The following is a 72,089-nucleotide window of genomic DNA, read 5'->3' on the forward strand; positions in this document are numbered from 1 at the left end:
AAAATAAATACCTGTTTTTTTCTTTAAGGGGGGAAGTATTTAAGTGTTCGCATATTACACGATTCCTTTAACACAGCACATTATCCCTATCCCCATTATAGCACTTATTACTTTGTGGTGTGCTGTTAGCATGTCTGTTTCTATCAGTCAGGAAGATCTCAAGAGCATCTGCTTCAGTTTATCGCCATAACCCCAATATCTAGCCAGCTTGGCCCATAGGAGGTCCATTGTGATAATCTACTTACTGGAAGAATGAACACTCTGCTCATTTTACAAACTGTATATGGGATTAGGGTTTACCTTTGCACTCCACTGAGTTGGGCCAGGAAAGCTCTCTCCGTGCCATACCAGGCTCCAACTGGCCAACAGCTCCACGAGGTCTGGGCTATAAATTTACTTTCAAATCCAGGACTAGGCCATCTTTCTCATGGGTTTCAGATGGCTAAAATTCATCACATCTGGCTTGAGTTCACTCCCAGCTTCTGTGCTCTTGGTCAAGTCTTTTCCCAGGCCTGGCTTGCTAAATTCTGATTACTATTTTGTCTTTGCTCCAGCTACACTCTCTTTTGAATCCGTGCAGCAGATTGACAACTCCATATTTGTCGCTGTTTTTGCATCACGATTTCTATTTTTTTCTTCTTGAAATTTATTTCTTTAATTCCGTTTTTTAAGATGTTTTTAAGAAACTTGAGATAGGAAAAGGATATATAAATATTTGGCTTCTAATTCCTGCCCATCCATTTCCACAATTATAATATTTCAACCGTCATTTTATGAAGGAGTGAGCTGACGTCACAAAAATGATCTGACTTGCCCAAGGTCTCATGGTGGGGAAGCAGCAGTTTTAGAATTTGAACCAAGATATGTCTGTGACAAAGCCAAAATCTCCAAAGTCCTTTAACTGTCATTTTGAGGCAATTGAAAGTACAGGAAGTTCTTCCCTTGGCAAACCCTGTTTCCATTAGAATTTAATTTAGATTAATAAAATGCTTAATGAATCTTAGTTAAACTCAAATTGAAATTAAAAATGGTTTAACAAGGTTTAATAGTGATGTAAGAGATCACACAATTCCACTCCAATAAATATTTTCCTAGTAACAAATAACCATTTCATTAGTGAGGAAAAATGTTACCATTAAGTCTAAATTAAATTAAATTATCCATAATTTACTGGCACAGTTAACAGTATACGTTAATGAAAAATATGTAAAGTTTTTTTCTTCTTCTGCTTGTTAAGAATGACACCAGTTTAGAGGATTTAAAATGACGCTTAGTGGAACGTAATGGGCAGATGGTCTGAAGCCAATGGAACCATGTCTGAGATTCTGCCTTATCCAATAACAAAGGAGACAGGTAGAGGAGGGGGAGAAGACGTGGGACTTTTCCAATAATTCCGTGTGGATTTCTGCCCAGGCCACAGCCGCCAAATGAGATATTGATAGAGATGGATGAAGAGATTGTACACCCGGGGAATCTCTGGCTCAAGAAGCAAGTGAGGAAGAAAATCAGACTTTTGTATAAAATGGCTGATGTCAGAGATGATAGGGAGAGATGGAGGATACAGGATATCAGACTGGAAAGAGCCAAGCATACTTTTCCACTATTTGATCCCTCGAGTGCTCAAGGGGTTCTCTTTCCTATTTTACTTATTTATTTATTTGTACTTAATCCTGGCTGAGCTTACAGAGCGTATTAAGAAAGAGATAAGTTGGAGCAGTTTCCAGGGCGATACATAGGTTTCCTCAATAAGGGGTGATGTTTCAGAGTTGGAGGTAGGTTTTCAGAAAAGGGAACCAGGTTACAGGGCGATGGCGATGGGTTTCAGAATGGCGTCCTCGCTTTCCTTCCACTCCACAGCACTGCTGTGAGAAGACACAGAGTTTAAGCTCAATGGGGTAGCTTTGGTTGCAATTTGGGGATTCATCTTCCCATCCAAATTTCCCCCAATCTAGATGTAGCCCCGATTTCCTGAGACTTTCTTGATCTCTTAACTTTCCGCTCCTCAAAGGACCACATCTAGATCAGCATTGACTAAGTAGCCACAAGCTACAGGCGGCTACTGAAGGCTTGAAATGTAGCTAGTCTAAACTGAAATGTGCGGTGAGAGTAAAATTCACACTGAATTCCAAAGACATTCGAAAAGATTGCAAATAATAATAGTTTTCTATTCATTATATCGGTAAGTTTTAAATTGAGTATTTCAAATGATAATATTTGGATATATTGTTAACAAAACATATTATTTAAAATCAATTTCACGTGTTTCTTTTTTACTTTATTAACCAGGGCTACTAGAAAATTTTAAGTCACACATGTGGTTCCCATTGTATTTCCATCAGATAGTTCTGATCTAGATACATCTGCCTTGAACAAAGAACATAGAGATATTTCTTTCTCTTTTGTATCGGCATTAACAAACATCCTTTCACATATACGTTCAATCATTCGACAAACACGTTTGTTGGAGAGACAGTGAAAATAGGAAGCCTGGTCCCATGTAGCTTTAAGCATGTCGCACATGCATGCACACACATACGCAAAGACACGTGCTTGTGCCTTTGCAAATGTGCATATGGTAGACAGAGATGGACCCACAGCACTTGAATACACACCCACATGCAAACACATTCATGCAGACGACCAGGAATTAAAAGCCACAATGAGCCTCTGCAAGCCAAACACTCCTCTATTTAGTAGGCTTGCGCTGTTCAGACAGACTTAGTTTTCCCAGCAGCCGGCCAGGGACAATCATAACTCTATTCCCAGGATGACAATCAGAGAATGGGAGTGTGGTCAGGGGTTCTCTCCTTGATTTTGTCAAACCTAATAGATCCAAGGTCTCTAGTGAGAGGACCAAATGTGACCAATTTAAATCTATTTGTTCCTGGCTAGACATACCAGGAAAGGTCAACAAAGGAGCCTGGTGGGGGGGTTGTTTCCACCGAAGCACTTCTGCTTGGGTCTTGCCTTCTGAGACAGCGCACCAGAAGGCAAAATAGAGAGAGATCTGCTGCACCCAGGGGCCCCGGCTGGACGGATGGAAATATTTGGTGTGGTGTAGTTCAAATAGCCTTCTGGCTCACTCCCTCGGATCTTGCCCCGGGGAGCAGAAGAGAGGAAAGAGGCATACTGGGTAGGTCCTGTCAGGAGCCAGGCACAGGGTCTTTTAACAGAACATCTAATACAAAGAATTATAAACTACCTGCTGAAGAACTGAAAAGATCAAGAGAACACCTGCAGTATCCGAAAGAAGCGACCGCAGAAAACAAGTCCCACCCCAAAGCTATGGAAATGAAAGGAAAGGGATTTGAATGATCAAATCTTAGAAGCAGAAAAGAGACACCCTAGAGCTGAAACTCAGACAACTCCCGAGGGATCTCGGCTGGATCTTACTACGTAAGGGAGGGAGATGGTGATATTGATGTCGGTGCTGTAAGTGTCATTAAAAAAAATAATACTGCCAACTGGATGTGTCTTGTGATGGGAAGGAATTGCGTCTGCGAGAATATAGCTGCAAACGACGAGGGAGCGTGGCTCTGCTCCGGCTTCCAGTCTCTCTCCAGCGCCCTCTATTGGCAGAGCCGCACATGCAGCCGCGCGTTGAAGCCGAAATGGGGCTTGTAGAGCTCCAGCCCAGGCATGGGCGGCTGTGAACTCGAGAGACAGTAGCTTAATAACCAGCATAGGGGACAGTTATCAAAATGAAGAATGATGAAGAAATGAACTGAGCACTATCTCTAAAACTTTAGGTTCCCCACCCACCCACAAAAAAAATCTACCCAAAACAGGATCATAGTCAAATATGTTTAGGAAATCTTCATGGTATCCCAGTGTTGGGAACTCAGTGGTGCAGCAGGAGAGTTTTAATAAGCCCTGCAATCAAGAAACACGTTGTGTTTCTCTTAACCCAGATTTTCCCGATAATCTTTGACCACAGAGAGGTCTTTCCTGTGATTTTTTTTTTCGGAACACCTGTTCATTTCCAGGGAAACACATTTCCCACAAAACTTTGAGAAGCATTGTTTTAGAGATTCCTTAGACACCGTGCGCATAAGACACTGTGGATGTCTGTGGACTATGAAAGTGGGACGTATTGTAACAAGTTATCCTTTTCTTCAGACGCCTCAGCCCATGGACTGCAGAGGGCACTTGTGCAGGCGGGTGTGATGCCCTCACGTTACGGGGTTCTCTATGAAAGAGAAGCCCCGCGAGGGCAGAAGATGTGTTTGCTTCCTTCACTGTTATATTCTCAGCATCCACCGCCATTCACAGGACCTGACAAACCTTCAGTAACGTGCTGAGTGTCGTGGGAAGTGAATTACCAGCCAGAAGGGTTCGCAGTGACACCCCCTATGTCAATGAGCATGGGACACAGTAAGCAAGAAGGGCCATGCCGTCCCACTGATATGAAATGAGAGTCTCTGCACAATTTGAAATTTTCTGTTAGCCGGATTTTAAAAAGTCAGAGAGAGTCAGGTGAAATTAGTTTAAGCAACAGATATCACGTAATAAAGCATATGAAAAGATTATCGATTCAACATGTAATCCATATAAAAAATATAATGCAGTATTTTACATTAACTTTGTTACGGTAAATCCTTGAAATCTGGGGTGTATTTTACACTTACAGTACCTCTCACTTTGGATGAGCCAAATTCAAATGCTCAGTGGGTACAAATGGTCCGTGTTTTTCTTACTGGGCAGCACCAGTCTAGCCACTCCCCAAGGCACAGTGGCAGAATCTGGAGGCGTGGGGCAAATGTTGAAATTTGTAAGTGGGTACTGAGCCAGAAATTATTGTCTAATTACAGTTATGGGATAGTCTAAGAAGACCTGATTTAACTGATATGGTTCATACCTAAGTCCGTTGTGGACCCAAACAACCAAGCACACAACACACACACACACACACACACACACACACACACACACACACACAAGGAGTTAATATGGAATTAGTACGCCACCATGGCTTCTGCAAGAGAGATTTGGGATAAATTAGCACAGAAAAAATGATGGAATAAAAGTTTTTGGAGAACATAAAAATGGAGAGTAACATCCAAATTAGAAGTCCCTCTCTCTTCTCTCAAAGTCAGTAATTGCCCTTGGCATTAGAACTCAAATATGGCTCTTTGGCTTCCCAGAGGTTCCAGGCAGTAGGAGGACAGTGGCCAGATCTCAATTACCCATGGCTGAATCCCAAAAGCCTAGGAAACTGCCTGGCTCCTATTGGGTGCTCGAACTACTGAATGAAAGGAGAAAGGACAGATTAGATGGAGAAAGTTCATCCAGTTTTCAGTCTTCCTGGGAGCTGGATACAGAGATGTAAAGCCAAAAAAAGAAGAAACCACATGAGGGAATCTAGTGGCGCGCCCTCCAACTGTGCCTTGTCTCTTCTCTCCTTCCAAGGTGCTGAGACAACTAAAACACTTACAGCTTTCCTGCCCAAAGACATTTCATCCTTTCATATGGGGCTCGAGTCAAGGGTTATGAAAAACCTGGATTATTTCCCCAAACTTCCATCAACCTTCCAGTGGCTGGTTTCACACTCTCCAGTCCAGTCTCTAAATTAACCTCCAAGTAGGTCTCCTGACCGTGCGGCCCCTGCTCTAGGGCAGCACCGAGTTTTGTGAGTCCTTATGGACCCACATGCAGGGATTAGGACAGTGCCTCTTACCTATGGGTCCTTCAGAAACAGGGGCTGGATGTGTTGACTGTGTGAGGGAGAAAGAAAAAGTCACATCACCACTTTAAATATGTCTTTGTAGCTTAACTGGGTATGCTTTTGGTAGAATAAAAAATGGTGTCGTTGACATCATTCAACAATAAATTTGAAATCTGAAGTATTTATCTGTCTGAACATGCAGAGCCGACATAACGGGAAAGGGATGACAGTCATCCTGGCAATGTTCTTAGGTCCAAGACATTTTTGAATATGATAATTGTTCTGTTTACTCTTTTTACTAGGAGTTAGAGATAACTTGACATTTGCATCACAAAGAGCCTTCTTCTTAAGGCTGAAGGATCTTCAAACGTTCTCTGTACTTGGACACTGATGGCCATTTACATGGCTCTGGAATTGGGCTACAAACCTTTCTAAGCCCTCTTGCCCCAAATAAACAATACTGTGCCTGAGCCATTCTGAAAGGGAAAACAAAGTAATCTAAAAAGGCATCATTGTGAAATATCAGTTTATAGAAGTCCTAGGTGTTTTCTCTAAAAACAAAACCCTCCCTGTCTGTGCTTTATTATCTATTAATAGTTTTTCAGTCAGAGAGAAATGAGGCTACGGAACACAAAAGTAAAAAAAGAAGAAAAAAAAAGCCTTAATAAATATTTCAGATGTCTGGGTATTGTGAATTAAAGACATCTGTAGTTTTAATTAGTCCTTTCATAAATGGGATTATGGGCTGTCATGTGATCGCCCTTGAAGCTGACACCTGGACTTAGAAGCAAAGCTGGGACACGTTCAGGTTCCCAGAGCTTGGACAGCTCACGCAGGGAAGTCCTGGCAATCGCATCAGCAGTGTTATCAAGACAACTCCAGATCCAAATGATTTTCCTGTCTGTAAATTAAATAATAATATGAAAACAAAATCCTCCGGGTCCAGCAGGAAAGCACAAATAGAGCAGTGAGAATTTCCTGTCATGGGGACAGTGCAAATCCCTGTGATCAAAGAGCCTGCCGAATGGAGCCTGAGAAAATCCTCAGCCCCAAGTATGAGGCAAAGGACACCTCAGAACTTTTTTCCAGGGAAGAAGGCAAGGTCTTAAGGAAGACTCGTGGAGGGCAAGCAGGCATCATCTTGCCTCTGTAGATGTTCCTTTTGGAATTTCTGGCTTCCAAATTCTCATGGAGAAAGCATTATACTCAGCGGTTGATTTGCAGTTCATGAGTTCTTGGTTGTTACCATGGGGACTCTGCATGAGAAATTACACATTATAGTTTTGAGTGTATGAAGGGCAGCGACTTTGAAAATACAAGTTCCCACACTGGTTGGGCATTTTATTCCCTCCTAGCCCCTTCCTTGGTCATAAATGGGACAACAGACACCATCATCTCTACCCAGGCTGGAGGTGGCACATTCAGACTCTTGTGAGTCACTCCAACTTGATAGAGAGAGAGAAGAGAATGAGGTAGGGATAGCTGCCACTGACCTCAGAGACCTCAAGTTTAGTGTGGCTTCGGTGGCAAATACTTGGAATGCTGATTGCCTTCAGTTTATTCTTTTCTTAAATAAGGGCTTCTCTTTTTTTTCTGTTCTATCCTTGTCCCTTGCCTCTTCTCGGTGACCGTGATTCAAGAGCTAAGTCCATGCAAATCAGCATTAGGTGAAGAATCCTCCTCACACAGCCCTCCCATTTCAGGGTCTGTATCTCGTCATCAGTGCCATTCAATTGTCCCTAACAAAATTGGGAAATGTTTTTTAAAGGTGATCAACTCTAACCCAGGGTTATATGGATAACTTATTTTCACTTTCCCATTGGACTTCTGAGATGTGTTTAAAATCCAAGCCTTAAAAGCATGATGAGATACATTTTGAGAGCTGAGATGTCTTTCTTAAATAAAGTTATTTTAGGTAAAATGAAAATGCATCTTAATATATGATGGCATAGGTACATATTTATAAAACCCTGTCCAAAGAATTTTACACTGTGTGGTTCCTCAAAAAGCTGAATAGAGAATTGCCATACGACCCAGCAATACCATTGCTAGGTATCTACTCAGAGGACTTAAGGGCAAAGACACAAACAGACATTTGCACACCAATGTTTATAGCAGCATTATTTACAATTGCAAAGAGATGGAAACAGCCAAAATGTCCATCAACAGACGAGTGGCTAAACAAACTGTGGTATATACATACGATGGAATATTATGCAGCTTTAAGACAGAATAAACTTATGAAGCATGTAATAACATGGATGGACCTAGAGAACATTATGCTGAGTGAGACTAGCCAAAAACTAAAGGACAAATACTGTATGGTCCCACTGATGTGAACCGACATTAGAGAATAAACTTGGAATATGTCATTGGTAACAGAGACCATCAGGAGATAGAAATAGGGTAAGATAATGGGTAATTGGAGCTGAAGGGATACAGACTGTGCAACAAGACTGGATACAAAAACTCAGAAATGGACAGCACCATACTACCTAATTGTAATGTAATTATGTTAAAACACTGAATGAAGCTGCATCTGAGGTATAGTTTTTTTTATTATTTTTTTATTACTATTTTTTTAATTTTTTCTCTCTATTATCGTTTTATTTCTTTTTCTGCTGTCTTTCTATTTCTTTTTCTAAATCGATGCAAATGTACTAAGAAATGGTGAATATGCATCTATGTGATGATATTAAGAATTACTGATTGCATATGTAGAATGGAATGCTTTCTAAATGTTGTGTTAGTTAATTTTTTTAATTAATAAAAAAAAAAAAGAATTTTACACTGCAAACTCCAAAAAAGTATCTGCCAAATAAAGTATATTTTGGCAAAATTGAAAGAGTTCAGTGGCTTTCAAACAATCCTTGACTCAAAAACCTGGCAATGTATTTCAGGAAAGAAGTGCAAGAAATTCGGAGAATCCCATATATATATCCTCAAATTTAGAGGGATGTTTCTGGAGGCAAGGGAATGAGATCACAAAGCCAGAGGATGCCCCTTAGAAGCCTTTGTCCTAGTCTGTGAGCTCCGTGTCTTCATGGCTTCGCTTGAACACACGGAAAGTGGGTTGTTCTCACCTGAGGTAGGACATCAGAGTAGGACCTGAGGAGTAGGCACCCTTTGGGGCTGGACCCTTTCAAAGGTGAGAGGTGGGGCAAGGTCCTGCTTTATGAATCCCCAGCCCAGTGCACAATGACCACCCTTCTCTCAGGGACACCCAAAAATGCAGGGTTCCCCGGTAAAATCTGAGTTGCAAAACAAAGCTTTTACTGGAGGTCAAAATAAGGCTTTCTTCATCCTCACGCCAAATCTAAAAGTCTCCTTAGCCAGTGAGCCACCCCAACCCCACAGGGTCACCCCAGCATTATCCTTACGTGGTAGCACCAAGCAAGACCTGGAAGCTAGGGCAAGGTGGAAGGTCAGACTACCTCCATGGTCCTTCTAAGGGTCCTGACCCATCACCAAACGACAACATCCCCACTCATGAAACATTGTCTCAGGTGGCTTATTGCTGGCTCAATCCTACCGAAGAGCTTGGAAGAATGCAGAAAAAGGAAAAGAAACATTCCTTCTCTTTTATCCTAAGAGATGCTGTCAGGAGAAGAGGCTGAGAATCCCCCTCCCTATCTTCAAACATTGCTATAATATTTACTAAATAAAAAAGTTCTCATCCTTTCCATTGAGGGAATAGACCTGTTTCCTAATGAAACATAAGGGTTCTTTCTGTAATAAAGTTGTTATATGACACAACTATTTGCATATTTTAATTCTATTAAGGATTGTTTTAACACAAAAATATGTTTGAGTTTTGTAGTGCATGTGATCAAATTTAATAATGCCTTCTTTCATGCCCTCTGCCTTTCTGGTCTTGCCTAGGATGGTCGCTCCTAAGTAGGCTCTAGTCATCCATGTGGTTTATTAGAACATTTTTAGACATAAGAAGTCTGAGTTTCTGAGAAGTTATTCAGGGTTACATAGCTAGTAAGTGACAGAGTTGAATTTATGACTCAGGCTTGTGTGAACGCTAATTTTGGACTCCTTGTGCTCTACCACATTGCCTGTTATTAACAATCAAGTTCATTCATTCATTCATTCATTCTTCCATTTGGAAGGTACATTTCTGCTTCAGAAACTCCATCCTTCCTATGATGCGATGGGTCTTTTATATGATATGTTTAAGCAAGATTAGCCTGATATAAGATCAAACACTTGTCTGTGCCATGTGTGTGTGTCTGTGTGTGTGTGTGTGTGTCTGTGTGTGTGTGTGTATGGGGTGCATGCTTTTTTTATTTGGATTTTTTTGGTGCATATGTTTTATAAAAGGAAAACTATGTTTTCAGTTAAAGTGTCTACCCAATGCTTACTCAAAACTCAGTCTTTGATTAGAATACTGGCATTTCTCTTTTTATAAGTAACTGAAGAAGTATAATGTGAAATCCAGATACTTCTTAAAATTTAGTGCTGAGCTGACACAACTTGCAGCCTGGAGTACATGTGATCACATTAGAAATAACAGGCTGATTTCATTTCAAATATATGTTCTTTCAAACTGGCAACATAAAAGAATTATTCTTAACAATTAGCAAATATTTTTCACAATAACAAAGAAGTAAATGCATGTTTAAACATTCATTGGACATGACACACTCAGTAATTCAGTCTTTACTTCCAGCAGATTTACAGCAGTAGTATTAATGTCCAACATCACTTACTGAGCTATTTCTTTTTTTTACTTTGTATTTATGTGTCTACACCTGGGTAAGATTTTCCCTTATAAAGCAATAAGTGATGGAGATGTAAGCGTTCATCCAGTGCATACAGAAAATAAGTCCAAAAGTTATAAGAACATGGCAGATTCCACAATTACTAATTTTTATGAAGAATCAATTGAGAAAATTATGGGAGAAAGAGAATGCAAGAGCAGTTCAGGGCAGGGAGGAAAAGCGAGACCTGCTTTAGGCACAGAAAGTATGAGTAATAGTAAGCATGCTATACATTTGACATCTCTGATTGAGTCCAAAGGTCTCACTGTACAAATCGGGAAACCGAGGCTCAAAGATTGTTAAATAACTCACTCAAGCTTTCAGTTGCAAAATCATGACAGGCATCCAACCTCCTACTTATAGAATGACAGATTGACAACTGGATTCCAAGCATCTGGGTTCCCAGGCCCCCGCCCTTTCCAGTACCTCCCCACTCATCTTTCCTCATCAGAAAATTATCAACCAATTCTGCTATTAGTTTTTCCTAATGAAAACACTTTTTATAATGAAAGTAATTAAAAAGTTACCTTACAGCCAAATTTGCTGCAAGGAGAGACCATCTGCTGACTCTCTTATTAAAATGGAGAAAGTGAAAATTATATACCACAGTAAACATCCCCCACTTTGAAATGGGAAGTGGGGGCAGATAAAGGACAAAAGTCATCTCTATAGTCTGTAATAGAAGGTATTGATTTAGCAGGGCCAAGAGCATGTCAATGTTATATATGGCAGTGAATGGGATTGGTGCACGGCAGATAGTCTTGTTCAATAGTAATAAATAATAATTATGTACAGGGATTGTCTCACGGATGCCCCATTCTCCTGCTTTCACTAATAATCAGAATCTGATTCTTCCAGAGACCTCCCTTCACTCTTATTCTAACAAGGCAGTAATTCATTCTAGGCCAGTGAAAGTTACTACAATTCTCCTGAATGTGCCTTCCACACAGGCCGGGAAGGTGATTGTACATTTAATTAAAGGTCAAGACAGCATCCTGGCCTCCCACACCTCTTCACTCCACATTGTTCCCCTTGACCTGCTCTGCCACAGCGGCCGGGCACGCCCGGGGCCATGCACCCCCGGCCGCCACGTCTGTGCACTCGTCCCATGTCTCCGTGGCAGAAAAGATTCTCAATAAACTTAATTCTGTGGGCTTTTGATACAGGCTTAACTCACATTCCGTGTTGTCTGCACCAAAGGACAACGCTTCCAAATTTCCTCAAAATAGGGAAAATAATGGCAAAAGTCAAAACAAAGCTGAATGAGGGTGTTTCAGGTAAAACACCTTGCAAGCATGTGTCTGACTCAGGTGGGCTGGCATTTGGGTGACTAATATTCAGGTCATCTGCCCTTAAGGATGAAGGCTGCCAGAGGTTCCTAAGTAAAAGCAAATACAACATGCCTGTAATAGAGCACAACTAGTCAGAGATGCGCCTACAATCTCAGGCACCAACATAAAGGAAGTCTTTCGAACTGAGAAAGACAGATTTCTGTTTATGGTGTTTGTTAGATGTATCCCTTTAGCAGCATTTCTTTGTCCTCACCTGTAAATAGGGAAAATAAGTGATCACGCAGGATTCATAAAAATAGCCCCAAAATACATGAATTTCAAGAACTCATAACTATGTCTTAAGCAAAAATGTTAAATAATTTTCAATTATTTTTATTACCTATAAACTATATTAAAACGGTTGGTAATTGTTTCAATGGGGACATAATCACGACATTGCGAAGTATACCGCAATTCGAGAAAACATTGACTTTGAAATCGAATTTTGGATTCATCCATATTTCCTAGATCATCCTAAGACTTGAAGTACAAAAAGAAAAGTCAGGAGACGGTATGGTTGGCAAATGGAGACGTATCCTATGCCGGTCAGAAAATGCCTTCCCTAAGGGAATATCCACTTTTCCACAAGACACATGCAGTTGTCTAATCTGATTTCAAAATCCTCGTCCACCCGTGAAGAAACAGCCTTGCACGTGTGCAGCTAGCTACCCAGCATTTAGAGACTCAACTGTGGGGTGCAGAGGGGGGTGTGGAGAAGAGAGGGGGAGCAGGCAGGAGCCAGGGAGTCAGCGGATCAATAAAACCACTTTAGGGTAATGGCTGCAGCCGAAGAGGAGGAGTGGCCGGCCATGGGCAGCTCCATCACCGCCAGGAAAGGCCCATTTGCAGGAACAAAGGGCCTCATCTGTCCTGACAGGCCCAAGACCTTGGCAGCGGCCATTGCAGACAGTCCTCAGTGCGCCAGTGCACCTGTCCGTTACCTGCCAGCCACCTGCGAGCTCTGCTCTGTGCCAGCCTCACAGCTCTTCCCTGGAGCAGGCAAAGCACGGGGAGCCAGTGCAGTGCTGAGCAGGGACAAGCCTCGGGAGGGCAGGGGCTGCATGTGGGCCTACAGGGCAGAGGATTTAAGGGGAGGCAGGATGAATGGGTGTCTACAGCCTAGAAAGAAAGTCCCCCTGTTTAGCCAATGGTTGCCGCCTCCTCCCCTAGCCAACCTTTTAACAGAGCTACTTTTAAAAGTGGGAAAAGTTCTTAAGCTGATTTGTTGTCAGTCTTTGTATATTTCTCAAGTTCCTCTGTGGGTTGTGTGCCAGAAAGGGAAACCAGCTCTCTCGGGCATGGGAGAAGGTGAGAGGGCCAGGCTAGAGCCTGGGTAATTCACATGCTGGTGGAAATGGTAACTGGGCAGCTAAGTGCCAACTTCCTAGGATAAACTGGACCAGCAATAGCTTAAAGTTAGGAGGGCAGGCACCGTGAGCTAGGCAGAGGAGTCAGGTACGGTCATTATCAGTGTGATCTTACAAGTGGGGAAACTAAGCATAGAGGGGGCATATTCATTTCCTGGGACTGTCATAACCAATGACAGCATGCTGGGGGGGTCTTAAAACAGAAATTTATTCTCTCACAACTCTGGAGTCCAAAAGTCCAGATGAAGGTGTTGGCAGGGCCATGCTTACTCTGAAGGTTCTAGGGAAGCATCCATCCTTGCCTCTTCTGACCTTCTGATGGTTGCCAGCAAACCTTGGCATCCTTGGCTTGTAGTTTCATCCCTCCATGTAAAAAGTTAAAAAGAGGATTGCTTCTGCTTTATAAATGAGGAAAGGCTGGATAATGTAAAATCTCACAATTTTTCTTGAATCCATCAAAGATCTGGGACCACAGAACCGCCAACAAATAGGAAATTTAAGAAAAGACAGGTACTTCCAGGAAAGATAAAACACAAGCACTGGCTTGCCTGGGGCAGAGCAAGAGAGGAAAATAGGGCTGCCATACAAGGAGCGTAAAAATGAAACTTTTCAATGAATTGTTCAAGGCTGACTGAGGGCTAGAATAAAAATAGAAAAACCCTAGGAATGGGACACATGAAAGCAACTCCCTCCCATTCACAGGATCTTTTACACATACTTCACTGGATGCTCACACAAAAAATAAATTGGAGTAGGCAGGAGACTAGAGAAAGCATTCTTTGTAGTACAGGCCTGGGGGAAGCAAGGAGCCACCCAGATCTTTCATGTCTGTGAATCAAAGGACTTAAACCACTAAGAGAAGGGCAGGAAACCCGGCTACTCCCCTTGTGGGTGGAAGAAGAGAGCAAAATATATCCCAGTTCCTCAACAAGGGCAGAAAAAATTTTCAGGCACAGACAGGTAAGGATCGCCTACTGCTTGAAATGGAGAATACCTGAGAACACAACAGCCTAAGGGAACGAGTGAGGTTGAACCACAACAGCAAAGGACACCCCCACCTTCCAGCACAAGGCAAACAAGCACCAAGAAATAAGGAACAAGCAAAGGCAACTTACAGTCAGTGGAGGGACAAAACATGAAGAGGACTCTCTCCAAGGCACTTCTAAATCTAAACATATAAATAATTATATTAAATATAAATGGCCTAAATCAGGAGTTGGCAAACTATATATAGCCTGCGGGCCAAATCCAACTTGCCACCCATTGTTTTTAGTTTAATAGATTTATTTTTGAGAATGCTTTTAGGTTTACAGAAATAAATGAGACAATAGTACATAGTTACCATGTACTTTATACCTATTTTTCCCTTTTATTAACATCTTGTGTTACATACGTTTGTTACAATTGAACCAATATTGGCACACTGTTAACCAATAATTTATTCAGATTTCCTCAGTTGTGAGATAATGTCCCTATTTCTGTTCTAGGATCCTTACCATATTACATTTAGTAGGCTCCATTTGGCTGTGTCAGATTCCCAGATTTTCCTTGATTTGATGACCTTGATAGTTTTAAGGAGTATGTATTGATCAGATATTTTGTAAGGTTACTCCACTATTGGAATTTGTTTGATGTTTTTCTCATGTTAATACCAGGATTATGAGTTATCAGGAGGAGGAGCACAGGGGTAAAATGCCATTTTCCGTGCATCATATCCCAGGTACCCACTATCGGCATGATTTATGACTGTTAATGTTGGGCTTCATTACTTGGTTGCGGTAGTGGTGGTGTTTGTCAGGTTTCTCCCCTGTTAAGTTCATCCCTGTGTCCTGCTCCTTTCGATATTATATACTTTGGAAGGGAGTCACTATGTGCAGTCCAATCCTGAGGGGAGATTTATACCCCCTGTCTTGGGAGTGGAGTAACTACATGAAATTATTTGCAATTCCTTTGGTTGGGAGATTTACCTTTCCTCCCCCATTTATTGATTTATTTACATACAGGTGGGCTCATGGATATTTATTTTATGCTTTGAGCTACAGACAGCTATTTACAACATAAAGTGGGATTATGTTTTTTATCTATTTGATGATCTCTAATTAATTGGTGCCCTTAAACCATACATACTTAAAGTGATTATTGACAGAATTGATTTATTCTGTTTCTTTGTCTTCTTCCCCACTTTTTCTGCCTCCTCTGGTTTTAAAGAAAAAAGTATTTTATATGATTCCATTTTCTCTCCCGTCTTAGCATGTCAATTATACTTTTTTAAAAAAAATTTTTAATTGTTTTCCTAGAGCTTGCAGTATGTATTTACCTAATCTAAGCCCACTGTCAGATTTCATGGGTGGTACAGTTATCTTATAATAGAGAATTCCCAATTTCTTCCTCTTCTTCCTCATTATATAGGTGCCATTCCTTTCACTTCTGCATAGAGTACAATCACTCAATACATTGTTACTAGTATTACTTTGAACAATTATTCATTAAATCAATTAAGAATAACAAAAATAAAAGAATTTTATTTTCCTTCTTTTATTCACTCTGTGACACTCTTCCTTCATTTATGTAGATCTGAGCATCTAACCAATATCATTTTCCTTTTCCCAAAGAATTCCTTTTAACACTTTTTGCAGGGCAGGTCGACTGGCAATGAATTCCCTTGGTTTTTGTTTGTCTGAGAAAGTCTTTATTTCTGCTTCACTTTTGAAGGATAATTTCACTGGATATACAGTTCTAAATTGGTGTTTCTTTTCTCTTGCAACACTTTAAATACTTTTTACTCTACCCCCATACTTGCATTTGTTTCTGTTGAGAAAGCTGATGCAAAACTTCTGTTCCTCCATATGTAAGGTGAATTTTTTACACTTCTGGGGATTTGCAAGTTTTTCTCTTTGTTCTTTGCTTTCCTGAGGTTTGAATATGATATGCAGAGGTGTGGATTTGGGAGAATAAATAAAAATACTGTTCTTGGTGTTCTCTGAACTTCTTGGATCTGCAGTTCGGTATCTATCATTAATTTTGAAAGATTCTTAGCCATCGTAACTTTCAAATACTTCTTCCATTACATTCTTTCTTCTCTTTATTATATTCCAATAACACGTCACCTTTTGAAATTGTCACACAGTTCTCAATATTTGGATATTCTGTTTTGTTTTTCCCCTTTTACATTTCTTCAATGTATCTTCAGGTTCACTGCTTGTTTCCTACCTTAATTGTATCCAGTCTCTCCTGATGATCCCACTGAAGGCGTTATTCATTTCTGTTAAAGTGTTTTTTATTTCTGTTTCCTTTGAATTCTTTCTTAGTCCATCTCTCTGCTCACATTACCCATCTGTTCTTGCATGTTGTCTATTTTTTCCATTACAGCCCTTAACATATTAATCATAGTTATTTTAAAGTCCTTCTTTAGTAATTACAAAATCTCTAAATCTGGTTCTAATGCTTGCATTGCTTCTTCAGAGTGTTTGTTCTTTTCTTTTTATCATGCCCTGACAACTGTTGATGAAAGCCAGACATGATGTAGTGGGTGTTAAGAGCTGAGGTAACCAGGCCTTTAGCATGAAATTTTAGATTAATTAGGCTTGGAGTTAGGCTGTGCTTAATGCTTGTTGTAGTTGTAGGTGTCAGAGCCTTCAATTTCCTGTACTATCCTTGATTTTATCTCCCGTTGTCTTTGTGTTTCCCTAAAAACTTCGTTTTAAATGGAGTCTGAGCTTTGCAGCCCTTTCAACCATAACCCAGTTATTATACTGGAGCCCAGTTGATGTGCTGGTAAACTGCAGAGGTATAGAGAAGCATTCTGTAATCCTAAGATTAAGTCTCAGTCTTTTGGTGGGTCTTTCTCCATGGGCTGTGAACTTCACAAGTATATCTCAGGTTTTATTTTTCCGAGTAGATGAGATAGAAAGATGAAAAGAAACTAGAATTGGGAAATTCCCTTTCCCCATATAGGATAAGGACCTGTTAAATTTTTTGTCACTTGCCAAGCAGACCTTTGTTATGGGAGATACACTGAGGACATTTCAAAATAATTACTTTTCCATTCTCCCTGCCAAAAGCATGTGGGTTTTTCTTGCCTCTTCACAGTGAGAATCTGGTGGGGTTCCTGGAGGTAGAGTTCATAAAGGTATAGGGGTCTCCCAAGACTGCAGCCACTCTCAGCTTCCATCAGTATGTCAAAATATCATTTAAGTATTTCTATCAGTTTATGGATTCAGTGACTTTTGTCCTGGCAAGTTGATCTTAGTGGTGATTCCCCATATTCACCTGTCTTTCCAGATTTGGGGGTAGCAGTTTGCCCTTTGACCTCAATTCCCTAACAGGTTCCAGAAAATTCCTTGCTTTTCACTTTGTTCAGTTTTTTCTTATTGGATGGATGGCAGTTGTAGCTGAAATCACAAGAATTCCTGCTACCTGTTTTTGAAAAGAAGGTTTTATAGACACACAACTACAACCTCTTGTTTAAATATTCTCTGTGGCTACTTTCAGGGTACAGTGGTAGACTTTACTAGGTGCTACAGAGACTCTACAGCCTACAAAGCTTAAAATGTTTACTATTAGGTCTTTCGTTTACAGAAAACTTTTGATAACACCTGCTTGAAACTGCCAATTAAAGGACAGAGACTGATAGGTGGGATTAAAAAGTATGACCCAACTACATGTTCTCTAGGGAAAAAAATCATTCCAGTATAGATAAACTAAAAACAAAAGGATGGAAATTATACATTATGAAATTACTAATCACAAGAAAGCTGACGTGCCTATATGAATATCAGAGAAAGTAGACTTCAGAATAAGGAATACAACCAGAGATAAAGAGGGACATTACATAATGGCAAAGAAGTTAAAACATCAAGGGGACACAATTATTCTAAATGAACATGCAACTAAAAACAGTTTAAAATGCATGAAACAAAAAGTTAGAGAACTAAAAGTAGAAACAGACAGATCCATAATTCACCTGGATACTCCAACATATCATTCAGTAATTGAGAAAACAAGGGGACAGGAATTCAGTAAGTCAATTTGATCTACTTGACATTTATACAGCTTTCTGTCCAACAACAGCAGAATACACATTCTTTTCAAGTGCACATGGGATATTTACAAGGATAGACTATATCTTGGGCTCTAAAGCAAACCTTGAAAGTTATTCCTAGTGAAACCATAGAGAGTGTGTTAGCTGACCATAATAGAGGTAAAAGAGATATCAATATCTTAAATATATCTAGAAAAATACCAAATATTTAGAAATTACACGATGTACTACTAAATAACCATTGGGTCAAATAGGAAGTCACAAGTGAAATTAGAAAATATTATGAATTCAGTAAAACTACCTATGCAACATAAGAAAATTTGTGTGATGCCACTAAAGCAGGGCTTAGTGGGAAGTTTGTTGAGAGACCTTTTATAAACCATCACTTACCCTCAGTAAGGGCAGTTAATAGATACAAAACTTTGAAAGGAATAAGGAGCAAGTAATTAATGTGCACGGAAAGGGAATGGATTCATCACAGGTTTGATTACAAGGACAATTATATATCTGCAATTACATATCAACTTGTACCTCCTTAGCTCAGTCCCTTCATTCCAGGAGCATGGAGAAAGTCCACGGGCTTCTGAGTTACCAGAGTAAGAACTGTAAAACCTTAGTAGGAGATGGGACTCAAAACAGAAGTTGGCATATCTTTGTATGTGCATAGCTAATTGCTCTATAATTATATTGATAGTTCATAATTAGTTTTCGTAGTTACTGTCATCAACGTTGGTTTTCAGGCTTCTTTATAGCTCTTTTCTGCTGCAAATCCTTCAAGTAGTTCTTTAGTATTTTAGCTCTTAGTCAGTTGATATGTGCTATTATTATAAATATGATTATTATATTTGGAGATCTGATCATGCCTTACCATTGTTGTATTATTGATTCTCCACCTCCCAATATCATCTATAAGAGCTCCTATTACACGTCTATTGGCACTCTGTGCTCAGTGTCAAATTTTCTTAACATTCCTTTCATTCCTTTATTTATTATCAGTCTCTGTGTTCTGGATTTATTTCTTGAGTTTAGCTTCTGCTTAGCTAGTTCAATATTGCACTCTGTCGATTCTACTTATTGATGCTTCCAGTGACTATTTTAATTGTTCTGTACAATTCTAATTCTATTCCACTCCATTTTTCCCTCATCTCTTCCTTCTCAATAGAAGTGATATCTCAATTTCTATTTTAGGGAACAACATACTTTTATAATCCAGAGTGGCATATATTGAATTAAAAATTTCTTTCAAAGGATAGTGTTTTCGTTTCCTGGTTGCTAAAGCAAATACTGTGCAATGGGTTGATTTAAACAACAGGATATTTTGCTGCATGGTTTTGAGTCTAAGAGAGGTTCAAAATCAAGGTTTCATCATGGTGACACTTTCTCCCAGAAGGCTGTGGTGCTCGGAGGCTGGCTGCTGACAATCCCTCATCCTTGGCATTTCTGCCAAATGGCAATCTACCTGGTGGCTCACGCATCCTGATTTGGTTGGGCCACGCCTTACCTGAAGTAACCTCATCAAAAGGTCCATACAAGGGTTCACACCCACAAAAATAGGGTACGTAGCTCCAAACCACCACATTTGGTTTCTTCTGAACTCCTAATACCTTGGAACCCAAGGGAGCTAGGTTCAAACATTAGTTTTGCTCCTTACTAGCGTTTAAGATTTAGGGAAGGTTAACTCTGCATTTTAATTCACTTGTAGTAGATGCTATTGATGCCTCTTCCCCATTCTTCTTCAGCCAGCCAGAGTGCCAAGCTTTGCACCTAAAGTGCCTAAATCTTTCATCTTCTCTTTTAGAGCTTTTTCTTCAGGGTACAGGAGTTTGCTCTCCCATGTTCAGGGTCAATTCAGAAGTGTGCCTGTTATGTGTTGCGGGGAGTGGGCAGGAATTAACATCCAGAGTAACCCTCAATCCATGGGAGATAGAAGACAAGTAGTAAATGCCCAAGACTCCCAGTTGTCTTGTGAATAATTCTGAGATGTGTTCTATGCAATTTTTCAGAGAATCTTCAACTTGAGATCATTTATTGACTTTTCTATCTTTTCTGTCTCCTTTACACACTTCTACACAAGTGCATTTTAGAATCACCTTCAAAGTAAACTATTCGCATCCAAATTTTTCTCCCAGGGTCTTAAAGGATCTTAAACTAAGACATGTAACTGCCTCCTATCTGTTCTTTGTAGTTCCTCTGACTGGTGGCAGAGAAAGAATTTTTCTTCCTTGGTCTGTTCACCTTTCCAGTAGAACTTCATATGGCACCATCCACTGTACGGTATTCAAAAAAATTCTAAAATACTTGATAATTACCTTGAGACTGCATGCTAGGACCACCAAATTCCTATAGCTATGAATCCGGCTATGCCCAGCTCATCTGGTAGAGGTCGAAGCAGAGAGTTTGTTGATGATCAGAAGATACAACAACCTTTTTTTCACTTAAATATGCTGTGGATTACTTAAACCTCTGTATTGTTCTCTCTCTCCATTTGTAAAATGAGAACATGAATGCCTAGGATAGAACCCCTTAGTTTTTCTCCTTGGGCCAGGGCCACTGAAATGTATATGAGGATGTAGTATGCCTTGAGCTCTGAATGACAGAGATGAGAATGAAGAACCTGAGGTTGCAGTGCCTTGCTCTTTCTCCATGCTCCTGAAATGAAGGGACTGAGCTAAGGAGGTACAAGTTGAAAGTTTCCAGTGCATATTTGCTAAGAGGCTCATGAAATCTTCTATGCATCACACTTCTTGTGGGGACTCAATAATCCTTCAGGACAAGATCGCACTGGGCCATTAGGTTTCAGTTTCTGTCCTGATATTCTTTTCTTTCAAAAGAATCTTCCTTTCTCCACAAAGGCTCAGGAGTTCCTGGGACTCAAAGTCTGGTGCACTTGAGTCTTGTGGATACAGCAGCTCCCAGCCTGATGCTTCTCACTCTGAGATTCATAGGGCAAGAGAGCATGAGGAGGTGCTAATTTCAAGATGACCTTGCTTTTTGATCATTTAAAGCTGTATATAAATATAGAATATTCCAGACTAAATTTAAGCATATCCCATTTATGACAATGGATCCCAGAATTATTATCACAATATTGCCCAAAGATTTCTATGGGCTACGGGTAAGTGCTTTTAAGCTTATATGGTTTTGCAAATGTACTCTCACTGCAGAGTGCTTTGTATATGTTTCCCCTCTGATGACGGGTCTTTATCTTTCACGTTTACCACAAACCCAATGTTGCTCAGGCATTGTATTGTATACAGTAGAGAAGCTACCTGATCAGTTAGAATTCAAATTTTATTTCTCGTGCTCCAAATTTCATGCTCTGTATACTACACCACACTCTTCCTTTATATAATACTTCAGGTCTGCTTTAAAGAGTTTGTTGCACAGAAGTTTTTACTGGCAAGGCCTTGACTAAACCCCATATTCCTAACTTCTCCTTTGGTCAGCCTCATTCTCTTGAGCCGGTAGCAGGATGGAGATGAGATATGGAAGCTTGATAAGAAGTTAGAGTTGGAAACTTGAGTTTAGATGCTCAGTGATTCTTTGTATGAACCCCAGGCCCTGAGATAATAATGCTTCCACCCACTTACTTGGCACTGGGATAAGAAAACATAAAATGGTACAGAGAAGATGAGATGCTTCCCCACTTGCTCTTGTCCATTGGGCTTCCTTCTTCCATATCAGACATTGTTCTATTGATTGGGTTCCTCAAAAATAATATCCCTGGGCCAGACTTGAAGAGGTTGAGAAGTAACAGCCATATGTGGCTGGGGCCAATTGTTATTCTCCTCCCTTGCCTTCCAAATGATGACTTCCAAAATCTTCAACCAAGTTCTGTTTATAGGTAAGGAGGCTCCCAAATGACGTTACTGTGTTCTCATTGCTTATTGTCTGATCCTTTCTATAAGAAACAGGAGTATCAGCAGTTTTACCTAAGGGATTACGGCCTCAGAGGATGTGTTAAACTCCAAGATGATTACTTTTTTTCATGTGTCTAGGTATTGTATTTTTTTATGACATAGAATCCAAATTTTTATTTATTTCTCAAGAGGACTGTGGCAGAGCTACTGATTTGCAAATTTATTTTGCTTTCTTCCTAGCACATGGGTAGACCATATCCTCAGCCTGTCTTATAGTTAAGTGCAGCTATGAGATTGGGTTTTGACAATGAAATGCGGGCAAAGTGATGCACACTCCTGTCAGCCTAGCCAATCAAAGCTCCCATGTGGCCCTCCATTCTCTTTCTTCACTCATGTGCTGGCTGGATGTCCACATGCAGGGTACTCTCACAATCATGTCATAAAGATTGCAAAACCACTTCACCAGTTGAGCTTGATATGGACAAGAAATATACGTATATTATGATAGACCACTGAGGGATGATTGGTTACCATGGCCAGCCTATGTAGAGTCAGAGACCCCAAAGAGGTAAGAATGAATGACAGGGTTTTGTCCTCTTCAGAGCTCAGGCTGCCATAGAGCCACAATAATATTTTCAAATAATCCCTTACTCTAGGCATTTAACCCACAGCTTCAGGGCTACATTTAGCCACCCAATTGGTGATTCCTGCATACTTTCCATTGTACTTCCTACTTTCCTGTTGTGTTAGTGGGAAACTGGAAGTAAGAGCTTCAGGCCATGGGAATGGATAGATGTATCAGCAAGGGAGCTTCTTAGTTAACAAAGAGAATTGTTTTTATCTTAAGAGATTTGGGGTTTTAGGACAGAATTTCCCAAGGTCAACACCAGTAAGTTAAGAGTTCTGTCTGTTCTGTTTACTGCTGCATCCACAAGGATTTTGCTGAAAGCATCATCAGTCTGGGTGTTCCATAAATATGTATTGGATAAAAATATCTGTGTGCATATGTGGACTTTGGTGTGAGGGGGTGGAGAATTGGCTCCATTTGGTAGGGTCTGAGCCTTCTGTGCCTGGAAGGATCTTGACATTCATTCTTTTTTTTTTTACATGGACAGGCACTGGGAATCAAACCCAGGTCTCTGGCATGGCAGGCAAGAACTCTGCCACTGCACCACCGTGGCCCACCCTTGGCATCCATTCTTAAGGCACAAAGGGACAGCAACTTTCACCCCTTTATTCCTGTGCTGGAGTGCTTACAACATGTCTCCAGGTCCTGCCACAGAATAGGTACTACAAGGAAGGTGGAACATTAATAAATGCCCATCATATCTCCAGAATGCCTATCATGGAGGTCAAAAGCGGTGCCAAGAGCTTTGGGATAGAGGTGGGCAGGCATCAAAGGGCAATCAAAGAATGGGGAACAGAAAAATTCTGCAAAAAGAATTTAGAGAAGTGGAGAGAAGAGAGAAAGAAAACAAAAGTAATAAAAAGACTTCTTCGTCAAGTTGAACTCCTCCACAAGCTCCTTCAATACAGTCTAGAGCAAGACTCAGAGGCTGCCACAGGAATAGCTGAAACAACAGCTGAAGAGGCCTCTTCCCCTGTGAAGCGCACCTCCCTCAGCCCACACCTAATATCTGGAGTTCTCGAGGTCAGCAGCTTGGGTGAGTGAAGATTGTGGTCTGGCTGGAACTGCAGGTATGGAAAGGAACGACAGGAAATAAAGCTGGAGTGGGAGGCTCTGGCAGAGTTCAGAAGGCCTTGAGTGTGCAGGCAAATGAGTTCATTTTAGAGGGTCCTGAAGGGTGCCACTTGCACACCTCACAAGGCCAGCCTCTTCTGGGCATACAGTGTCTCATTTCAGAGTTCACACTCAAGGCCCCTTATGGCTAGAAAGTTCTCTGCTCCTCCAGTGGAGAGTCCACAGACTAAAATGGACAGCCACACCTACATAGCCAGTCTGGTTTGATAATCTACCCCAAACTGGAAGGGAAACAGAGCAATTAGTTTTCGAATCCCAGAACGTTCTTACAGTCCTGACACAAACCCCTTCCTTGCAAATGACCACCATGCGACAACCTCACCAAAAAGCATCATCCTGGGGCTTGACACTCTGGTCTCTCAGAGACTTTTCATCACAACACCTGGCCCCTATATAGTTAGTTGAATGGGGCCACATGGCAGGAGCAGACATTCTAGTGGGGCAATCACAGGAACCCCGGCAGGGGCTGAGAGAAACTTAACAGCATCTCATGCTAGAGACAGCACATCTCAGTGGAAATTGCCAGGGACTGGGAGCATCTGATGAGGGCTTGACAGAGCTCTTTGGTTTACCCATTATGTGTCTACTGGCAAATGATTTTGCCTTTTTGAACCTCAGTTCTCTATTTGAGCAGTGTAAACAATGTTGTAATAATAATAGCTGTAGTCATATCAGCTAAGATTGGATGGTTGCTAATAATGTGCCTAGTCTTGCTCTAATCACATAACATCATGATATCATTTAATCTTCCCAATGATAATAAAAGTTATTCTCCTAAATAGTATTCTCTTAAGAGTATCTTGTCTCACAGATTTGCTATGAGATTTCATTTAAACAGTAGAAGTTAAAGGACAGAATCAATTGCCAAATGAATGATACTTTTAATAAAAATAAATTAGTCTGTAGATGCTGCCTCCTCTATGTGATTGAATATCCATATCTATGCCTATAGCCTATCTATATCTACCTAAATCCCTGCCTTGACCTTCTATTGCCCCATTGTTCTCAGAGAACATTTTAAACAATATTATAATACTTAAGAGCATATCATTAGTGGTTGCACATACGCCTTTCCCAACATTGTGAATTCCACTATTCATAGAACAATCATATCTCATACATTTCTGCACCTCTGGTAACTGGAAGCCTTAAATATTCTATAAATTTTTGCAGATATCTTATCATGGCTTAATTTTTATTAGCTTTTAGTACTTATGTCAGACCTATGCTAGGAGCTTTACGTATGTCCTCTCATATAATCCTTTCTGCAGACAGTAAGTCCTCACACCAGAGCATGCATCAAAGTCTCCTGAAGGGCTGGTTAAGCAGACTTCTAAGTCCCACCCCCAGTGTTTAAGACTCAGTAGGTCTGGGGTAGGGCCTGTGAGTTGGCACTTCTGACAAGTTCCCAGGTGATGCTCCTCTAAGAACCACACTTTGAAAATCACTGCTAAAGTTATCATGATTTCCATTTTAGGGGAGGGAAAATAGAATCTGAGAGAGCTGCATAACAGACCTGACTTCAAGGTGACACAGTCAGTAACCATTACAGTTGAGATTGAAACCCAAGCCTGTCTGCTTCCAGAGCCCACGTTTGTAACCATTTCACTAATTTAGACTCCCTTGGTGAGTGAAATGAAGAAGTGAAAAAATATACAAGTAGGCCAAAGAAATTGCTATAGAAAAGGTAATTTGCACCCTGCTTTAATGTCAGGTGATGACAGAAATCCCTTCTCTGTGTACCCTGCAAAGCAGAGGAGAGACGGTCCTAGCTCTGGCATTCTAATTAGCCTGATGCACGGTCAGGAAGTGCAGGCGTAGACCTGACCATCCCTGGCCAATCAAATGCTACAGGCAAGAAGTTAGACTTTTCTGTCCAGCTGGTAAGGAACACAGAATGCTCAAAGCCTCAAATTAGAAAGTTTCCACAAGAGTTTTGTCAACATCTTTCATGGGCTTTCCCTCATCTAAACTGAGGGAGATGCCTAGTCATTCCAGTTGGGCCTGGGGCAGTGCTAAAGTTAGCTTCTGGTGTCAAATCCTTTGTTTGGGGACAGCTATGCAGAATGCTAAGGTCTGGGCACCGGGCAGGGGAGGGAGAGGGGAACCAAGGTGGGGAAAGAGCTAGCTAGGTCAAACAGCTTGGCTGCAATTTCTTCTGACTCCTTGAAGGCTGAGATTTGTGGATAACATAAAAGGTTACAGCCTTTCTTTGGAAGCCACAAATAACCCTGCTTGGGCTCTGACAGCTCTGCAGCCCTTGGTGTGCCATTACGCGTTTCTGCCCGGGATTCCAGTGGTGCAGTCCAGCAGCTGGCCCCAAAGCGTGGTCTCCACTGAGCATGTCGTAGGGGCTCTGGGTCACGAGGGAGCCGTTCCCTCCTATGAGTTAATGCCCAGAGACAGAGCTCGATCTAATGAAATTACATACTTTCTGGCGTGATTAATAAACATGACCTATTTCTCCATATGGGATGAATATTCTTAAGTGAAAGGAATGTGTGTACGTGGGGGTACACATGTGTAGCTCTACATTTGCCCAGAAAAGGCTTAAGCACTATGGCGATAGCACAGAGGTTGTAAGGAAAGCCAGTCTTAAAAACGGAGTAAACCACACACACACACATACATACACAAGTGCGTTTAAAACCTGGGGAAATCCAAATAAGATCTGTATTCAAGTTAATTTTATCATATTACATCTATTTCCTGGTTTTGACACTGTTCTTCGGTTAGGTAAGATATTATTTTGGGGGGAACTGGGTGAAGAACACAAGGAAGTCTGTACTATTATGCAATGCTGTGTAAATCCAAGTATTGAAAAAAATCATTGCCACAAACTAGGAAATAATAATTAATTTAATTAATAATAATATAATTAATAAATAATAATAATGATAAAATGACTATCATTTCAGCAACAAAAATGCCGATAAAGTTTTTAAAACTCCACTAACTAGGGAATCGCAAACGTTCGTAGAAGTTATGGTGTAAAACGCTCATCAAGCCATTATGATAGTTTCCAAATTATGCATTGATTTTTAGAAATTGCTGGCGTGGTCTTTGTTTCGACGTAGGTCTCTAGCTAAATGATGACCCAGTCTGAACCATGATCTGATATGAGAAACTGAGTTCACCGACTTCCCCAAGTAATGGAGACTCATTAGGCTATTGACACCCAGCGCTTCATTCACACAAGGGCAGCCGAGGGCCAACCCCTTGGCACAACCAGATCTATCCCTGAAAGCCCACACTTTCCATATGGGCGACACCTGGAGTGCCTGCCCCTCGACCCCAACTTGCAATGCCACTGCCAGCTCCGGGCCAGTGGAGAGGTGGGCAGAGAGCAGAGACACCCCGCCCCACCGCCACCACAGTGGTCCGCTCGGCAGCTGGAGGGGATGGCGGGATCCATGCCTGCACTGCTCGCGGGACCTGCTTTCAGGCCATCGCAGTCACGGCGTCCTTCGGGACTTTTTAGAATCATTAAAAAGAGAATTGCATTTTATCAAGATGATGCTCGTCATGGAACAGTAGCCTCTTTCAGCTTCTGTGGCACTAACAGCAATTGCATTCAAAAAAATGTTCTAACCCTTGTACTGTCTTCAGTACTCCTTGATTCAATATCTTTATTATCATCTCACTCTTATTTTTAAGTCACTCAGAGTCAGAAAATTTATTTTTAACCACGATCGTTGCAACACCCTCTGGCAATTATCTTGAACTAATGTGTGTATATTAGAAATTACAGTATAAATTAATCCTGTACCTTATCTCAGTTTCTATTATACTACTTATCAACTGAAATGGAAGCATTTCATTATTTTACCAACAAGTTCATTTATATCAATGCACATTGATTGAATAACAGCTCTGCTTGAATACAACATATGCGTCTTATAGGGTTAGTGAGCTCTCAGTCAGAGGAAGTTTTCATGCAAAAAATGTCCAGTGTATTTGTTAGGGTTCTCCAGAAACAGAAATGACAAGATTAGCTGATAGATGATAGAGACATAGGTAGGTAGATAGATAGATGTAAATATTGTGAGATTTATTATAGGCATTAACTCACAGCTAGGGTATTGGTAAGTTTGAATTCCATAGGGCAGGCCATACATTGGGAATTCAAATAAAGGTTTCAATGAATTCACCAAGAAAACCTGGCTGGCTGAAGAAGGGAAAGAAATTCTTTCTGATTGTTGAAATAATCAGTTCTCCCTTTAAGACCTTCAACTAATTGAATGAGACTTCTCTCATTGCTTAAGGTAATTTCCTTTTTGATTGTTGATGTAATCGGCCGTAGATGTGATCAACTGACTAATGATTTGAAATCACAAAATAACCTCACAGTAACAATCAGACAAGTGCTTGCTTGACAAAACGATTGGACACCAAATTAATCATCACATCCTGACACTTTGGAAATTTGCTATAGAGGAAATATGAAGAACCAGGCCTGTTTGCATAAATATTCAATAAATATCTATTAAATCAATATGTAAATCAATGTTTAGGATCAATATTTAAATTTCTTCTAACCTGCCAATGCAAGAGTTATAGTTCCTCTACTCAAGGTGAGAAAGATTCAGTTATAAGCATAACAGAGAAGACTCCTGCCTGGAAGGAGTTTTTCATTCTAGTAAGCTAATGGACGAGAGAGAAAGAGAATATAATTTCAGATAGTCACCAGAGCAATGAAGGGAAATAGAGCAAACAGAATAAAAGAAGAGAGGAGAAAAAACAATAAGCAAATTTATCTGGAAGGGCAGGGTGCCCCGAATTGCTAAAAGTATCTTGAGGAAAAAAAACGAAGCTGGAGGTCTCATGCTGCCTGACTTTAAGGCATAGTATGAAGCCACAGTGGTCAAAACAGCATGGTACTGGCATAAAGATAGATATATCGACCAATGGAATCGAATAGAGTGCTCAGATATAGACCCTCTTATCTATGGACATTTGATCTTTGATAAGGCAGTCAAGCCAACTCACCTGGGACAGAACAGTCTCTTCAATAAATGGTGCCTAGAGAACTGGATATCCATATGCAAAAGAATGAAAGAGGACCCTTTTCTCACACCCTATACAAAAGTTAACTCAAAATGGATCAAAGATCTAAACATTAGGTCTAAGACCATAAAACAGTTAGAGGAAAATGTAGGGAGATATCTTATGAAACTTAAAATTGGAGGCGGTTTTATGGACCTTAAACCTAAAGCAAGAGCACTGAAGAAGGAAATAAATAAATGGGAGCTCCTCAAAATTAAACACTTTGGTGCACCAAAGAACTTCATCAAGAAAGTAGAAAGACAGCCTACACAATGGGAGACAATATTTGGAAACGACATATCAGATAAAGGCCTAGTATCCAGAATTTATAAAGAGATTGTCCAACTCAACAACAAAAAGACAGCCAACCCAATTACAAAATGGGAAGAAGACTTGAACAGACACCTCTCAGAAGAGGAAATACAAATGGCCAAAAGGCACATGAAGAGATCCTCAATGTCCCTGACCATTAGAGAAATGCAAATCAAAACCACAATGAGATATCATCTCACACCCACCAGAATGGCCATTATCAACAAAACAGAAAATGACAAGTGCTGGAGAGGATGCGGAGAAAGAGGCACACTTATCCACTGTTGGTGGGAATGTCAAATGATGCAACCACTGTGGAAGGCAGTTCGGCGGTTCCTCAAAAAACTGAATATGGAATTGCCATACGACCCAGCAATACCATTGCTAGGTATCTACTCAAAGGACTTAAGGGCAAAGACACAAACGGACATTTGCACACCAATGTTTATAGCAGTGTTATTTACAATTGCAAAGAGATGGAAACAGCCAAAATGTCCATCAACAGACGAGTGGCTAAACAAACTGTGGTATATACATACGATGGAATATTATGCAGCTTTAAGACAGAATAAACTTATGAAGCATGTAATAACATGGATGGACCTAGAGAACATTATGCTGAGTGAGTCTAGCCAAAAACTAAAGGACAAATACTGTATGGTCCCACTGATGTGAACCGACATTTGAGAATAAACTTGGAATATGTCATTGGTGACAGAGACCAACAGGACTTAGAAACAGGGTAAGATAATGGGTAATTGGAGCTGAAGGGATACAGACTGTGCAACAGGACTAGATACAAAAACTCAAAAATGGACAGCACAATAATACCTAATTGTAAAGTAATCATGTTAAAACACTGAATGAAGCTGCATCTGAGCTATAGGTTTTTTTGTTTGTTTGTTTGCCTGTTTGTTTGTTTGTTTGTGTCTTTTTTTACTATTATTATTATTTTTATTTTTTCTCTATATTAACATTCTATATCTTTTTCTGTTGTTTTGCTAGTTCTTTTCCTAAATCGATGCAAATCTACTAAGAAATGATGATCATGCATCTATGTGATGATGTTAAGAATTACTGATTGCATATGTAGAATGGAATGATTTCTAAATGTTGTATTAATTTCTTTTTTTCTTTAATTAATAAAAAAAAAAAAGAAGAGAGGATTGTTTTAGATGACATTTCAGGTTATTCGTATGGCTTTTGTTGGTTTTCAAAAAATGTATGAGACCGAGCAGGTAACAGCAAATTTGGCATATTCTTTTTACTCTCTTAAATGCCAAGAGACTTTCGTTCCTTGAGTTTGACTAAGCCTTATGAATAAGACAACTGAGTAGCCTACTGTCCTAGACCACGGACCTCTATGCGCTAAGGCTTTCTTGGGAGATAACCCCAGGATAGTGAGAGTGAAGAGAAAAGGGAACAGAAAGTAAATACAAAGTGGTACTCTAATGCGGTCCACAGCATCGTGAAAAACAAACACGTCCACTTTCTCGTTCATACAAAGTGTTTCTGGACAGGCTGTCAAGAGCCACCCAACCTTAGAACAACTCATCTGGGAAAGATAGGAAGTGGAATTTATCTGTCGCTCCCTCCTGTCTCTTATTTTCCCCAGGGACATTTACACCCCGCACTTCAAGTCCTGTCCATGGAGAACGTGGACTTCTGTGCTCAATGATGAAAGCTCGCATCTCTGCTCAGAAGGGGAAGGAGGAGCCACAGCCTCTATGGGTGGCTCTCTGGTCCCTGCACTGCCCCGGTGGAAGGCTTGCTGCAGGCATGTCAGAGCCCAGCCCTCACTCTGGGGAAGCTGAGGCTGATGACTGCCCAGGGGAGAAGCCATGATGGCATTAGCACCTGAAACTTTCCATTAAGCAAGTAGCTCTGGACACAGGAGGCAGGTACGGCCAAGCGAATCTAGAAAAGCACATGTATTAGATCTCATAGGCCTGCTGATCACAGTTTGTAGAAATATAAGTGTTTTTGTAGGCAGTTCCTAGAAAAGAGCCTCAGGCACTTGTTGAGCAGTAGCAATGTTACCTAATTAGTCTCTCAAGGTGACTATTTTAAGGGTGATGTTCTTATAGATGGGCAATTTCTGATCTGTTCATTATAAAACACTCTGTCACTATTTTATACTCTCTTAACTTATCACCAAAGCTTCTTCACACAAACCAACTTTACTCAAATGTGTTAAAAATTATAGAAGATAGAATCAACTGGACCTATACATGCGCCATTAACTTTAAAAAGGTTGAGAAGGTATGGGGACAGTGTAGTACTAGCATTAAGATAGACATATAATCAGTGGAATAGATTTGAGAATCTAGAAATAAACCCATTCAACAACTGATTTTCAACAAGGTTGTCATGCATAGCAAAGGAGAAAAGAATGGTCTCTTCAGCAAATGGTGCTGGAAAAACTGGGTATCCACTTGCAAACGAATGAGGTTGGAACCTTACCTTATCCTGTATACAAAAAATGAACTCAAAATGGATCAGGATCTTAAATCTAAGAGCTTAAATCATAAAACCCTTAGAATGAAATATAGGGTGAAGCCTTCATGGCCTTGGATTTGACAGTGATTTCTTAGGCATGACACAAAAAAACATAAGCAAAAAAAGAAAAAGTAGATAAAATGGACTTCATAAAACTAACTTTTGCACATCAAAGGACATTATCAAGAAAATGAAAAGACAACATACAGAATAGGAGAAAATGGTTGCAACAGATGAATGGATAAACAAAATATCGTATATATAAAGTGGAGTATTATTCAGCCATACAAAGGAATGAAGTTCTGACACATGCTACAAGATGGATGAACTTTGAAAACATCATGTTGAGTAAAATAAGTCAGGCACAAAAGGGCAGATATTGTATGAGCTCACTTACATGAAGTACCTAGAATAAGCAAAATCAGAGAGATTCAGAGTAGATTGCAGGTTACCAAGGGACAGGAGTTATAGGTGAGTGGGAAGGAATGGGAAGTTATTTCTAAATAGGTGCAGAGTTTTTCTTTAGGGGTGATGAAGAAGGCAATGCATGATGGTAATTGTAGCAAAACACTGTGTATAAAATTAGTACCATTGAATTGTAATCATTTGAAAGTGATTATAGGGAGAAATTTGGAGCCGTATATATTTTACTACAATGACAAGTTTTTTAAAAAGAGTACAATGAAATGCAGTTTAATCTGTTTCAATGTTCAGAGACCAATATGGTATCTAAGGGTGTGTTCCATTGAGTTCAGTTGGCACAGATAACTTTGATTTCCACCCAAATATTCACGAAAACCAAAGTGAAACAAAACACTGAGACTAAGAACACAAAGACAAAAATGTAGACACCATCAGGCTAAGTGGGCACGTCTTAAAAGTAGCTACACTGAATTCTATCAGCCCAGTAATTGGGTGGGTTTGATTTTGAACTCTGAATTTTTCTTTTCAAGCCTTGGGTCGAAATGAGGTAAATGGGGAATGGAAGCACTGCCTATTTTTAAATCTCTGTCAGCTACCATCTCATTTCAGCATGAATGGCTGTCCGTGGTTATCAACAACCCACCTAACAACGTAGCAGCTCCATAATCCTTCCCTATCCTTCTCGCCTGCATTGCAGCTGCTTGTCCACTCCACCCCTGTCACCCAGCTGCTTCCCTAGCTTCTTCCCAGCCTTAGCGCCACTGGCCTGCAGTGTCATCTGCCCCATTCTTTTCATACCCTCTAGTAAGCCTGTTGCCCTGTATGACAGACATTGGATTTAGACCAATTGTTCACAAACATTGTTGTTCAAAATCCTCAATGGATACTTTTTTAAAAATCTAATTTCAAGGCACTACCCAAGCACAATTGAATGAAACTCACCAGAAGTGGGACCAAGACATTTTATGTTAATGAGATTAGTCTCTCCTAATGTAGCCTCCATTATTGCTTCATTGCCCTACCTTCTCTCACCCTGTCTTTAACCTCTGTTTTGGGCACCAACCTTCATCCTTGGTAATAGCTCCAGAGCCTTCATCTCTATCCAGTAGTAGCCAAGACATTCCCTAATTTACTTACCATCTCCTCCACCAAGGGTTCACACCTCCTCTGCATCAGGTCTTCTTAGCCTGGGTCTTGTAAATTTGAGTGGGAAAAATGCCTCTTCATTTTCACTAAGTCCTATCTGAAATGTAGGATTTCCTCTGATTAAAAATATAGGCAAAAACCTATAGCTGTATTAGCAGTACCATTAATTTGGTCACCAACAGAAATCACAAATAGTGTCATGATTTAATTATCATAGCTGACTTTAAATTTTATGTATGCTCATTATGACTTCAGAATTACATCATTATTAGATCTCATGCTAGATCTTGCTATTTAATGCTAATAGAGAAGTACATGCATTGATATAATTTCAAATATTTTAAATATTTTTACATTTTTTCAATCTCCATGGTTTCTTTGTAAATCTATGTAGTTTAAATATGTAGTTCTTACATATTTAAGAACAGCATGTTCCACAATGAGATACAATTACATACACACTAAAATGGCTAAAAATAAAAAGGCTGACGTCAACAAATGTGAAAAGTGTATGGAACAAATGAATCTCTCACACAGTTGGTGAAAGTATGAGATGGTACAATCATTTGGCAAAAGGTGTAGTGGTTTCTTATAAAATTAAGCATCACCTACCCTAAGCCCAATAGTCCCCTTCCTAGAGAAATGAAAATAAATGTCCACAGGAAATCTTATACAAGAATGTTTATAATAGTCAAAAACTGGAAACACTCCAGGTATCCGTCACAGGAACGGATAAACAATGGGTGGATTTTTCTTAACAGTGGAACACCATGCAGGACCTAAACAAAAATAAGTAAATAAATAAGATCTACTGATAACATGCAACAACAAAGATGAATCTCAAAACATTACGCTGAGTGAAAGAAGCCTTCGCCCATAAAGCACATATTGCATGTACCGTTTATATGAAATTCATGAAAAGCAAATTAATCTATGATGAAAAGAAATCAGAACAATGGTTGCCTCTGGTGATGTGGAGGTGGGGACTGGCTGGGAAAGTGTGCAGCCAAGGCTTCTTTCCCTGCGCAGTTCCTGAGATTCATCCTTGTCGGTGCACGTAACAATAGCTGAATCCTTGTAATTGTGGAGGAGGATTCTTTGTGTGTGTATGCCCTTGTTGACTTATCAAGTCTCCTACTGATGGACTCCTGGGTTATTAGAAGTTGGGTTCTTAGGGACTGTGCTGGTTTGAAAGGATAATGTACGCTAGAAAAGCCATATTTTAATCCTAATCCATTTGGCGGAGACAGAATTTCTTTTTATCCCTCTTTAGCACTGTAGGTTGGAAACTTGATTTGATTATGTCCACAAAGGTAATCTAATTGATGTGGCACACCCATATGTGGGTACTAACTTTTGATTAGAGGGAGATGTGACTCCACCCATTCAAGATGGGTCTTGATTAGTTTACTGGAATCCTTGAAAAGAGGAAACATTTTGGAAAAAAGCTTCAGAGTCACGAGAGCCCATGCAGCCAGAGACCTTTGGAGATGAAGAAAGTAAAGGTCTCCAGGAGAGCTTCAGGAAACAAGAAGCCTAGGGAGAAAGCTAGCAGATGCCTCCTTGTTTGCCATGTGCCCTTCCAGTTGAGAGAGAAACCCTGAACGTTATCAGCCTTCTTGAACCAAGGTATCTTCACTTGAATGCCTTAGATTGGACATTTTTATAGACTTGCTTTAATTTGGACATTTTCACAACCTTAGAACATGTAAATTTACAACTTAATAAATTCTCCTTTTTAAAAGCTGCTCTGCTTCTGGTAGTTCACATTCCAGCAGCTTGCAAACTAGAACAGGGACCTTCGTGTACAGTCTTTTTTGTGGACCTAGAGACCTCACCTTTTGAAGCTGACTCAAGACTTTCCTTCTAGGTTGGGCTGTCTGCTTTAGCATCTTCATGAGCCTCAGCAGAAGCACAGCCCCCTTTGGGGTACTCAGCCTTGGCACCCCTGCCTTGTAGCTCCAGCAGTGGAGAAAAATGGGTCCCACATAAAACTTTTTAAGTACGTTATTGGGACATTTAGAAACAGCCCATCCTCAGCCTCCACTGCTTCTGACTCTACCTGGCTGAACAAGGAGGCCAGTTCCTACTGGTGTCTCTCAAGTCCTTTTTTATCCTACCCTATTTAAATATTGGCCATCCTCAGCCTGCTCAACTTAAGGGTCTTCCTTCATACGATATCAGCTACCTGAAGACAAGTCCACTTTTTGGATATGGATGTCATTTTTAACTGTGTTACTTCCCAAGACTCGAACCCAGAGTCCATTCTCCGGGCATCCCATTATGGAACCTACTGCTGTCGTCACTTGATCTCTAGTGTTACAGTGCTGCCTGCCTCTTCCAGGATAGCAGACTTATGTGGTCTAACTGACATTTCCAAGCAGGCTAAATATAAGGTTGACCATCTGAACAACTCTAAGACCCTCTGACCTTCTGTTCAGCTTTCCACACTTAGTCCCCAAGTCAGCCTGCTGTCATTATCCATTGCCCAAGACTAGCTAAGGCCTAGAAAATGGGCTGATTTATACCATTAAAAAAGAAAACCTTCCCAAGTGACCTCAGTGGCAGCACAGGTGACTTAAGAAAGAGGAGCAATACAAATTGTTTCAAGTCTTTAAACTTCTCAAGATTTCACTCCATTCTGAGCTCTCACTTTGTTATACAGAAAGGTAATTACCTTCCTGAGGGTTCTTTTCAATACGCCCTTTCTCCTACATTAAAATGCTTTTGTTTCTTTAACCATTCTCCCTCAGTGTTCTTTGCTTTCAAATTAAGAGTTTTCCTATAAGGAGAAGTGTTGGGTGGATGAAAGAAAATGTAATGTGTATTGGATGCTTTCTATGTGCTAACCTGCAGGATAGACATTTAGCAGTAAAGAGAATATATCAACTAGGAGATTTTTTTTCACTGCTAGTGACAAAGACAGATAATAAAAGTAACATTCGGGATTGAAGTTTATTCCTCTCAGGTAAAATAAGACTAAAGATAGACAATCCAGGGCTAGTATAATTCTATCATAAATACATCCAAGACCCCAAGCTCCTTTTATCTTTCAGCTCTATCATCCTTAGCATGAGGACTTTAGTCTCAAAATGGCTGCTGGGACTCCAGCTATTAACATCTTCATTCCAGACAGTAGGAAAGAGGAAACAGGGAGGCACCTCCAAGCTTTGTCACTTTTCATGTTTGTATCCCAGAGCCCTCCACACTTCCTTTGGCTTTTGTCTCTTTAGGCAGTAATTGGCCGCGTGACCACACCTAGAAGCAAAGGAGGTAGGGACATGTCAACTTCTAGTTGGGCACTGTCATCCTAAATAAGATTGGGATGATTTTTTCCTAAAGAAGAAGAAAATGGATATTGAATGGGACATAGAAGTCTCTGCCAAGGGGCAGTTTCCAGATTCCAGATTTAAGCTTGTTTAACATCAAATCCATGCTATTTCTCTGTCACTAGAGCTCTCTGGTACTTTTTCTACTTCTATCCTTTGAGAACTGCTAAATAATTTCCAGGGTGTTCACCACTGCCTCTTTTGTACTGCATCTTAGCTTTTCTAAAATGTACCTCCTTCTTACAAATGTTTAGGCACATTTCTACCTTTCTCACTTAAAGTCCACCAAAGGGCAAAGGCCATTTGATTCATATTTTAATCTTTGCAACATAGTATGATGCCTAGCATGGAAAGTGTTTGATAAGTGATGATGGTAGATCTAAAATGCATTTGTCCCTCCTTGCCCAGCACATGTCTGTCCCACCCGCTCAGTGTAAACTTACAAAAGAGAAATGGTTTCCATTTTTGCTATTTCCAAATCTAACGGTCCTACCATTATCTAGAGTATACTTTTTTGTTGTTCTGTTTTACAGAAAATGATCCCAATAGAAACACATATATGATGGCTTGGTGGCTACCAGTCGGAATGGAAAGTATGCCAAGCTTTCATACACTCATTTTGTTCTCAGAGTGTTGGTACCACCCGATAGGATCCTCTCTCCCTTTCACGGATCATTCTTAAGAGACATTATCTCACCCATCCCTGAGAGGTATAACACTTTAGAGTTGTTACACTTAGGAGGGAATGAGGAGAAGACAGAAAGACCCAGGGCTGTCTAGTGCCATTACAGTAGATTGCAAGGTGAGAGTGTTTATGTAGCTTTTTATAACACAAAACCCACTCATAACACTATCTGAAGATTGCAAAAGGAAAATGTTAATGGCAGGAAATGCCTAGTAAAAATATTCTTCTAGCCCACATTATAGAAAGACATATTTTATAAGGACAACATTATGCTGGCTTTTTGCCCTTGTCTGCAAAGTGGAGTGGGTTTGTTTGGAAGTTAACTCTTACCGGACCTCTGAAAAGAGGACAGTGGGAATGAATTTGTTTCCATTGTAAAAGAGGAGAAGTTGAGGCATGGCAAAGTCAGTGGCTTAGGTGTTGCAGAGACACAGAGCCTGAGAACAAAGGACCTTTGCCTCCATGTAGTTCCCAACTGCTGCGATGGTGAAAATATAGCTCTCGGTGCTACATGGACTTCAGAAGAGGGAGCCCAGGATGGAGAGGCATGGCTGAGATAAAGCCACATGAGGATGGATCCATGGGAGGAAGACTTCAGCTCACTAAAAGAAATAATTCAAAGTTTGGGCATCCCAACATCCCTGAAGCAGTCTAAGATGTCTCAGTAGAGAGGCAGTTTCCTGTTTCCAGAGGAATTCAACCAGAAACTGAAACAAGCAGGAAGCATTGGTGAAAACCACTACCATTCTGGTCCAGTCCTCTATTATTTCTAACCAAGCTATTGTAACAGATCTGCCTGACAGCAATTTTTCTACAGGAGCCTCAATGATCCTACTAAAGTCTAAATTAGATCATGCCTGTACTCTGCTCAAAACCTTCCTGTGATTTCTCCTCTTATACCATGAAAAAAACAAAGTCCATATAATATTCTAAAGAATCTTTATAATATGTGCCCCTGCTACGACTCTGAACTCATTTCTTATTTCTTTCTCCCTGCCTCATTCCACTCCAGTGGCACTGCCCACCTTGTTATTTCTCAAACATTCCAGACGTGCTCCTGCCTCAGGGCCTTTGTACTTGATTTTCCCCAGATACTCCCTCAGATACTTCCTTCTTGGTTGCATCTGTCACCAATTGCTGGTCCTTTCTCAACTCTCTCCTTCTTCAGTTAGCCCCCCATGGACTGCCCTCATTCCTGTACTCTCTAACCTCTCTCCTTGTTTTATTTTCATAGCACGTTCACTATCTGACATGCCGGATTTTTTACTTGCTAATTTATTGCTTCCCTCTACCACCAGACTGCATTTTCCATGAGGGGGGCAAATGTTTCATTTGGTTTATAAGATACATGCAAAGTATCTGGAAGAGAGGCAATGCCTGGCATCAGAGACCTACTCAGGGAAATATTTGATACTTCTCAAAGGCAAGTTCTGCAGTCTACAGAGAGTCACGAAAGAGGTTTATATGGGGTCATAATATTAATACCTTTGTGTCTAAAATGACTGCTGCAACAGAATCAGGAAGGAAGGATTTCTAGTCATACAGGTAAATCATAGAGGACACTAAGCAGTAGTCCAGGTAAGAGACAAAGAAGGCAAGAAGAGAGAGCGTTGAAGAGATTTTAGAATGTAGAACAGACAGGAGAAGCTCCATTTTGGATGCCCACTCTTGCCTGCACAGAGCCATTGAGTTGCCTGAGAGCCTTTGCATCATCTGGGCTCGGAGCCTCTTCATTGCCTGACCACATGGTCAAAGCCTTCCTTTCCAGCAGGAGGGGGGTGTAGGAATGTTTTCCTTGGCCATCCCAGTCCCAAATCAGGATCAGTAGGATCAAATCGAGCCAGAGCCCAGATCTAGTCTGGGTCCGGAACAGACCGGACATTTGGTGTGAGATCAGACAGCCCAGATACCAACCCCAGTTTCCATTACAAAAATAATATAACATCAGGGGAAATGAGATTGGAAAACCAAAGTAAGTAGAAGACTCAAGACATCCTCTTATTTGTTTTTCTTTTGTTTCTAGGCCCAGAGCCAGGAGGGCCCTCTTCCCAGTGGTTGCCTGGTTACAGCCAGCTAGGTTCGCCAGGGTAACATCTGGAATAAAGGTGGGTGGGCAGGGAGCCAGGGCTGGCTTAACTTGAGCAGGAATGAAGAACGAAAGGAAAAGAGAATTTTTTTTTTCCAAGTACTGCCCAATGTTGAGGACAAAGGAAGGAAATATTTGAAATAAACAGAAGTATGTTTAAAAGGTTTTCTTTTAAAGGGTTATTACAACTCATTAACATAGCCGAGCAATAGAAGGCATGGAAGGTACTCTCAAAGTCACGGCCACTTTAATTAGCTGGTTTTTTCACTAGGCAATGCTGTATTTCGCATTATTTTAGTGGTATTCTTGACTGCAGCCAGGTTCACAGTAGAAGGAGCTACGTTCAAATACCTAATGATAATAATGATAATAAGTCATTTACATTAATAAAGTCCCTGCCCTGTTCCACTGGGGGTTCTACCTGCATTGCCTCGTTTAATCCTTCAACCCTATAGAATAAGACTGAGCCTGATTCTGGAACCTTCTTTCTTCAGCACCTACTCTCCTGCTTCCCACTAATTACCTTCATCCCTAATGACTGTGTCCCATCATGGTTGCACTCTTCCCACAGATTAGGAGGTCATCCAGCACCGTGGTTAAAAGCCTGGGTATAGATGACCTGAGTTCAAATCACAGCTATGTTACCGTGAATGCATAGTTAATCCTAAGAGCCTCAGTTTTAAAAATAAATGAGACGGGTAAATAATAATATTTATGTTACGGGGTTGTTAGAAGGATTTAATGAGATGGCATGTTAGCAATTAGGACACTGCAATCATAAATATTCAGTAAACATTTAGCCGTTAATATAGTTAGGATAAAAATATTTACCCTGGATTCTTCCAAGTGAGGATGCATCCAATGAGCACTTGGTGTGACAAGGGCCAGGGGTGATGAGCGAAACAAAGTCATGGTATTATGGTAGAGTCACATTTGGGTGGGTCCCATCTCCCCTTCCATGACTTCGACTTCGCTAGTCCAGAGTGAGAACGGGTTCAGAGATGCCCATTAAATCATATATTTCACTTAAACAAATGAATTTATTTCCATGAGCACTGACTGCATGTGTTTTAGTTATTGTGGAGGGATGAAAAAATTGAAGGCATGGCTTGTGTTCCCTGAAACTATTCTGGGATGGAGAGAGATTGAAATTAGTCTCCTCCACAGATGGCCCTTGTGCGATGCAATGCCTCTAACTACTCGTGTCCATCTTAGTTGAGGGTAGATCTTAATGCCAGTTCTGGGTGGTATGGTTTGGTTGTTCTTAGCAATTCCCCCATTTTTAGATTCCCAATTAAAGTAAAAAGGTTAAGTATACTGATTCTGGATTCACATTTACTTTAATTTTTATACAGGTAAATGTACCTTTCTATTTCTGTTTTCTCATCTGTAGAATATGTGTAATAATAATAATTATATCCGTACTTATTGCACAAGCTTGTTAAGAAGATTATAGAGAAAACGCATGTAAAGTGCCTTGCACATTGGTAGGTATATGGCAAGTGTGCAGTGTTAGCTGTAGTACCTCTTAGAATAATCATAATTGTTACCATAATCATAATTTAAATCTATTCTTACTTTAACTATTGTTCCACTGCCTGAGAGTATATGTCTTCTTTTCCTATGTACAAAAGCCTAGGTTAAGTATTTTTATTCAAGCTGAGATGGTCATGTGATTAAAATTGAAAGCAAATGGTAAAATAAAGAGGAAAGCCACACCCAGCCCATACACTTATGAGGGCAGAGCCCATATCTGCTTTGTTTATCACTATTCCTACAGCAGATAGCATATAGTAGGAGCTTAATAAATATTTGGTGAATGTGCTAAAGAACTGTTAGCTTCTGATAAGGGATACTAAGCAAATAATTCCAAGATGGCCCTTGGATATTAATGCGGATGTCAAGAAGAAATCTTATTGCAAAATACTCTACTCAGGTCAATACCACTTTCCAAACTAAGACCCTATTAGGTATTTAGCTCAAAAGCCTTCTCTGTTGTCAGTTTGATGGGTGTAAAAGATGCTTATGGTAAGTAATATTGAGATTCATGCGATTCAAATCACATGCTTATTTGACATCCATGGAGTGCCAATTCCTCTTGCTTCTAGGCCCTAAGTATTCAACAACAGACAACACAACAACTCTGCCTTCAAGAGACACCGAACTTAGCTAGAGAGATGGACACAGAGCAAAGAATTAAATGCAGTGAATTGAGGTTTGTGTCAAAGACATCATATAACATGGAGGTAGCTTGAGTAGCAGGAAGACATCAAAGAAAAGGCATAACTGAATTGAGTCTTGCAGATGAGATTGTCAAGTGCCCAATAAGGGAAAAGGCCTTTCAGGTCCAGAGGTGCAAGTGAACTTGCCATGGCTGGAGCATGAGTGGGAGTGGTGGAGGGAGATGAGGTTGGGACCACTTATTAAAGAGCTCCCTCCACCCTGCTTACAAGTTTAGATTTTACTCTTCAAATAAAAGAAAATTAAGGTGTACATTTCAAAAACAGGTAGCAATACCACAAGTAAGTGACAAGGCGGTTATGGAGAGTTAGAAAGGAGTAAGAGGCATTTCTACAGACACAAGAGAAGGAACACAGGTTTGAGAAAGCAGATAATAAACTGAGGTTTGGTGTGTGCTCATCTCTGAATGTCTCTGCAGCAGCCAAACAAGTAATAGTGATAATCATTTGGAGCTCAGAGGTGTGGTCTTGGCTGGGGAGTGTCTTGGGTTCCATCCTGATGGAGATGGAGGTGATGGGTTTGCTCAGGACTGGAGGTGGGAAGGGGCAATGTGTAGAACAAATGATTCTTTACCTTTTTCTAGGCCATGAATCTCTTTGAAAATCCAATGTAATGCTGGGGACTCTCTCAAGAACATGTCAAACAATGTATGCCTGCATGCACATGCACCTAAGCTCTGCATTCAAGCTCAGAATATTCAAAGGTTCTGTGGGAACTCAAGGAGCTCCAGCTAAGAAACCCTGGAGTGCATGAAGGATGAAGAGTGGCCAAGTAGTAATCTTGGATACAAGAAGCTTAAAGGGTGAAAACCTGGGAAGAAAAATCCGAATGGAAAAGTCTACAATGGTTTCCCAATTCCCCCATCCCAGGGAAGACCTCAGGAGGTAAAGTGCCATTTGCTTTCAAGTTTGCATGTTCAGGTTTTGCAGAGTAGACTTTTGGGCTCCTGTCAACTCTTTACGATATGTGACAAACCTCCTGCCCCAATCAATCCCCTACCCACAGTTCTTCCTCCATTTCCCACACCATCCACGATGTGCCTTTAAAGGTGTCACATGCATTCACAATGAAAATGCTGACTTCCACACTGGATCCCAACTTAACAACTTGAGTTCCTTCTCTGGGCTGTGGGGAGAAGTCTGTTCTGGTAGTAAAAGACACTTGGGGTTTTCTGCAGAGCTTCACAGGATGGCAAGAGTTACTTGAAAAGCCAAAAAGCCAAAACAAAACAAGGTGATAAGACGAAAGAGTTTCTGGGCTTGCCAAGTGCTCCTATTTCTACAACCAGCACTCAGACTTCTCAGCAATGGACTTTATGATTATTGGTGAATTTTTGTCAATAATTAAAGTAGTAACAGGAACAGAAAAGCTTGAATTTCTCCTGACATCCTCTGCAATGTTCCTGGTTTCTTCCCACCTCTCCACTGGTGACCTGACATTGCTTTCTGGTGCTCCTGCACTCATCTTCCTCAATCCAGTACAGCCAACCACCTTCCCCAGGGCCCTTTCCTACTCTCCTCCCATCCCCACCCCATCCGACCAGCGCCCATGCTGCCTTCAAAGCTATCTTTCTCAAATGAACATACTAATTCCAGGCTCTTCTGATCTGACCCCTGCCCACTGCACTTGCCTTGTGGACACTCTTCTCCCATCTCAGAGTTTCCTCATCTGAGTTTGAACCATACCAAACTACCTTGAGTTCCCCACGCCTTCCCTCTTTGCTGTGGCAGCACACACTGCTTGCTCACTTGTTCTAGAATATCTGGCCAGCTCCAATCTAGTCCTCGAGGCCCAGTCAACCCTTGTTTCCTCTGTGGTGTCTTCCCTTCCCTGTTCTCAGCAAAGTCAAGTTTTCCCTCCATAAGCTCCCATGGAGCTCTGAGTACTCAGCATTCTGGCGTGTGAGGCACTGCTCATGCATGGGTGTTTGTGGGGTTTTTTCCCTCACTGATCCGGGACCTCCACGAGAGAAACTGCTTTATTCCAAGCATGCGTATTGCATGAGTGGATCCTCTGGTCACCCCAGTTTGGATTGTTTTTAATAAACTGAACTAGGGAGAAATTCACTTTGTCACTCTCCATGAATAGTTTTCTTAAATACTGATTCAACACATATAAATATTTTTAGCATATTTAAAAATAAGTTTTCAAGACAGGAATCAAAATGGGAATATGCAAGTGGTTCTTCCTAAGGAGCATAATGTTTAGATTTCATTAAAGTGGGAAAACTTGGGGCAGTTGGTTTGTGGAACCATATTCACTTAGACACAACTTTACAACAGACTTGATCGCAAATTCCCACGGCTTTCACCCATATTCATTCATATCACTGAAATTCGACTTCCTTCCCTTGCCTCCCCTCTCTTTCCTTCCTCTCCCCACCCCTCCTCTCCCCTCCCTTTCCTCCTCCTCCCCTCCCCTTCCTTCCCTTCCTTTCCCTTTCTCTCCCTACTCACTCACACAAGTGTCAGCTGGCTCTTTCTTTCTTCATGGCCCTGTGTTGTATGACACAGACCACTGTCCCCAAACCCTAACAGATACATAAGTCATCCAGGGGCCCTGTTAAAATGTGGAGTCTGATTCAGCCAGTCTGGGGTTGAGCCCAAGAATCTGCATTTCTGACAAGCTCACGGGTGATACAGGCTCCACTTCGAGTTGCAAGATTATAAAAGACAGGGACGAATCAGGCGAAAAATCCCTGCTCTCAACAGGGCAGAGATCTAGGGCCCGTCCCTCTTGTAGCCTCTGACACGCAGCCCCCTAGTGTTCCCCAGCGCTGCTTCCTTTCAACAAAGTGCCTGATCCTTCTGCAACGGAGGCCTGTGTGAGAGGAGGAGTGTGGACTGAGGAAGGGGCTTCCGTTCTCTCTCGGCCACTGGAAAGGAAAGTCTGGGCGGTGAGTCCAGGCCAGGTCAGACCCCCAATACTGGTGATACTTTTGCAAGCAAGCAGGACAAACTATCACAGTTCAGGCTTCAAATTGAAGAAAAAAGTAAATTAAAAAAAAAAATTAATAGAATAATTCTGGGAAACTCATGTGCATGGCTTTGCCATAAATTGAGAGGAGTGCAAAGCAGGGAGCTAAGGACTTCCCAGGAAGTCCCCCCAGCTGTCAAAGGCCTGAGAGCTCCTCCTGACACTCAATAAACAGTGCCATAAGAAGCCTGAGATTTCCTAGAACAAATAGGTGGCTAGGAAACCCATAAAGTCTGAGTAGCTGACCCTGGGCTCTCTCTGGAAACACCTGAGAGGAAGGTGGATTTGGGGGGGGGGGCCTCAGGGAAGGGAGAACTGTAAGTATCCTCTCAATTTTTTTACAATATTCTGGTAGCAGAAAGTCAGGGAACAAGAAGGCATTGGGCAAGTGCACAGAGTTTAGTTGCAGCCTAACCTTCTCTCTGTGCTTTAGAAGCTGAGATTTACACAAAAGGACACAGTTCTGGACAGCAGGTCCATGAGCTATCCGGTCCATTGAGAGGTTTCTGTTTCCTAATTTTGTAACTCAGATGATTAGCTATTTGTCTCTCCCAGATTCATGTCATCATTCACTCATTTTTTCAGGCATTCTTTCTTGCATTTCATCCTTCAGCAAATATTTATTGAATACTATACAGCAGGTACTGGATACTGGCTGACTAAAGACAGTGAAAATCAAACCCTCAATAAGACAGGACTTAAGAGAGAGCTTGAGGTTTCTTAGGTTACCAGTACCCACTGGCCTCTGTTAGCTAAAAGTCCTTCCTACTCCATCACTATCCAGAGCATATGCCTCCAGTTTGTCCCGAGAATATCACGATATCACACTTCAAACCCCTGATTACCTTTAGGTACACTATTTCTATTCCTTCTCCTGGAACTACCAGTCCAAAGACCTTATTTTTAAAAGAAAGAATGGTGGTAGCCTAACCTAATTCCTGATTTATTTTGGCAAGTGCATGCTGACACCCAAGCAGTGCAACATTCTGCTCTAAACACTCACTAATTATCTCTGCAAGAATCCATTTTCAAATGGTGCCTCAGAGCAAGTAAATTTCAGCGCTGCGATATTCGATGATCCCTGTTTATTCACCTTTACAAAATGTGACTATCTTGGTCTGCCTGCCATCCTCACTAGTCTTCAAAAATTGCTCATATCAATTTAGTCTATTTTCCCCACTATTAGTACTCAGCTGTCAAAAAAATTGAACTTGCCATAGAGTTCCCAATGTAGCTATGTTAGATATTCATGCACCTCCTTATTTTATACTAATCGCAATAATATGCATTTATCTTACCTTTATCCTTAAAAATTAGTATTACAAAAGTGTCCATTTGCCCCTGCATACAAACATGGAAGAGTGGCTAACCCAAAAGTATTAGTGGTAGTGACCTCTCAGCTGCAAGAGTCATGGTGTAAGAGAGATAAAGGAATGACCTTTCTTTTTATTTTATACTCATATCATTTGACTTTTTATTATCTTGGACTTCTGATCTTCATTGCAAAATAAAATACTGAGTGTGATAGATGTGAACTAATAAACATAAAACCTTGTGTAAGTATTCTAAAGGGACCTACCCCTCTAAGACCCAGGCCATACCCATTTGAGGTTGGCAAACTGCCTCACAAGTGAAAAAGCCACAGAAAAGACCTGGAAGAAGGACCCATGAGAGTTGTCTAGGACCCACCCACATTCCTTGCCTGGCACCTCCTCCTCCCTGCCAGGCTTGTTCTCTCTCTCTCTTAGACCTTGTCTGACTTTCCACAGTGTCTTCCAGCCTTTACACCTGGGCCATCCCAGTTCGCCTGATTCAGTTTCCCTGCCTCACTGGCTTGTGTTCGAATCTCAGATTACCTCTTCCTTTCTTGCACAACACATTGAGACTGACTCAGGGTGAGTGACCACTAGCTTGACCTGGGCCCTTCGCTGATGAAATGCTTCCAAAGAAAGCCAGGTGACAGGGGGATGACTTGTCACTGAGAACGGTTCAAGGTATGTGCCTGCTTAGGCTCACTCTTCCCCTGCCAAGGCATCATTCATTCTCAATAACCCTCTATTGCCTACACTTTCCCTATTCCCACTGCCATCACTTCCACCTCCATCACCAACACATATGGGATCATAATTAAGTCCAGATAAGGACTTTCCCATACCATTTATTGCATCCCTAGAAGATGCTGTTGGTAAACCCAAGACAAAATCCTTAGCAGACAGGCTACTCTGGGTCATAAGAGTCTCAGAAGGTAGCCTAGCTTCCAATGTCCCAGACTAGAAGCCTTCAGCTGAGAACATGCAACTGGCAGAGGCAGCCACCTCGTGCTGCTGGTTCACCTGTCCAGGTCTGACATCATCCACCTGGGATCTAGTTCTCAGCCACTGTCTCCTCTGCAATCCCATTACACCATCACACCACCACCACCCATTTAATATTTTTAATCTTTCCTTTCTACCCACTATTTACTCTTAGGCTACCGACAGTTCAAGTGGTTTCCATCTTAAAAATAAAATGAAATAAACAAAACCTGGCCTGTCAAAAGACCAATTAAACTGAAATCTCTGGGATGAAGCCCAAGCATCAGTATTTGTTATTGTTGTCCAGAGAATTCTAATGTGGGTGCCCCCCCCATCCCACCCAGGGTGAGAACTGGTGTTCAATAACAAATCCCTTGAGAAAAGGTGGTATTTCCCTTTTATACACTTTCAAGCACTTCTCAATTGATTGCATTCTGCTTTTTTTGACTGTTACCACCCCATTCTTGTTAAGGTCACCAATCCTTAACCTAGTGAGCATTTTTCTGAACTCTCTTCTTAGAGAGGTGTAATCTGACACTGTTTGCCTCCTTGGCTTCAAGAAACCCTCTCCTTTGGGATAATTTCCTGCTTTTCTTCTAATACTTGGAAGGCTTCTCTTCATTTTCCACCATGGGCTCCTGTTTTTCCAGTTTTGCTGTGGGATGAGGAGAGGAAGCAGCTTATATAGCGGTACTCTCCCGGAGGCTTTAAACGGCTAAAATTCTGACATGGTTAAGACCGCTCCAAAAACATTTCAGAAAGAAAAAAAAAAGCTAAGAAAACTGAACTAATCCCAAAAAATGCAGGCACCCCAACTACCAGGAAATGGGGGAGAGAAAATGCCAACCAGATGTTGTTCAATGCCAGCTGTGAGGGTCTGGGGTCAGACCCCAAACCCGGTTCAGATGGGACACAAAAGCCAGATTCATCCAGAACAAAGCTTCTTTGCAAACTTGGTCCAAGTTTTGATTCATTCAGAGGTGCTTCGGGGTTAGCAGGAAGACCTCAGTGGCATCAGTTTCAAGCTGATCTACCACAAATTCAGGAATTTGCTCTCCCCTTGGTCTTTGAATCATATTCAGGGAGGGCAAACCCATATCGTACCACCTCAACTCCTGGGAAAAGTGCAAACGAGTCAGATCAGAAGACAAATCAGGGCAGGGTCTGAGAGCTGGGCAGCTGTGGCAACAGCCCCTCCCAGTCTCCAGAATCTGAGCCATTATGGTTCTGTTTTAAAGTAAACCAAGACTCAGATGAGCAGAAAGTTTGTGTTTCACATTAGCATTGTGGCTTTTTCTCAGTTAGGTGTTTTTATTTTCTCTGTCACTTTGCATTACAGGAATAATACAGCTTTCCTAGGGAACAGCTCCATCAGATAAGTAAACAATGTAAAGTGTCCAGTGTAGATTTTAGGATTTGAGGATCCTTGGCTCAGGGAAGCCTTGGCCATAAAGGGCACTGGCTTTTGGCCCAACACATTAGCTTCCAAAGCAGCTCCACACTGAGCTGGCAAAAAAGCCATACCTCATCTTTTAGGTTCTACTGTCTTACATTTGTTCATGAGTCAAAGGAACAGCCAGAAAATCCCCTCATTGTATTTGCCCAGCCCTTCCCAGCACAGCTGTGGGCACTGACTATCACCCACCAGCATCCTCCAGGCCTGTCCGGTCCAGGGTAGATAGAAACCCCTGTCTAGCAGGATATCAGCACCCTCCTGCCCCCCAGGGAAGTGAACTTCAGAAAAAGTGAATCCCTTTGATATATGGGGGCCACCACACCTGGAGTAAGAGAGAATACATACTCAGGTGCCCATTAAGGCTTTTCTCCCCAAAACTCCTACTATCATCTATGGCTTGACTGTCTGTCTAGATTCCTGTACCTTTCCTGTTTCTCAGTCTCGATGTGCTGGGTACTGGAGCCCAGTAACGAATCATGGCCATCCCACTCAGGTCCCACCTCCATAAGGCCTTGAATCTGCTTGAGCATCCCTACAGCATCCTTAAGACGTCTCTCTATTAAGTAAGCCTGACATGGCCAGTATGAACAGGACTGAGCTCCAACCCCCTCTGCCATTGCATCCCAACCCTGCAATCAGACTCCTGACAGCTCCAACCCCCTCTGCCATTGCATCCCAACCCTGCAATCAGACTCCTCACACATCAACCTTGGCTAAGACATAACTTGACTTTGCTTTAGTTCTTCAGGTTGGTGAGTTAAGTCAGTTCCCGTTTCATGCTGTTTCCATCTCATTCCCTCCGTTTTGTTGGGAAACCCCAACACGCCTTCGACTCAGGCCAACCAGCTTGAGAGGAGGAGGAGTTACTATGGAAACTCTTCATTTTATTGCACCAACAACACATTAGCAAATATGGATTCTCTCATGGAATCTTTTGTACTGATCATGTGATACAAAAAAGTAAAATTGTTCCTAGGCCAAAAATTCACATCTTAATAAATCAAGAGGTAAGGGCAAAATCCATTTTCAATATGCAAGCTTCCATGGCAACAAGTCACACAGAGTACAAGGAGAAATGACTGATATTTTCCCCCTTGGCAATTTATATCTAAATGAATAGTCCTAGGAAACTGCTCTTGAGTGGTGAAACAAGAATCTGGCTACTGGGACAAGAATCTGGCTGGAAGGCATGTGTTCTGGTTTGATATCTTAATTTACTGACAGCAAAGCATTAAAAAACATCTATCAATCCTGTTCATGGAATGAGTATATTCTGCTAATAACTTATTCTTAATGTTTTATAGTGAGCAATTTTGAATTTATACAGAATAGTAAAATGAATCCCCAAATACCCATCACTCAACTCCAACAATTATCAACTAATAGGAATCTAGTTTCATCTATACTTCTATCCATTAATCCCTACCCCAGATTATTTTAAAGCAAAACCAAAATACCATAATTTATCATAAAAACTTTCTTTATAAGTCTTATCACACCTAAAAATAAAAATAACTTATTAATTTTTATCAAACCCACAATTAGGATTCAGATGTTTCCTTACCTCTCTTTTAATTTATTTCTGAGAGTTTTCAGTAAAAATCAGAATTCACATAAGATACAACATTGCAATTATTGCCATCTTCTTCTTATTTCTCTCAGTCTGTCTCTCTCCTCCCTCTCTTTCTGTCTGACTTTTGCTTGCAATATATTGGTTAAAGAAACAGAGTTATTTGTTTAGATTTTGTTGTTTGCCCCCTGTGTTGCAACAAGTTCCTCTTTCTTCACGGTTAATCATTCCCCCCTTGACAATGCAAATCTAATACTCCTGAATCCACTTTCCTGACTAAGAAGCCAATAGACTTGTCTTGGTGTCTGTTCTAATTCCCAGGCTGCTGTCTCCTGAATGGTGGAAACCCGTGGCTTTAGGATGCCCTAAAAAGTGTACAAGGTTTTAATCTCAGTTCTATCATTTACCAATTGCACGACCTTAGACAAAAGAGACTCACCTGCCCTGATTATAAATATGGATACTATCTTACAGTATAGTACTTATATCACCTTGAAAGGTTGATTTGAGAATTAAAAGTAATGACTATAAAACATCAGTTAAGGCTTGAAGCATGCATCAATGCTCTCCTGACACACACACGCTCACAGACACACACTCATGCACACGTGCACATCCTGCATGTAAACATAAAATACAATGAACGCTTTTGCGATCCGCCTCTCCCTGCTACAGCTGTGTCAAGTTTTGTCAACTCTGGCTCAACCATACCAGTTCCTTATCCAATGGGGGACAAGGCTGACCATATGTCATGTTCCTGAGGCCCAACTTTGAGCTGCAGCCCTGCCCACTGAGCTGCATTGCCCTTCTAACGTCCACCAACATGTGTGTCCTTGAGTCAGGCAGAGAGGCCATCTGCTCTGCTGCCTGGGCTGATGCCTCCAGTTCTGCTCATTAAGGATCCTAAATTAGGGAGCTCGGCCTAATTCCTGGAGCCTTGACCACCTGCTTCTTTCCTATCATATCCTTTATTTTAATAAATACTCTCCTACTGCTTGGGACTCTGTTTTGAAGTGTTCTAGTCTCTCTAGAGCGCACTGCTCGATAGACCTTCCTGCCGTGATGGAAATATTGTTTCTGCACTGTCCAGCATGGTAGACACCAGCCTGATGAACGTCCCAAGCCAATCACGTGTGACTCATATACAGACTATATGACATTGGGTAGACCCCTTAATGACCTCTAACCCATCATCTGTATAGTGGGATAACAATGCATGCTTCATATGGAAACTGTTAGTATTAAATGTGAAAGTGCTTGTGAAGTGCCTAGCATGGAGCCTCCTAGAGAGTAAGTGCTCAATAAAAACTTCCTCCCTCTGTCTTCATTTTAAGCCTGATCCAGTGGCTCGACGACCACATGGTTCACACGTCTGTGAAGATAATAATCTTCCATGAAGATTAATAAGACTGCCTTATTCATCCTCTAGCAATGCTAAATCTCACAAGAGCTTAGAGCCTTGGATCAGTGATTAGAAAGAGTTTTGGTTTCCCTCCTTTGCAAAATGTCCCGAACTGGGCTCCTTATGCTAGTACTGGTCTCTAAAGTCTAGCCTCATTTCCCTTCCTGCGTTAATCTAGGAGTGGCTCCTTTCTGGGGAGGCTGGAAATGAGTCCCCATTTCCATTTGCATTGTGCAGCCTTCCTTCGGTTAAAAAGGGAAATAAGTCCTCTAATGTACAGAGGTTGGAGGTTTTCCCTTCCCCCTCCTTACAGAGGCTTTAGGGACAGCTGGTAAGACATTTGCAGCCCAGAGGAAGGGAGCGCGGAGAGGAAGGGCATCCCAGGGTCCCACTCCTACCAGAAGGAGACCAGCTACGGCCCCCATACTCTTGAGACCTGGTCCCAAATTTTTCAAATCGTCCAAATCTCTGGCGCACAAGATGCAAAGACCTCCTCCAAAGCTCTCCAACTTCCAAGGTGCTTATAATCCTCATAATCTCACATGGCCTCCTCTATTCTTGGGTTCCTGACTGCCTCAATGAGGAATGAATTTCAGGATTTTCATCAATTAAAACATACACGCATATTAAGAAACAAAAAATAGAAAGAACGCACTCATACACAGCATTTTTAATTGTAGCAGAATTAATACTGAACTGGAGTTACGCGTAGAGGTCACAGGACAGGAACTTAAAAAATTGGAAGCTGTCCTCTTTGCCAAAGGAAAGTCACCCCCGTATCCTCCTCTTCCTTGTGCCCACACACTCCCCTTCTTACTGCCTGCTCTCGTCTTCCCTCTCACCTTCTGTCTCTGCGATTGCCGAAGTCTTATAGGATGAACTGCTCATCCTATACCGCGGGAAGAGTCCTACCACCTCTAAATCCTCCTCCTGTACCTGGACTGCTGAGTGAGGCAGGATGATTGGTTCAGGAAGCAACCTTTGTTTAACAGAAACCCCTTCCTAGAAGGCAGTGAGGATGCCACATGATTCCTTTTATTTTTTTCTTGATGCAAATGGAAATGTAATGAGAAATTAACATAGTCCTCCATTACGACACCTAAGAATGTTTTAGCCACTTCTAGATGTCCTGAAGGAAGCATTAATAATATAACAACAGGTGCAAAAGTCGGGCCCCAATTTTATATATATACCTAAATGTGTGCGTGTGTATATTTAAATATATATTAATTTATACACCATATATGCGTGTGTGTACATATATGTAACAATGTATGTGTGTGTGTGTGTATGTAACATGCTCCAAAATATTATTATTAAAAGGAAAAGTGAGATAAACCTGATCCGGATAAATTCTCTTTTTGGAAGTCATTCCTGAGATACGTTCTCTAATTACACAGTTCCATAATAAAGTTCTTCAACCACTGACAAACCCTCCACAGGAAAATAAACGATACCTTGAAAGCCAAGGAACTGAAACAAGTGGGAAAACTTAAAGTTGAATAGCTAGAATCCCACAAACAGAGAAGAAAGCATCAGGAGAGAATAGGAACTGCCTTCAGTATTCAAATATCCCAAGAGAGGAGTATTGGAAGAACAAGTAGGAAGGATCAACTTGGACAAGGCTGGGTTGGAACATCCACGGGTCATGGGATACCTGTAGAAAAGCCTGCCAAGGGAAGTGTAGGCTCAGCTCAGAACTAATAGAATGTTCTCCAGAGTCAACATGGTACGCTGTTCTCTCATTTCACATATGCATAAAATGAAGTTCAGAGAAGAAGAATGGCTTAATAAGCCCACCAGGTAGGATTGAAACAAAGTCTTCAAAAAACTATATGAGTGTGTGCTTATAAAATCCAACTCTTCTGATTCTTATTACAGGCCTTTTCTTTAAGACATAGGAGATCTTGGGGTTCTAATCAATTTTCTCTATCTTGAACACTTGCTTATTAAATTGAAAACATATACAAGTGTAATCAAGAGATCTGAGTGGAAGAGTGCCCAGTCTTATATTTTTATGTGCCATGAACATTTTTAGGGTCAATGTTCTTTCTGTTAAAGACATAGAGACTCAATGTGGAAAGTTAGAAAAATGTAAAAATTAAAATAAAGATGAACAATCACCCATAACTCTATCATTCTCATAATTAATGTGAGCAATTTAATATATTTTCTGTTTCCTTTTAATGTTTTTTCTTTTTGCATTTTATATTGTTGAAATCACAGTATTTATATAATTTTGTATATTTTACTTACATTATAGCATATAAACATGGCCCACTTTACCCACATTATTTATAAAATTATTCACAACACAATTTTTACGGCTGAATAAAATTTCATTGCATTACCACAGCACAATTAATTTCCATATTGTTAGATAGTTATGGCATTCCTAATATATTACAATGATAACATGATGATGGATGCCTTAATGCCTGAAAAAAGTTTTTCTTTTTTAAAATTCAGATTATTTACCAATTATAAGCTCCCAGAAGTGAAAATATTGGGTCAAAGAGTGTCAATTTGTTTAAGCTTCTTGATACATTTGACCAGGTTGCTTTTCCCATTTTATGCTGATTTCACACACCATTGACTACAAATAAGAAGTTTTGCTTCCATCACATTCTCCCCAGAATTTCGTTGTTGTTGTTGTTTATAAACTTTACTAATTTATTACGCAAACAAACCATATTGATTTTGCAGTTGAATTTTTTTATTGCAACAGAGATTAAATACTGTTTACATTTATTAGCTATCTTTGTTTTTTTATATTATAACCTCTATGCTTTGTCCATGTCTTTTGGAATTACAGACTTTTTCCCTTTTCCATTTGCACAACTTCTTTTTATCATATTAATTCTCTTTCAGCCATAGCTAATGCAAATATGCCTCTAACATTTTGTCTTATTTTGTTTTTGTGTCTTACGTTGTGGGTATATAGCATGATGAAACAATATTTTTTAGGAGTTCTTCACTGGCTTTGAAGTTTAGATGTTAAAATCTATTTATGTTATTATTCTAGAATAGAATGTTGTTCTAAAATATAATCACTGATTAGTCTAGAATGTATTTTGGGGGATTGGATGCTAAGTGAGGATTTATTTTGGTTAACAAATCACGAATCCAGTATCCTCATACCAACCAGTGATTTATGTTTCTCTTTCTCATGTGATATTTATTGTCTCTTGCATTTGTTATATATACATATTTACATTTACGCATACATACGTGTGTACCTGTATACACACACACACACACACACACACACACACACACACACACACGCCACAGCCTGTTTCTGGGCAATTTGCTCTAAAGTTTCTGTCTCCTTTGGCGCGTGTACCGCCCTCCTTTAATGAATTAACTTTCTAATCTGGAACATGCATTTTAAAAGGGACTCTGGAGAAATCGTTGTTAGGTGGGCTCGGCCTGTACTTTTCCACTTATCTACTGCTGCCAAATATATCAACCAAAATGTAGAGGCTGAAAAGGACACAGCCATTGGGCAGCCAGTCGCCTGTGAGGGCTCAGCTCGGACGGGCCTGCCTCGGGGCTCCTGCGCCGGTGCAGAGGGAGGGGCACCGAAGGCTCTCCGGCCGGTAGCTGGTGGAAAGATGCAGCTGTGGTTCCTCGCGCGCCTGTACCTGCAAGTAACTCCGCACACGGTGACTTCACCGGGGCTGGATTTCCCACAGGGAGGCTCGGAGCGCCAGAGTGTCAAGAGAAAAACAGGTCACCAGGCAGAGACGGGACGGCCTTGTAACCCAGCTCCGAAGGCGTCCAACTTTTCCGAGTGTCTGCCCCGCTGTACCTGGAGAGCCTGAAAAGACCCGCCCAGTAGGAAGAGAACGGGAGTTAATTTCTCTCTACCTTTTGACAGGGGTGTGGCAAGGGTCTGGAAAAGAACATGTGAAACCGAAATACTGTTGAGGTCATGCTTTTTAAGTCCCTATTTTGAAATAATGCTGTGAAGATAGTCGAGAGAATTTTCCTGTATCTTCACCTAGTTCCTCCAACAGTTAAATCGTATGTAACTGAAGTACAATATTAAATCCAGGACATTTTCCTGAGCACAATGCATGGATAGTCCTGTGTCATCTTGTCACATGTATGGGTTCATGTAACCACCTCTGCCATGGGGAAACAGAGCTCTTCCATCACTACAAGATTGCCCTCTGCCTCCTTTAGAGTCCCCTTCACCCCCACCACTCGCATCCCTAACTCCTGGCAACCACTGATTTGTTCTCCATTTCTATGATTTTTTTCACTTAAAGAATGTTATATAATTTGAACCATGTAGCGTGTGACCTTTGATATTAGGTTTTTTGAACTAAGCACAATGCCCCTGAGAGCCACCCAGGTTGTTGCACGTACCATTCATTTCCTTTTTCACTGCTGAGTAGTATTCCACAGTACAGATGTACCACATTCTGTTTAAACATTTATCTATAAAGGGTCATTTTGCTTGTTTCCAGTTTGGGTCTATTACAAAGAAAAACTGCTGAGAACAATCATATACAGTTTTTTTGGGTGGACATACACTTTCATTTCTCCATTCTAAATGCACAGGAGTGCCATTGCTGGGCAATATGGCAAGTGGATATTTTAAGAAACTGACTATTTTCCAGAGTAGTTGTACAATTTCACATTCCCACCACTGAAATATGACATCTCTGTCTGCTCTGTATCCCCACCAGCATTTTTTTGTTGACACTGTGTTTTGTATTTTACCTATTCAAATAGATATGTTAGGGTATCAATTGTGGTCTCAATTTGCATTTCCCTAATGGCCAGTGATGGTGGACATCTTTTCATATGCTCCCGTGCTAGCTGTATATGTTCTTTCATGTCTATTGCACATTTTCTAATTAGATGCTTTTGTTATTATTATCATTATCACTAGTATTGAGTTTCAAGAGTTCTTTAAATATTCTGCATATGGGTCCTTTGCTAGATAAGTGGTTTGCAAATATTTTCTCTCAGTCTGTAGCTTGTCTTTTCATTCTCTTAACTGGGTTTTCACAGAGAAAATGTTTTTAATTTGATGAAGTCCAATTTCTTGATTTTTTTTCTTTTACTGATTGTGCTTTGGGTGTCATGTCTAAGGCGAGGGCTTGTGCTGTCATCATGCTAGTATCAGGACTGAAAAGGAAAAAGGGTGGATACTCTTCCTTCTTTCATATGCTACTAATAATACTAATAAAAATGACAACTGCTGATTTCAGTGACTGCTAATTGTGCCAGGCATATGCTCAAGAAAAGTTTTACAAAACATAAGAGGCATGCATCCTTTTTATTACCATTTTTCAGGTGAGGAAATAGAGGTTCAGAGAGGTCAGTAACTATGTCAGGGTTGGGCAGGTAGGAAATGGTTTAGCCAAGTCTGGAAAGCATTCATTCAATTCTAGAGTCTATACTCAACCATGATAGCACCCGGATCCTACAGACTCCTTCTGCTTACAGGAAGGAAAAAGATCCCAAAACCGCGTGGATGGCTGAAAGGGAATGCTGGGCTTTTCCCCATCCAAACCTCCAGCATAGCCAGGAATTACTGAATCAGATTAGTAATCAGGTCTTATTTAGAGACATCTAGTGCATAAGTTCCAATAAGCCCCCCAAACAAGCGTGCACAGATCTGGCATACTCAGCCCCCAGTGAGGCCACAGAGGGCAATGTGCTGCTCCACTCACGTCGCCTTTCATTGAAGGCCTTGTCAGTCTGGCTACTGGGGGAACTGTTGGCCTGCCCCCTTACCTGTAAGCCCCTTCAGCAATTGTCTCAGCTGCAGAGACTAACCTTGGCCAAGGTCACACCCTTCCCGGGCCACCCTGTGTCCAAAGATTGATGATGCTATAATGTAAAGGTCCAGCCATTTCAGCCCATGTGGGAATACCTTGGAAGGGCCATTCCAGCTTCAGATTTCCCCATGGGGGAGTCCACCCAGGTTGTCCTTGAGGCTGCACAGCAGCTGAGCTTTCCCTTGGCCCCTCCTGCTCCCCACTTCCACAGGTGCTGATCTAAGGGCACTGCCTCATAGACCACCTGCTAACCACTGTCTCAGAGTCTGAGTCCAGAGGAAACCAATGGCAACAGACATACCCCCTCCCACCTTAGTCACAGTCTTACCTTCTACCAGTGACAATCCAGGTTCCACCTACAGGCTTCCCTGAGGCCCAATTAGCATATTCAGTAGTTCCATGAATCCACCAGAACTTTCCAGTCGAAACTGCCTCTTTCTCTCCTATGCAAAGTATTCACCCAGACATCATCATTTACAGTAAGAAGCCCTGAGGAGGGTTAGTTCAAATGGTGCCCTGCTACTGCATCTCAGTCATAGATCAAGGCAACAACTGTCTGCAGTTTGCAGCCAAATATAGTAAAAAATGTTGAATATATCACCTTCCCGCACCAAAATGGGACTGCTTTAGCAAGTCTATTTCTTTCTCCGTTCCTTGATTTAGTAGCTTCCCCTGGTTTATGAAATATTTTTTACCCAGGACCTACTGAAAACATCTTTATAAAATAGAGTTCATCTTTGAACAGGTCACTTTCCTATTGGATTTTAACATTTCAAAAAGGAAAAGAGGAGTGTTTCTGACCCACATGTTCTCTGAACAAGTATTTAAGTGAGTTCCTAGATGCCAGGATTTAAGCTCCATTGACAGCCAATGTAATCATCAGCTTGTAAAACAAATCTTAAGTTCATGCCTGCACAATGAGCAGGCTCTGCTCTCATCACTCCACTGGTGTAGCATAAGCTATTTTTCCTTTCTGTCCATAGCCACGGTGCCTGTCTTGACTTCCTACAGTTAGCTGGTGACGAAGCCAAAATTTGAAACAGACCAGCCTGAATTTCTAATCCACGCTTTTTCAATCACATCATGCAACTCAACAATATTTATTGGACCTCTATTATGTGCATACTAGTATAATATTTCTGAAATATCTTTCTCTATGCCTTATAAGTGATCTTCTCTCTCTCTCTCTCTCTCTCTCTCTCTCTCTCTCTCTCTCTCTCTCTCTCTCTCTCTCTCTCTCTCTCTCTCTCTCTCTCTCTCTCTCTCCCTCTCTCTCTCTCTCTCTCTCCCTCTCTCTCTCTCTCCATTATATCATTGTAGTTCCAGGGAAAGGGGAGAAGTTGCCTTCTTGAGAAGAAGGAGGACAGTCTCCTTTCAGAACAAAGAGCAGGATAAAGTTGGTTCCCTCTTCTCTTGGAATTAGTGATAAAGAAGGAGACTGCTGCCCCTTGACTCTGGCATTTCGTGGAAGAAAGAAAGGTAGTGGGCACAGAGGTGACAATTCTTCCCTTTCTTCTCTGGACCAGTATCCAGGGGGTGGAGGTGGAGACCTGAGACAAGGCTTTGACCTTGCTTCCCGTTTGGGAAACCTGAAGGAGAAGACCTCATGCTTCCCGTCTGGGATGTTTGGAAGGGAGGACATCAAGAACTGTGTCCATACAGCAGGAAGGTGGCCAATTCAGAATTAATGTAATAGAAATTTGCAGGTGAGCAAAGTGAGAACTTTGGTTGGCTCTTCAGACCGTCCTGGCCATACTGCAATATAGCAGGAATCCAGAAGTTTCTGCATAATTCAAGAATGGAAAACAGGGTGGGAATCCTGAAGCAGGGCTCCAGGGTGTTACAGAGGGGCCTTTCTGCTGGTGCACCCTCACCCTACTCCTCTCTGATGCTGCAGACCCCTCAGATCAACCAGAACTGCCAGTCATTTCCCAGTCTGGGAAGCCCAGCTGGAGCCCTCCCCTCTCCTCCAACCAGGAACTCCTTGTCAAGCACCCCACAAACCACTGACAAGATGCTTGTTACTGTACCATGCCTAGAAACATGTTTCTATGTTTCTATAACAAAAGAAACGTTGTTAATAGTTTCTTTTAGAAACAATTATCATGCGGCAGTCTCAACTTTAAGTGTTTTATAACTATTAACCAGTTAATCTTCAAAACAACCCCATGCATTGGGCACTACTACCATCATTCCTATTTTACAGATGGGGAGGAGACAGGTGTAAAATGACTTGCCCAAGGTCACAGAGTTAGCAAGAGGCAGACTTGAGATTCAAGCACAAGCTATCTACTTCTGAGTCTGTGAACTTAGCCATTCTGCTATGTTGTCTCTCCTTCACAGAGCTGCTCATGAAAGACAAATATGTCAAATACAAAAGGCATCCAAACTTTGATTCTTTGACTTTTGCATTAAAAATCAATTGGGCAACTTATTAAAATGCATACGCCTGGGACCCACCCCAGACAGACTAATTCAGAATCAGAACAAGTGATTTTGAAGCAAATTCTCCAAATTACACTCTTACAGTAACTATCCCTCAAACTTCCTCCCTTCCTGTCTTTCTCATTGCTGAATAGTAACTACAGAGTTAACCACATGCACTTAGGACTTAGGAATCCTTAACCAAGAAGTGCCCCAAGAGATAAGGATAAACCTTGTCAGCCCAGATAAATATCTTTCCACAAAGAATATCCATTTGTTTGAGCAGGTGTCCTGGGGCTGTCATGGGGGATCCCTGGAGAATCCCATACCTCTGCCCTGACGAAGAGACGAGCAGTGTCCTTGATGTCACATTCACATGCCACTGGGCTCTGGGTCCACATTTCTGCTCAGCTCACTGGGCCTGTGCTGAACCAAAATCTCTCCCTTGGGAGTCTCCACGGTGCCTCTGGCAAGTTTGTTCCAGATCATGCTGGCTTGTAATATGCTCAATGAGCCTTTACAGCTGGGCTCAAGCATCTCCTAAGAAAGGTGGCTTCTAAGAGCTGGGGCAGCTTGAGTGCAGAAGGAGACTGTATTAGTTAGGGTACTCTAGAGAAACAGAATCAGCAGGGAACACTTGCAAATATAAAATTTATAAAAGTGTCTCATGTGACCACAGGAACGCAGAGTCCAAAATCCACAGGGTAGGCTGTGAAGCCGACGACTCCAATGGAGGGTTTGGATGAACTCCGCAGGAGAGGCTCACCAGCCGAAGCAGGAGTGGGGCCTGTCTCCTCTGAGTCCTCCTTAAAAGGCTTCTCGTGATTAGATCTAGCATCACTAATTGTAGAAGACGCTCCCCTTTGGCTGATTACAAATGGAATCAGCTGTGGATGCAGCTGACGTGATCATGACCTAATCCTATGAAATGTCCTCATTACAACGGACAGGCCAGTCCTTGCCCAATCAGATAAACAGCTACCACAACTTGGCCAAGTTGACACGTGTCCCTAACCATGACAGAGACTGAGAGGCCAAATGGTTGTGGGGGTGCCATAGCCTGAACTGAATAAGAAAAGAAGAGAATGGATTGGGGGACGGCACTGCCTTATGGGAGAGAGGTTTCTGGAGTCCTTCAAAACTTCACTCACTCCAAAAACCAACCAAAGCAGTAGTCCTGTTCTACAAACTCCCTCTCCCATACCTCCTCCAGGGAAGGTCTCCAAACAGGATACCAGAAGATTATGGAGACATAATGTGTCTTGAAGACTTTTCACTGTCTCAGTATAAAGAGGAAAACTTAGGTTCAGAGAGGAGAAACAGGCCTGAATCTTGTAGCCAAATTCAGGAAAGAAGAGTTCTTTTCATGATGTACTTTTGCTTAAAGAACATTTTCAAGAGTCCTTGTTCTCTACAAATGGAAGGGCATTGGTCATGGAAAAGATGGGGTGTGACAGCAGAGAGAAGACAAGATAAGTCCATCCAATAGAATATTTCCACAGTAGTGTCAGAGAGTCAGGCCAGGTGGTAGTGGGTCCCTGCTGGTGGTGACCAAAGGCAAGGGTGGGTTCAAAGGCTGGTGTGTGTAGAGTCAAAGGAGGCAATCTGAGTGAGGCTTCCTGGAGAAACCTGAAGCAAGCAACAGAAGCTATTGATCTGAAGCTGCAAGGCCAAGAAGCAGAAGGTGGGTACAAGCAAGAGGATTGTGGAGGAGTCCAGAGGGGGGCTGAAGCAGAAACTACCTGAGATGATGGAGGCAGCTCCAGCTTCCTGCAGGGTCCCCATAGACTTAGGTTTCAGTTAGTGGGAAGGGTTGAATGTGCCAACCTCAGAGAAATAAAGAGCTTCTTGTGTTAACAGGCTAAAGCCAGGATAAAGTCAAGACAAGGAAAAGGAAAGATTTGGCTAGAGTGGCTGTGGCTAAATCTGAAATGCCCAGCTTGGATTTGGCCATCATGTTTGGTCTTATAAGCTCACACCCCAACAGGAGGAATCAGGTTAGGCAGGACCAAGGGCAGGGGTGAGAGGAGATGCCCCACCTGCAAAGATTGAAAGATGAGGCCACTCTAGAAGCCAGAGGATGGGCCGAGGAAGCACTTTTGGCCTGGCTCTAGACAGTGTGGATCCAAGTGGTAGCCCTGGGCAGGGGGGAGCTCTGCAACTTGACTGATGACCCACAAAGTGACTGGCTCCAAGAAGGGTCTAGAAAATGAGCAGGAAGAACTGGGCATAGGACGGTGGGCAGGGTGGCCAATGGGCTTCAGTCTGAGGAAGTTCCGAATATGGAGAGTAGCACAGCATGCTTCAGTCTCCAGTTCAGTGTCACTTCATTCCCATTATCATCCTCATGTACATTTATTGAGCACTCACTGTTCTTTGGAATGTATTAACTCCATTCATGACACTAAACTTAAATGGTTCAGTGGTAGAATGCTTGCCTTTCATGTGGGAGACCTGGGTTCGAGTCCCAGACCATGCACCCCCACCCCACCCCCAAAGAAGAAGAAAAAACAAGTACAATATCCTTCAAAATCCAAATCTATTTGAATCCTGAGTTCAGAGAGGAAGTGGGAATAATGAGGACCATCCCTACTTTGCTGCTGAGTTTTGGAGAGTGAGTAGCAAGAACTCAGATAACAAGGAACTTGCTCAAAAATGTGTCTGAATCTATTCAGTTTCTGAGTTTGGATAGTGAGCATTTAGGTAGTAAGAGTTCAAATAGCAAGGTACATGTGTACTGCTGTTATCTCCATTTTACAGATAAAGAAATTGATGGGTCACAGAAATAATGTCATCTATCCAGGTCAGAAAGTAAGGAACTGAGCCAGAATGTGTGCCCAGGTCCACCGAACTCCAGCATTAGTTCATTTTGCTTCTTCTCAGCCAGGTATGGACGGGGCTATTGGGGCAGTTTGGGGCGGGGTGGTATTAGTTAGGGTTCTACAAAGAAGCAGAATTGGAAGTATATATATATATTTATACTTGTATACATGTATATATATACAATTGTATATATATATACAAGATTTATTGTAGGAATAGACTTACCCAACTTTGGGGACTGGCATGTCCAGATTCCATAGGGAACTCCTCAAGCTGGAAACTGCAATGAAGGTGACATTGAATTCCTCAGGAGAAGGTGCCTGGCTGAAGTAGAGATAAAAATTCTTCTTCCTAACTTCAGAAATCCCCATCTCTGGCTCTAAGACCTCCAAGTGGCCTGGATGAGGAGGTTCCCCTCATTACTAAGAACAAACTCTTCTGTTGATTGTAAATAATGATGAGCTGTAGATGCTGCCACCTGACTACACCTGCAAATTCATCTAGGAAATACCCTCACAGTAACAATCAAGCCAGTGCTTTCTTGACCAAAGAACTGGACAAGCTGACTTATGAACTTCACCATCACAAGGGTTCAGTGGGAAAGTAGTAAGCAACCAGAGAAAGAGTCAGCTGAGAATATTGGCTAGGACTGAGGGCTGAGGTCAGACTCTTGGTAACCTAACATTCTCTGCCTGACTTGCCTTTGTGGTACCCAGTACATCCCAAAGCATCCTTGATCCCACCTTTCTTGGGCATGCCAGGGTATGCTGTCCCACCTCTTAAAACCATTATCCATCTCCAAACAACACAGTGACTGCAAGGAGGAAAAAATACTTTTCTGATGGACTGAATTCATCATAATGAATTGGCAACACCTATCAGACTGAAACAGCAGTTTGCAACTTGCCTGGTAACAAATCTTTCCGGGGACATTATCTCATAGAAAACAACACAGGATAAATTCTTAGCACAACATGATTTCCCCCCTCCCTCACCTCCTCCCCACTTCAAAAAGATTTAACATCTAATTCAGGTTTTGACGAGCAGCTTCGTCTCTGCAGAAACACCGTTGATCTCTGTCGGACCCCAACGGCCTTGGGCAGGACAAACTGGAGAGAAGGGAGAGGCATGGACGGTGGGCAGTGATAAATAAATACATTACCCGCCGCCTCTGATGGAGCACCGTGACCTCCAGCACAACTGCCGAGTTGCAGCTGTTTAACAAAACTCACTCCATTTTTCTGCAACTTCAGAATCTTAAAGTGCCAAAGCGAGAGAGAGATGACCCACAAAGCAACCCTGTTCCATGAAGCCAGAAGCAGCTGGACTGGCTGCCCCTTCTCAGGGCCTGTCCTCAGATTGCCAAAATGATGCAAAACTCCTCCAAAGAAATAAATCACAGAAGGAGGGATATGCCCGGATTACTGCTTTCCCAATAAGGATATCAGGGTGCTGAAGCATTGGGTGAAGTAGCCAATGCCATGTAGCTAGAAATCGGTAGGGTTGGAAATCAAATGTAAGTTTTGTTTAAAAATCATTTCATGGGGAAGCTTGAGTTCGAGTTCAGTACAGTTTTGTGGCTGCTGTTGTTGCTACTTCAAAGAAAATACTCATTTTCTATTAAAATACAAACTTACTAAGTGATGAAGCCAAAAGGCTTGTCTGAATTGCACAGAAAAGCCAGCCTTTCCAGGCAGGGGCCTGGGCAGGCAGCGTCCCCCGGGGTGGGCCCAGGAGAGATTGAGGCAGCTGCCCAGGGTGGCAGAGCTCGTCCACGGCAGGCCTGGAACAAAGTAAAATGTTCCTGACCCCTGCCAAGAACTTTCCCTTGACCGCTTCACGTTGCCTTTTGCTCAGACGCCAATAAAACACAAACTGCGGAGCCCTTAGTTAACAAGAGACGGAGTGAGCACTTGGTGACAAGCACTGTTGTAACAGAGCCAAGCTGCTCTGGGAAAACGTCCGGAGGGAAGCCTTTGTCCATGGTGGTGACAAAAAGCTCACTTAACCTAACAGACGGCACCTGTCCTAGCATACTCTAAATGACCAGTCAATATGAGAGAACAGATGATTCTCCCTTCACCTAGGACGAATAAGCAGTGTGTGGAATCGCTCTCCGGAGGGCCTCTCCTGACAGTTCTCTAACACTGAATCTTGTCCATGCCTCCACAAACCCTGATCAGGGTTTATTTCGCTGCCGCTTTCTCTTTCTTGTGCTCTCCACTTGAATTTTGCTCTTAGGAGGCATGTACCGTATCATTTGTTCACCAACCTACGGGAAGCTCCTGGCACACGGTAGATACTCAATAAATGTGTGTTCGATGAATGAGCGTGACCACTGTTCTTTCTTGCCAAGGACATTTGTGGTTATTGTTTCTCTCTCCTGTTTTTGGTTGTGGGAATGATCCATAAACTCATACGACATTGGAGTCAAAGAGCCTTAGCAGTACCTTTAAATACACAAGTGAAAAAAAATGAAGCCAAGGAAAGCGAATTATTGTTTTCAAGGTCATATGCTTTTTCTTGGCAGCCCTTAGACTAGAACCTAGTCCAGTGCTTATTCCACATACGAGTACAGTATGTGTGAGTGTGTACGCATCTGCCTCTGTGTATGTGTGGTGTGTGTGCGGTATATGAACATGCAGCGTTATGCTTCTATGTGTACTGATATAAACATAGCAAGTAAATGCGTGTGTATATATATAAGTGTGTGTCAGTTGGAGAGTGGCATCATTGGCCTTGTCACAGACACTTTCATGATTGAGTCTCTGGGAAGAAACCATCTTAGTCATTGGATCATCCATGTGGATGCCCCTCTCAGTGCTCCCTTCCCGGAGACCTGCTGTGGGGAGCACGGGTGATCAACAGCCTTCAGCTGCCATGCCTTTAATCCACCAGGACATCACTGTCAGGCCACGCTTCCTCCTAACAGCTCCCAGGCACCGACTGAGAGGCAGGGAGCATCAGAATACAGCTTTTCCTACCCAACCCAGGATTCCTCAAATGTTCAACTTTGGCTGAAATGTCATCAGAAGCACGCTGCCACCAGAGGCTTCTGCTGCCCAGTCGTCCCCTCGTTTTCCCTTAGGTTCAGAACTCCACAGTGGTCTGAAGTCTCTCCCTACCCACTTCCACTTCCCCCCCTTTTATCTTCCACTGGTGTTTCCCCTCTTAATTCCTATGCAAGCCTAATCCCCTTTTGGGTCCCCAGAGGACCCTACTGACACAGCCCCTGCCGTGGTCAGCCTGTTGCGTGTTCCCCTTGGACTCATGGGGTCACTCTGTGCTCTAGGCTGGGTGTGGGAGCGCCCCTCCCCCTACCACCCTGAGCTCTGCTGGCTTACCAGGTCCCCACCACTCCCCTGGGACTCTAGGGTCCTTGGGTGACTGTGCTGTGGAAGCTGGTTGGATTGGCCTGATGGGGCCCTGCACACTCAGATGTGGAGGGAGAGGGAGGAAGCCACTGCACCATGGAGCCTTCCTACCCCCAGGACAACATGCATCCTCGTGCACATGCCCAAGGACTTCCAGCAAGGGTGAGCACCTCTGTATAAAAAGGAGGAGGCAGGGACATCATTAAGCCTGGAGCCCCCGTAGGTGCCAAGCACAGATATGTAATGGAATCCCATGGTCTAGCAGAGAAGATACGGAACTAGCACTCAGAGTGCACAGTGCCAGCGATTCTGAAAGACTAAACCCAAGTCCACATCCAGGTCCCTCCTTGTTCACCTCCCCGCCCAGGCAAAGGCACAGCACTTGCCCTTTGGCCTTGCCTGGTCCACTGCTCACAGCTCGGAGATCTTCTCCTTCAAGGCTAAGGAAACAAGTGACATGAAAAAATAGTTACCATGAAGTTTTCTGTACCAGGCCCCTTGCTAGGCTCTTTATGTAAATTATTTCATTTAATCTGCACAATTAGAAACCTAAGAAGCTGATAATTTTGCTCTAGTTTTATCAAAACAAAATTGAGATTCAGATAGGCTGAGTAACTCACTCAGGGCCATGAAGCTGGGAAAGAGCTGCGTCATCGTTGGCTTCCTAACCCCAGGACTTGAGAGCCTAGGGATGTGAGAAGCCCTGTGGCTACTGCAGGTCTCTGATAAAATTAGAGGATAGGAGACTGATTCCAACAGTTTCTTTTCCGGACATAGTTTCCTGAAGAAAACCATAAATGGAAATGATATCCTCAAAGTATCTGAAATGATAAGGAATCTGGTGGGTTAACCGCATGTCTTCTGTGTCAGGGGCAGCAAGCAAAGGGAACCTGGTCCTCTTGGGTTTCAGGGATGGTTTCCCAGAGGAATGGCCTCTGCCCTCAGAATTAGTATATAAACACTTGGTGGGTGAATTTAAAAGGGGGAAGGATGGTGTATGACTCTTTTCATGTGTCATTGGATTAAATTTGCAAGTATCTTGTTGAGAATTTTTACATCTATATTCTTTATGGATATTGACCTGTATTTTTTCATTTTTCATAGTAGCTTTATCAGGTTTTGGTATTAGAGTGATGTTAGCAACATAGAATGAGTTAGGTAGTGTTCTTTTTTCTTCAATTTTTTGGAAGAATTTGAGCAGGAGTGGTGTTAGTTTTGGGGGGAATGTTTGACAAAATTCCCCTGTGAAGCCATCTGACCCTGGGCTTTTCTTTGTAGGAAGGTTCTTGATGACTGATCGACTGTCTTTATTGTGATTGGTCTGTTGAGGTCTTCTGTTTCTTCTTGAGTCAGTATAAGTTGCGTATTTTTAGGAAATTGCCCATTTCATCTAAGTTGTCCTGTTCGTTGCATAATATAGTTGTCCATAGTATCCTCTTATGTTTTGGGGTTTTTTTCTTTTTTCATTTCTTCAGGATCCATGGTAATGTCCCTCCCTCTCATTTCTTTCTAATTTTGTTTATTTGCATCTTCTCTCTTTTTCACTAGCTCAGGGTTTGTCCATTTTGTTGATCTTCTCAAAGAACCAACTTTTGGTTTTGTTGATTCTTTCTATTGCTTTTTTTGATCTCTAATTCATTTGTTTCTGCTTTAATATTGGTTATTCCTTTTCTTCTACTTGCTTTAGGGTTTGTTTGCTGCTCTTTTTCTAGTTTTTTTTTTCAGTTGTTCACTTAAATCTTTGGTTTTAGATCTTGTTTCCTTTTTAATGTAGGTGTTTAAGAGCTGTTAATTTCCCTCTCAGCACCATCTTCGAGGCATCCCATAGGTTTTGATATGTTGTATTCTCGTTTTCATTCATCTCCAGATATTTACTGATTTCTTTTGCAATTTCTTCTTTAGCTCACTGATTAAGAGGATGTTGAACATCCTCCATATGTTTGTGAAAGTTCTGATTCTTTGGTGGTTATTGATTTCCAGCTTCATTCCATTAGGGTCAGAGAGAGTGCTTTGAATAATTTTGATCTTTCTAAATTATAAAGACCTGTTTTTTGCCCCAGAGTATGCTCTATCCTAAAGAATGTTCCATGAGGGTTGAAAAGAATGTATATCCTGGTGTTTTGGCATGCAATGATCTATATAGGTCTGTCAGGTCTAATTCATTTATAATATTTCTTAGATTCTCTCTTTCCTTATTGATGATCCTCTGTCTGGTTGTTCTAGCTATAGAATAGAGTAATGCATTGAAGTCTCCCACTATTATTGTAGAAACTTCTATTGCTTCCTTCAGTTTGCCAATGTTTGCCTCATGTACTTCAGAGCTCCTTGATTGGGAACATAAACATTTATGATTATTTCTTCTTGGTGAATTTTCCCTTTCATTAATATAAATGACCTTCATTGTCTCTTATGACATCTTTATATTTAAAGCCTATTTTGTCTAATATTAGTGTAGCTACCCTTGCCTTCTTTCGGTTACAACTTGTCTGGAATGTCTTTTTCGATCATTTGGCTTTCAACCGATTTGTATCCTTGGTTCTAAGATGAGTTTCTTGTAGGCAGCATATAAATGGATCATATTTTTAAATCCATCTGCCAATCTGTTTCTTTTAATTGGGGAGTTTAATCCATTATCATTCAGAGTTATTACTGTAAAGGCATTTCTAGAATCCACCATCTTATCCTTTGGTTTTTATTTATCAGATCTATTTTTTCTTGCTCTCTTTTTGTTCTTTGAATTATCCTTACTACTCTTCCATCTGTCCCTCCTCCAGACTTCTCTCCTATAGTTTTTTTCAGCTGTCAGAACTCCCTTGAGTATTTCCTGAAGGACAGATCTCTTGTTTACAAATTCTCTCAACATTTGTTTACCTGTGTAGATTTTAAACTCTCACTCAATTTTGAAGGACAACTTTGCTGGATAAAGAACTCTTGGCTGGCAGTCATTCTCTCTCCGAATCTTAAATATATAATACCACTGCCTCCCTGCCTCTGTAGTGCCTGATGGGTAGTCAGCACTTAGTCTTATGTAGTTTCCCATGAATGTGATGATTTGCTTTCTTCTTACTACTTTCAGGACTCTCTCCTTTTTTCAGTATTTGATAGTCTGATTAGCATGTGTCTTAGAGTGTGTCTGTTTGGATTTAATCTATTTGAAGTTCGTTGGGCTCTGTTATAAGGTCGTGAAGTTTTCCCCAATTATCTCCTCCAACAATCTTCTTAGGCCTTTATTCTTCTCTCCTCCTTCTGGGACATGAATGATTCTTATATTTGTTTACTTTCTGTTGTCAATGAATTCCCTGAGATCCAATTGAAATTTTCCCATCTTTTTCAGCATTTTTTCTTTCGTGTGTCCAAATTCAGGTGCTCTGTTCTCTAGTTCATGTATTCTTTCCTCAGCTTCTTCACATCTGCTGTTGTGTGTCTCGAGTATATTTTTAATTTGACCTACAGTATCTTTCATTTGCATAAGACCTGCTATTTTTCTATTTATCCTTTCAAATTCTTCTTTATGCTCTTCTAGTGTCTTCTTGATGCCTTCCATGTCTTTAGCCAACCTGTTGAGTTGATTTAGGAGATTTGTTTGAAATTTTTGATTAGTAGTTACAAATTCTGTGTGTCCTTTTTAATTTGGTCATTTTCTTTGGCTGTTTCTTCTTGCATCTTCATGTGCTTTGAGATTTTTGGTTGATCTCTTTGCATTTGCTCATCCTGATAAGGTTATTTTGAGAATTGACTTCATTCACTTACCTGAGACTTTGTAGTTGCTTGGGTTTGTATTGAAGTAACTTTGGCACTTGGTTTGTCAGTAATTCCAGCCAAACCAGGCCAGGGTCTCACACAAGAGGTGAACCCTCTTTGGAAGTCCATTAGGGGCTGGACAGAAAAGCAGTTTGCTGGACTGTACTTCCCCTGCCATTCCAGCAGATAGCACTATTGGGCCACATCTTCACTACACCCTACCTCTCCCCGCTGCTACAGTCCCCTTGACAGGACCCAACCAGGCAACAATACAATCGAAGCCACAGTTCTCCATGTGCCCTGGAAGCTGCCAACTCTGGGGATACGGGGTGGGCTCTGTGCACCTTGGCATAATGTGCCTGGTGATTTCCAGGTTCCTGCGTGGAAAGGCCTGGAACTGCAGGACTGAGAGGGTCAACTTCCCTAGCCAGCAGCCAATAAGACCTGGGTTTGTTTTAGGGCACTGCTTTGACTTTTGGGTCACCTGCATTTTTAAGCCAAAACAGAGCTGGGTTTCCATGCAGAGGATGTAAACCAGGCATGGTGGGCCTGGGATAAGGTCTGAAGAGGCTCTCAGAAGTCCTGTAATTCCCTTGCACCTGCTAGGTGGTGCTGTTCAGGGAGTTACTTGTCCTCAGAAGCTGTTAACCTCCTGGAGCCCAGGCAGTGTCTAACCAGACAAGGGTGAAACTGCGGGGATCCTGGGCACCCACTTCATCAGCCAAAATCTGGCTCAAGGTGGGGCTGTGTCCCCCGCTGTACTTGCAGGGGACTCCTCCAGCTGCCCCAGTCTGCAGCCATCCCCCAGGCTAGAATCAGTCATCCAGTTGCTGTTTCCCTCAAGGGTGGGGGATGGGCACCAGGCCCCCTGGCTGGAAACACAGGCTCTGTCCACATTTTCTCAGACTCTTTGTCTCTTACTGACCTGGGCCTTGAAATACCCTCCCCTATCCCCTCCCCACCACCGCCAGGTCTTCAAAAAGATGATTTAGGTAGTCACTGCCTGGGTGCTTGTTGCTTTCAGGGAAGATTTTATGGTTCCCTCCCTACTTCTCCATTTGAGAAATTCCTCCTTGTTTCCCTTTTATGATTCACCCTCCCCAGCCTCTAGATCCTGCCTTGGGTCTCTGCAGCATGGGTGTCTGTCTGGTTATAGGTGAGGATCTGTCTCACTGCTGTGAGAGATTCTATGGTCATGTTCCTGGTAAGAGGTGGGAGGGGTCCCAGCTGCTGCCTCTGTGACTGAGCTGTGCGGGACAAATTGAGGGACAGGGGAGAGGACTGGCTGGCCCAGGACAGAAGTTTTCTACCTGATATTTTTCTCTTGCATTGATTCAGTATTTGTTGGTTCCATCTCCAGTCTCTACCTTCCTCTGGAGTTCTGTACAAGTGAGAATTGTCCGCTTTTTCACTAAATATATGGGTAGACATTTTCAGTAGCTGTTTGATGATGTCAGCAAGTGGAATCTTTTTAGTCCAACACAAGAAAATCAATCAGTGTCATACAACACATTAACAAATTGAAAGGGAAAAGTCATGTGATCGTCTCAATAGACGCAGCTGAAAAGGCATTCGACAAAATTCAGCATTCTTTCCTGATAAAAACACTTCAAAAGGTAGGAATAAAAGGAAGTTTTCTAAATGTGATAAAGGGCATTTATGAAAAACCCAAAGTCAGCATTGTATCAATGGTGAGAGACTGAAAACTTCCCCCTAAGATTGAAAATGAGTCAAGGATGCCCGCTGTCACTGCTGTAATTCAACATTGTGCTGGAAGTTCTGGCTAGTGCAATTAGGCAAGAAAAAGAAATAAAAGGCTTCCAAATAGGAAAAGAAGAGGTAAACTCACATTGTTTGCAGATGACATAATCCTATATTTGGAAATTCATGAAAAATCTATGGCAAAGCTACTCGAGCTAATAAATAAGTTCAGCAAAGTGTCAGGATACAAGATTAATGTTCGAAAGTCAGTAGTGTTTCCATACCCAAGTAGGCAAGTAAGAAAAAAGTCAATTCGATTAATGTTCGAAAGTCAGTAGTGTTTCCATACCCAAGTAGGCAAGTAAGAAAAAAGTCAATTCGCAATAGCAACTAAAAGAATCAAGTATCTAGGAATGAACTTAAGCAAGAACGTAAAACCTGTACACAGAAAACTATAAAACTTTGTTAAAAGAAATCAAAGAAGACTTAAATAGGTGGAAAGACGTTCTGTGCTCATGGATAGGAAGGCTAAATGTCATTAAGATGTCAATTCTACCCAAATTGGTCTACAGGTTCAACATAATGCCAACCAAAATTCCAACAACCTGCTTTGCAGACTTGGAAAAGTCAGTTATGAAATTTATTTGGAATGGGAAGGAATAGCCAAAAACATCCTAAAACAAAAAAAAAGAAGCAGAAACACTTATATTTCCTGACTTTAAAGCTCATTGGAAAGCCACAGTGGTCAAAACAGCATGGTTTTGGCACAAAGATAGACGTTGATCATTGGAATTGAATTGAGAGTTCAGAGATAGACTCTCAGGTCTATGGTCAGTTGATGTTTGACAGGGCCCCCAAATCCACTGAACTGGAACAAAATAGTTTATTCAATAAACGGGGCTGGGAACTGAATATCCATATCCAAAGAAATGAAAGAAGACACCTACCTCAGACCCTATACAAAA

The sequence above is a fragment of the Tamandua tetradactyla genome, chromosome 1 (assembly GCF_023851605.1).
Source record: "Tamandua tetradactyla isolate mTamTet1 chromosome 1, mTamTet1.pri, whole genome shotgun sequence".
Classification (NCBI taxonomy): Eukaryota; Metazoa; Chordata; class Mammalia; order Pilosa; family Myrmecophagidae; genus Tamandua; species Tamandua tetradactyla.